This window comes from Nyctibius grandis, chromosome 4, assembly GCF_013368605.1.
Source record: "Nyctibius grandis isolate bNycGra1 chromosome 4, bNycGra1.pri, whole genome shotgun sequence".
Taxonomy (NCBI): Eukaryota; Metazoa; Chordata; class Aves; order Nyctibiiformes; family Nyctibiidae; genus Nyctibius; species Nyctibius grandis.
In genome coordinates this window covers 20,275,147-20,347,235 of record NC_090661.1, presented here as the reverse complement: position 1 = coordinate 20,347,235, position 72,089 = coordinate 20,275,147, and the positions used below count along the sequence as shown (strand labels likewise).

General features: G+C 41.8%; 1 protein-coding gene across 1 annotated transcript; it reads left to right on the top strand.

The window, feature by feature from the left end:
- The first annotated feature begins 14,212 nt into the window (after positions 1-14,212).
- On the top strand, positions 14,213-68,546 carry LRRC56 (leucine rich repeat containing 56). The gene is made up of 12 exons (XM_068399878.1): positions 14,213-14,368; positions 24,250-24,337; positions 31,375-31,435; positions 52,643-52,739; positions 53,151-53,348; positions 57,498-57,671; positions 59,802-60,003; positions 61,482-61,546; positions 63,431-63,561; positions 64,308-64,501; positions 67,163-67,529; positions 68,306-68,546. The coding sequence occupies exons 1-12, from the start codon at positions 14,213-14,215 to the stop codon at positions 68,490-68,492; spliced, it is 1,920 nt and encodes a 639-aa protein (XP_068255979.1). The 3' UTR covers positions 68,493-68,546.
- Positions 68,547-72,089: the final 3,543 nt, after the last annotated feature.

Below are 72,089 nucleotides of genomic sequence, written 5' to 3'. Positions count from 1 at the left end.
AAACCAGGAGGACAAATGAGTCTTTTCTTTGTAAGATAAGACCCCAAAGGGAAAGCGTGTCCATCTAGGCTGGGGTTTCAAAGAAAGTTTCACCTGATTCCCGTTTATTTGGGTAGCAGCATTATAATTAATCCAGACTAACCCATTTTGTGGAATTTCTGTGATGGTGAGATCAGAATCAGGCCCAACATCTCCAAACAGGTCCAGGGTATGCTAATTGTCAATATTAAGATTTAGAAATTTTAAACATTTCTTGGCAAAACTGAAACATAACTTTTCTCTCCTATGAAGCTTCACGAATGTACAACATGATTCCTGGATAGAGATCACATCAGCTCCACAGTTATTAATTTACAGGTTTCTCACTGACCTTAGCTCAGTTCTGGGAATGGTGCCAGCACAACTACAGTAACTCTGAACAGAGCAGACATAAAGCTCCTGTATTTACCCTGAAATTGTGCCAGATTTTTCTCTTGCTCAATGATGGAAGATGCATTTCTTCTTTGATTGGTTTCAAACAGTTCAGGCTGGGTTGGCTGTAACAAGATTATTTCCAGCAAAAGAAGGAAAGGAAATAAACTACCATGCAGATGTGTGCACTCACAATACACTTACTCCATAGATAACCTTTGGGAAGTGTGTCCCAAGAAGAGGTGTGGGGGAAAACTGAGTCAAGGTGACTTGAGCTAGTTACCTGAAAGATAAATGTCAGAATTGGGAATAAAATTCAAGGGGCAGATGCTCAATCCAGTGTTGTTTTCACTGAATCACGCTACCTTCCTGGAGTACATCAAGGCCCATTGCCTTCCTTCCTGTGAAGATGGGCAGCTGGACTGCAATGACACCAGGTGGAGCTGAGTGTGCTCATAACCTTGGAAAATCAGGCCCCCGGTGATTTTCTCTGACGTTAATTGACTGTCAGACCCTGCAAGAGGGGAGGCAACACATTTCCTGACCTGTGGTCTAAGATAGTATTTTCCAAACCCTAAAGTAAATTTAATGTTGTTGCAGAGGAAACGCTGATGCAATCCACCAGCAGCTGCTGCTCCCCAACATCCTCGCAAAGGTATAATATATATTGGAGGTGTGAGGAGGTGAGTGCATGCAAGTAGGGTATTCAAAACCCCAGCCTCTTCTAAATGGCAGGCAGGACTCTGCATCTTCCCTCCAGACCTCCTACCTTCCTGCCCCCAAGAGAAACACTGCTAAGGGCTGCTCCCAAGAAACCACTGGGTACCATCCTGAAAGTAAACCCCTGAAAAAGCAGGCCTTTCATGTGAGACTGTGATCGCATTTTCCTAGGCGCCTGATTTATGAATCCTATATCTGAAGTGTGGAAATGTGGATTCCTCCTAAGTGCGAGTGAGAATGGTAAGAGCAATGTTCTGAATAAGTATATTATGATGAGTCTAAAAGATCAGGTAATGCATGTGTTCCAACAGGCAAATTTAATTTATGGACAGATGAGTCTGGGTGATTGAATTAACCTGGTTTAATGAATTACTGCCTCTCAGTGGAGCTGTGAAAACTGACTGCATTGTGCTCTAGTCCCTTGCTTTTTAAAATAAATCATATTAAGGGAAAGCAAACACGTTTGGTTTAGAGAGTGGAAGGGCTTTTAACGTGGTCAGTTAAGATGGCTCTGCAGATGCATGGTAACTCGTTAAACCTCTGGAAGTTAATCCCATACACTAGCCTGTCTGTGCCCTGGGTGTGCACTTGGCACTGATGACACTGTGATTTTCTGAAACCCCGAAATCCAGAAAATCATCCCCCCCAACCCCCCTCGAAATTAGTAAGTATTCTTTATTTGTATTGGCGTTGAATAGTGAAAAAGGAATATGATGATGCCATGGCAATCTCCAACCAGGAGATGGTGAATGGGGAAAGAATAGCACATTGCTGCTCACGGGGCTGCACTGGAGTTGCACTCTTGCATCAACAGAGATGTTTGATCATGGCACCAACAAAAGTTGAAACACATCTGTTGGATCCAGATTATAGAATCATAGAATCGTAGAATCGTTTTGGTTGGAAAGGACCTTTGAGATCATCGAGTCCAACTGTTAACCTGACACTGCCAAGTCCACCACTAAACCACGTCCCTAAGTGCCACGACTACACGTCTTTTAAATACCTCCAGGGATGGTGACTCCACCACTTCCCTGGGCAGCCTGTTCCAGTGCTTGATAACCCTTTCCATGAAGACATTTTTCCTGATATCCAATCTAAACCTCCCCTGGCGCAACTAAAGGCCGTTTCCTCTCATCCTATCACTTGTTACTTGGGAGAAGAGACCAACACCCGCCTCGCTACAACCTCCCTTCAGGTGGCTGTAGAGACCGATAAGGTCTCCCCTCAGCCTCCTTTTCTCCAGACTAAACAACCCCAGTTTCCTCAGCCGCTCCTCATAAGACTTGTGCTCTAGACACTTCACCAGCTTCATTGCCCTTCTTTGGACAAACTTCATTCTGCCATGCCTAATCTTTTGACCACTCTGGTCTGGAAATTTAATCTTTTAATCTGTTAGTTTCTTGTGTTTTTTTAAATGCAAAATGATTTGGTGAAACCAGCCTTGTTATGCATCAGAAGTCGTATTTTTTGGTCCTCAACACAGCCCCTCACCACTTGAGCTAATGGAGTGATTGCCTCAGGGAAGCTGTTCCCTGCATGCAGGCTACCCGCAGGGGTGCGGAGTCACTTTTGTGCATGACAGCGTTATCAGTTACCCGCCAGCCCGCGAAGAAGGTTTCAGATGCTGTTGGGAACAGAGATGCCCTCAACGCCCCTCCTGCTGTCACCCTGACTCCTTCAGCTGTGTGGTCACCTGCCACCCAAACCCCACGCGGGGTCCTGCTGCATTTCCCGTCCGGTTCCCGTCCCTAATGCCCACCCCTGCTCTCCTCACTTTGCTCCTGCTTTTTACCTTCCCGCTCTTCCCCCCGCCAGCATCCTCCTCTGCTCTCCAGCCGCGATCCCTTCGTGCCCCGGAAGGATCCCCGAGCTCCATCCCTTCCCCTCGCCCAGGCAGCGGGGCGGCTGTGTCTCTTCTCGGTGTGCACAGCACCCTGCGGCACGCCGCCGCCGCTGCTCGGGCTGCAGGCGGGGCCGGTGGGGACGGGGAGGCTGGACGGGCGGGCGCGGGAGTGGGCGGAGCGCCGGCCGTGGGGGCGGAGCCGCGGGGGCCGCGTGAGCTGCCGAGGTCGCGCGCGGTGGCGACGGCGGTTGCCGGGCGACGGGCGGTGTCCGCGCGGCCCAGCGCCCCCGGCCCGGCCCGGCCCGGCCTGCAGGTAGGAGCCGGCCTCCCCCCGCCGCCAGCAGTCAGGCCCGTGGGGAGGGGTCGTGCTTCTCGTCCCTGGGAGGGAGGGGGTGGTGGGGGTGGCTTTGTGTGTGCGTGGCGGGCGTGGGAACTGGCGTAAGGGGTGATTGCCCCTTTGTTACCGGGTATTTGCACACGTAGGTTTGAGGGCCTCTAAAAAAGGCCTTTGTGGTGACCAAGGTTACTGGTATGGTACACGTCTGATGCGTCCTAGGGCTTGAAGACCCCAAGAGTGTGCATTTCTGTAGCAAGACCTGTGCGGTGGTGGAAGCACCTGGAGGCCTCTGTTTATGTCGGTGTTGATAATGAATCTGGTAGGTTTAACGGCGTGTTTAAATTTTGCACTTTGGTAGAGCTCTGAGGAGAAAAATGCGGATGAATAAATAGACCCAGGAACTTGCAAGTTGTAGAAGCATCCCTGGGTATTTCACGTTGAGAGAACATGGCTCTTCCATGGCGTCTTCTCAGCTTCTCTTGCGTGACTGAAGAGACTCGCCAATGCCAGCTTTGTAGGCTTTAAGCTTTGTTCAGCTTCTTCCAGAAAGGGCTCAGGTATAGCCCTGTCCTCCTTACAGCCCCTTTGTGGTATGGAGAATGATTTGGGGATGAACCCACTGTCAGCAAGAGACTCACGATACTCGTCTACAGTTTTTAGCAGGCAGTAATTAGCTAATTGGTATCCTAAACTCTCCCTTTGGCCTGTCTGTGGGGCCTGTGTTATCCTGGTTCTGCACCCATCTTTTATAGTCAGTGTTTCCTGATATAAATGTTCCTGATCACCTATTATTTTCCATTCTGACTGCTTTTACAAGGCAAAATTTTCTGATGAGTGATACAGTGAAAATGTATTAAATGTTGACTTCAGCCTTTTACCCTGTGCTAGCCTGATGGCGATGTTTTCTCTAACACAGATTCAGCTTACTCCTACAGCCTAGGAAATGACTGTTCTTTGAGTAACTAGTTGTTCAGTAAATAACTTTTTTTGCAAATGTGTAGATTCTTCTATACCAAATCCTTCACCTTCTCATGATTTCCTTGGGAAACTCTTTTCTGTTTCACTTTCATTAAGCTCTTCCAGGGTGTACTGTATCATGTCCTGTTACCCTTCTAAGACCTATTGAGCATGGACTTCTGCTGCTACAGTGGATAAAGTACTCTTTTATTATTAATTGTGGAATGCTCAGAGTCTCTGGGGTTTGTTGTTTTGGGGTGGTTATTTTTTCTTATGAAGATTGTGTTCTTACTGTTATTTTAGCGGGATATGGAGCAATCAAACAAGAAATTGCACTATGAGCATCTACATGATTCACGATAAATGGAGATGAATGGCTGTGACTAGTAAATGAATATCTCTTTAGGAGAGGAATGGGAAATGAAAGACAGGACAGCAGTGGCATTGAAGGAAAAGGTAAAATAATTTCAAATGTACAGAAGACTGAAAATGGTTCAGAATTTTTAAAAAATTACCCTCCCATTTCGTTTTATTTCTCTGCTTTGTGTTATTTTGTATGATTTGAATTTGCCTGAAAGAACTTGGATTAAAAATGCAGCGTTCAGGCATGTCAGATCTCAGAGTTGCTGTCATTAACAGGTTTTGTTGCGGTGGGGTGGGGTGGTTTGTTTTTTTTTCTGGTGTTTGGGTTCTCTCTCTTGGCTTTAACACTGAGAATTACTACGCTCCTGTAGGTCTGGCCTCTCAAGAGATTGATATATGGATACATCCACATATGGGCAATTCAGTTCGTTAGTTTAATCATATGCTACCATCAATGAAAGAGAGAACAGGCTCTGCCTGTGGCCTGTGATGCCATCAGCCTGTTCTTACACAACTCAAGGGTCCTGATCCTGTATAAAAGCAGGATTCAAATTCAATGTGAGACCAGATGGGAGTTTAGCACTGGACTGGAGTGATGTTATTATTTATTATGGTGATGATGACGCACATGCTTACCTAACTGAAGCTCCTTAGGGGACATAGTTAAAGAAACCAAATTTATTCTCTTAAGTTTGAAGTAGTATAAAATTTAGTGCTGCAAAATAGTAACATTATGTAATATACCATAAATTTGGGATTGCTATGTTTGTCACTAATGGGAATGGCTTAATATTTGCTTGGGAGGAATTATGAAGAGGTTATTTTTTAAATCAGAAAATTCATGAGCTTTTCACAGAAATTAATTTAGGTATGTCTGCATAATTATAAATTGCTAGTAAAATGGTTAGTGTTTCTATACCTTCTGTAGATTTGTATGTTGGCTTGAAAAACAATTGGGAGCAAAACCTGGTTTATATCAGTAGGGGCACAAGTACTTGCTATAATACAAAACAGAAGATCAGATTTGCCATGGCAAATGTAATAAAGACTAATGTATCTGTATTAACAGGAAAAGATTATGGACCCTGGCCAGTTCAAAGAAGCATTTTTTTTTTTTAAAAAAAGATTTCAGAAAGCAATCATTCCTTTGATTGTAATGTCTCACATCAGGAAGCATTATTGGAAGTACAGCATAACGCTGTCTGTTCATCTTACATTTTTTGCATCTTGAGTTTTAATTTAATTTTTTAGAGTTGAGTTCTAATACTACTCTGCTTTCTCTTTTTTTCTTTTTATGTTACTAGCGTAAGTAGTGCTTGGGTATGTTTTTGTTTTATTTTAATAGACTATACACCCAAGTTCAAAGTGATGAACGTAGGGGAAAGAAACATATATAGAATGAAAGACTTCAAGTAAATTATTGACACTTAGGAAAGACCATTAAGCTACTGTGGTAGTTCTCTGTAAATATCATCTTGCAGCTAGTCAAAAAGACAAACTGTTAAAACTTCTAAGAAGAGGAATAGAAAACAGCGTAAATTCATGTACTGTCTCTGTGGCCGTATCTTGAATCTTATGTGCAGTTCTGATCATCCTGGAGGATAAATGGCAGAACTGAAATTGTTTCTGTGAAATACAACAAAGATGAGAAATAGAAAAGAGACAAAATAAATTAGACTTTTCAGCTAGAAGAGGAGATGAAAAAGAAGACGATGCAAAAGAAAGCTATAAATTAATGAATTGAATGGACAGATGGATGAATCTTCCGTAATTCTGTCTAACTGCTTTTGACCTCATTTATAATTTTAGCCTCCACAACAACCTATGCCAGTGTCTTCCACAATTTAAATAAATACAATGCAGAAATGCACTTTCTTCTTTTTAAAAACTGCTTCCTGATAAAATTCCTGTGGTTTCTTTAGTTGTTGGATGACTGTTTGGTCATGCCTTGAGACATGACAAATAATTGCTTCCCTATATATCTGCCCGGCTGTCCAACAGAATGCACCTTTTGGCTTGGGAAGTTACTGAGCAGCTCATGGATTGGCAGAAATTAAAACAGTATGTCAGGGGAAGGATTGCCTTGAACTGATACTGTGTTTTAAGCATCTGTTTCTGACTGCAGTAGCTAGTTGGACATCTGCCTTGACCCAGCAGGACAGCTATAATGCAACCTCATTAGTAGCCTAAATTGATTTTGCAAAGTCCTTTTCACTGTTAGTTTTCTGTCCTTGCTAAAATTTTGGGAGTGTTTGTTACTAAATAAGCTCTTGTGCCATCTTCCACTGCTTAGTATTTTCCTACGAGTTCAGCTAGAATTCATCTCTTTGTATACAATGTGTCCCATGTGAGCAACACATTGGAAATCAGAAACATCTCAACGTTGAAAATGACTCTTCAAATGGCTTTGCAGTCCATGGAATCTCTTGCTTCAATCAGCTTAATTATCTTATAAAACGGACTGAAAATTGTTTGGGGACAACAGAGCACTTTGAAACTCAGAAATGCCATATATGATGCATTTTCATCCTGCACAGAAGTTTGGTTTTCAAAGGGCTCATAAATGCAATGCAACGATAGCTGGAAAAAAAGTCTGGTTTTATTGTCCATTTCTTATCTGGAATCTGGAAATGCTTCTAAATGGTGGATACTAAAAATGCTTTGAAGACCAAAAACATACATAGAGTTTTTCTTCTCTGCAGCTTTGGACTGTCACTTAGTCCTGAGTCCTTCCTCGGTATGTCCAGTAACATGCCTAGCATCTGCAATTTAAATAATTGCTGAATTAGGCCTTTTGAATGCAAGGAGGGTAAATGAGTGACCTGGCCGATGTTTTAGAAAGAATAATTGTTTGGGTTATTGTCCTTTGAAGGTTAACAGAATACCCGATAGATATTAAGATAACCTGTGGAGTATTAAACATGAGATCAAATCTTAATTCAGCCTGGCAGGATGCACGTACCTGTACATTCTGTCTTCTGAAATAAGAATAGGATATTAGAGGTAAGGCCCAAAAAGAAGGATATTAAGCATTTCCTAACAAAAGACTTCATTAAGCTGGTGCTGTGGTTTAAATTAATATCTGTACCTTGGGAATAGTTGAAAAGAATAACATTATAGTTGAATACTTCTTATTTTAACAAAGCTGAAACTGTAACGTTAGAATTGCCTAAACTGATTATTTTCCCCAATCTTCTGCTCCAGTGACATCTACATTTAAGGCAGAATTTGCATGTGTGACAAGGACAGATATGTTGGTTCCTATGTACCTTGGCACTAGCTATCCATGACAGGACCCCTACATAAGGACAGGAGGATTTTAAATAGAGCACCCTTGTTTCTCCTTTATTTAACATCTGGACACTATTGGATAAAAACTTGTGGCCATGAAGAGCGAAGTGCATCTTCCTGATCCCTGGCTACCTTGCTAAAGTTAAAATGGTGAGGGACTTACTCCTACCTCCTCCACGAACTGAAATGGTCATAAGATCGTTTGGCAACCTTCTGGCAGTGAAGGCATAGACACCTTGGAGCTCTGTTTTTCCATAACCCCTGTTGTTCACCAGCTACCCCCACATCCTACCCCCTGCTTTGCTTTTCCTAGGCTGATTGTGGGAAGGAGTGGGGACAGACAGCAGAAGAGCCTCTTGAGACATTTTCTTGCAGCAGGAAGTTCATCTACACAAGAAAAAAAAATATCAATCTGTAGCATCTTGCAGTTTCAGATAAGGATTTAGCTAATCCGTGCTCATTCATAGCCACTGTCTGTAGAATTGCACTGCAGAGAGTATCAATGAATGTTTGTAGCCAGACAGAAGTTGCCACTGATCTTCTTCCATCACAGGACTCTAAAAACCAAAAACAATTGATTGGACTTTGGTTTATTGTTTTTTTGATAGGTAATAGCACACATAACAGAGAGCGATCTGCTTTTTATCCTGCTATCAGGACAACATTTGACAAGCTAGCTCCAGAATGATTTGATTTAGAGGCATTTCCAGCACACGATAAAAAATTTTACATCACCTTACAACCTCCTCAGCAGGATCTGGGAAAGTATTGTATGTCCTGCTTTTTTAATACATGCAATTTTTAGATATATAAAAGAGAAATGGGTGACATTTAAATGCATTGCCTTTTTATTTATTACTGCTATGTTTTTTAAGAATATGAAACACCTTTTATCTCAAGGGTGTTGGCTCAAACCTAATCTGGGATTGTAGCATGCATTTTCTTCTCTGGGATCACTGCTGCTTTGGATGACAGCACAGTTTGAACTTGTCTCTGTGCATGGGGCTAATACAAAGTCCGTGAAGCTCCCAAAAACTTTCTCTTGAGAACTGTGTGGGACATAGATCCTGAGGCTTACCTACCATGGTCATGGCAACTGTAGAGCAGGATTTACATGTAATGCCAAAGGACTGTCAGGCACTCTTACAGCTTGTAAAGCCATAAATAAGGAAGGTAAACAATGAGGCAAATTGGTATCTTACTTTATGTGCAAATTTGGGTGCTTGAGCCAAGGCCCCAACTTGGCTGAATGGTTAAACAAAACCATCATTGTAAGCATTTGCATCATACAATGTTGTTGAAGTCAGTGAATTTTTAATTATGTTAAACGAGGTATTGATATCTTGATATTTCAGCATTCTCATAAAAGCTTTTTTCCTTTAGTGGGGTACACAGGTGGAATATTTATAAATGCTCTTTATAGTGTTTACATGATCCCTTGATATTAAAGAAGCATTACTGAAGTAGTTGTTACCTCCTTCTGCTTAACAAAAACAGAAGATTCAAACAAGATCGTTTAGTCATATATGGAAAAGAAAAATTCCCATTAATATGAAGTCACATGTTTTATTTTTCAACTTTTTAGAAGTTGCACCTGCTAAAGTGGAGTGGTATGTTGCAGGATATGTAATACATATATTGCATAAATGTAGCAGGAACTGTTTTTGCCATTAGGGGTGGATTATTGTAACAGTAGTTTCCTGAGGACTTCATAGTAAATTCCAGCTGCCCAAACAGTTATTTTCCAGAAGAGGTTATCTGTAGTGCACTCGCACAAAATTACACTTAAAAGGGCACTCATAGTTCCCTTGGGACTTATAAACCAAACCTTTTGTCAAATCCCTAGAAAACACAGAATTCTTTGTTTTCATTCTGTGGCAGTGGTAACACTATGGGCACTACTGTAATTTTTGATTCTGGATTAAACAAATAAAAATTACATTATGCAGGGCAACAGAAATGAAAGTCTGCAGTGCAAGCTTCCTGTCGTGAAGGGATAGATAGCACAATGGTTCTCAAATGTTTTTTTCTAGAGAATTTTTAGGCTGGTGACATAACAATAAGGGCATACAGATTGCGGTACCCTACCTGAAATGGCACTCCTCACTGTCCAGTGGGGCTTTTTGGAGGCATGGGTAGCCACAGAGCAGGAGACAATGCTGGTTGAGAAGCTGGCCTAAGGGAGGAGAGATTCATTTTTGTATGGGATGTAATATATAGAGGTATATGTCTTTCCTAGAGTAAATCAGGATTGATTACTGTTGTTTGGGGGGTTTTTGTTTTTAAATGGTAGCCTAATTGCTTGGACAAGCTCTTTAGGTAATGTCTTGAAGGCTGCATTAGAAATTATCATGCCTAGTCACACAATTCGAAGGGTCTTTCCCAGACTTAAGAAGCCATAATTAATATGGAGTCAAACATTTCTGGCAGTTGCTGTATTTGAAATGCCTATTAATATATATTTAATGAAGAATACATGATCCTGTCATTGACTCTTAGATAAATCTTGTAGCAGGAAGATCAAATCTTGGAGTTTTACCAGTTTGTCAGACCCTAAGAACATGAAATAACTATTTTCTGCCAATTTCTTTCTAGCAAATTACAGTATTCCGCAGGGATTTTGAATAACATGTTGTTCCACGGATCATTTAATTTTAATAATGATCTTTATTAGCTGTATTACTCTATATATGTTGAAAATGTCATGCAGTTTTTAATGAACTTCCACAACATGTCTATGAATTGAATAGCTTACCATCATCACGCTCACTTTGGGAAGGAGTGTGACAGTAGTGGGGAAAGATGGCAGATTAACTGTTTGTAGAATTCAAGATCTTCCATCTCACTACTCTGGTCATTGATTTCTCCTGCACTCACTGATTATCTGCTCATAGTTATCCACATGTCTAAGAGCCTGCCAGGTCAAGATCTGTGATGCAAATCCTGCAAAAACTAATTCATTGGTTTCTTTCATTCTTTTATTCTTCTCAATGTTCATGTGCAGGACAAAACCCCCTTTTTCAGCCATTTTCTCTTTCCCTGACCCTCTCATCTACTTACTGGTGTTGCTTTGCTCTCCCATTGAATTCATTGAAGTTTGGGTTAGGTGCAGTTAGCTTGCATCATTGTTGGTCCCCCAAAGTCTTGCAGGAATGATCTGCATTGCCATGCAGTGTAGAGATCCCAACATATATCCAATGTGACCATCTTCTCTGTGGAGTGATCTTCAGGTTCGTGACTTCTCAGACCTCTTCAGTGACAATGAAGTCTTTCCGGTCCCTGTAGACTGTCCCACTGAAGCTAACACTAGTTTGGGTCAGTGGTTGCTTGTCCTGTGCATTTGACAGAGCCGTAGATTTCTCATTTGCATTTTAGCATTTTAAATGAGTGGGTGAAGTGGCTTTAGTGGAATGATTTTACCTGTCTCGGAAAATCAGGTGGACCTGATGAAAATGAGTGATCTGACTCCTGTATCTGTAGGGGGACAAGTGTTGTGCCAGGCCCCCTTCTCACTCCTACACAGTGCTGGAGATTTCAGAGGTTTGTGGATTTTTGTGTAAGGTTGGTACCTCACCACTTGGATTCCACTCTTGGCTTTTCCGTATTCTGCATTTTGAGGATATTATTTTGATCCATGTTCAGGAGAAGATTCTTCCTTCTCTAGAGAAAGTTTTGAAGTGATGGAAGCACATCAAAAAAAAAGGTTTTTTTGCTGACAATAACTCAATTTGATCCCAGATAATTTGTAATGAAAATACTTTTCTTCTCACTAATCCAATGTTACAATAATTGCAAGCAGCTGGAAGTATAGAATTGGAAGTGTTACTTCAGATATTAAGCCACAAATTGATCTCGCTGTCAAACCTTAAGTAAGTGCTGTATCAACACATATTTCAAAGACTGGAGGATGTTCTGAAATGTAATAGTGACGGACTGAAGAAAGGAGAACAATAATTTGTTTTATGCAAGTGTAATACTGTTTACAGCCCAATTCTACACAATCCTGCCATTATCTCATTATGTTTTGCACTCACACATTACATCAGTGATTTTTGATGATTGGTCCACTTGGCTCCAATAACATACGGGATTATCTCTGGGTAATAATGATCCTCGCTTGAATTAGAAGGAGCCACCAGGACTTGCACATGATCCAGCACGAGTTTTGTGCAACTGTCAAAGCATTGCAGCATTTATATGGCAGATACTCTAATCCAAGTCAGTTATTGACCAAAATAATTCTTTCTTATGAAAATAAAGACAATACAGGAAGACCTTCATATCACATAAGATTCTTGAATTTCCTTGGACAACTGATGACTGTTGCAACTCAGTGTACCGACTAAATCATACTGACCTGCTCTAAAGAAAGTAGAGGAAAAAATCTGAGAAATTCTAGAATTCTCTGGAAAAAGCAACAGGCAATAGAAGTTTATGGGTTGTAGTTTTTCTTCCAAAAACTAAGACACATAGTGTTTTTGAGATCACTTTTCCTTCTTATTGGGCAGAAGTATGAAAGTTGTCCTTATGCTACTATGGGCCTGCTGAAGCCACAAATGTCACTGCTCAATTCACTTTATGGTGTTTCTTTTATAAGACATTAAGAAAGATTGAAAGGAGTAATGTATCTCTGAAGAATTTGTTCTTTAATGTTTTTTAAGGGTTGAACATTGTTGTGGCCCAGACGTTAGCATGTTTGAGAAGTCAGCTTCTTCTCTGGGAATGCTTCCCAGGTACACGCAGTAACCTGGGAAAAATAGTTTTTGCTTTCTGTGGGTTGACTCTCCCGTGATAAGTTATGGAAGGAGCACTTAGGAGTGTGAGGATTTGGTTCCTCTCTTCATAATGCTAGGAGATCCTTCAGGGAGAGGTTTGGTGGATCATTAATTTTCTGTTGGTCATCTTCTTCAGATAAGGGCTGCTATTTTTTCTGACGGTACCAAGTCTTGTGAATATCTTTTGCTAGTGCAGAGATGAAGAATTTTGACTGGACATGAGTAGTCTGAGCAAGAAGTCTCTTTGGTGTAAGCCTCTCTCACCTACTAACCGGTCAGTCCTCTCAAGTAGAGATGACTAGCTGAGCAGTCAGAACTTCTTCTGTTTTTCCTAACAGAAATCACTCCTGTGTTTAACTGTTTATTAGTATGAGGGGGAAGGAACATGGTAATTCTCAGGTCTTGGCCACCAGTGAAGCCTTGTCAGCCAGTTATGATTAGCTTGATTATTTAATTATTTTTCCAGCACTAAGAATAAGTATTGCTTCACAGTGGAGAACAGAGGAAAACTGCAGGTGTCCCTTCAGCAGAGCAAGAAGGCTTTTCTCTAGTCTAGCCTTTTGTTGTTACAGCAATGTTTCCAGCTGTGATACTTCCTTGCTGCCAAGTAGTAGTAAATAGCTGTATAAATCATAGTAATGCGTGTACCATTCGGGTACAGCTGATTGCTTTTTGACTCTAACGGGTGTACATACGCTTATTCTCATATTTCAAAGTTAATTGCTAATATTTCGGCAAAAGGAATAGCTTTGGGAATTGAAGAATGGACACTTTTGAAGTGCTTCATCTTCAAACTTTGGTTTTCATTCCTCACTTGAAGCACACACATTTTTGTTTAAACTGTATTTTGATTTTATTTTTTCCAAGACTCTCTTCAGAACTGGAACTCAGTAGCCATGGCCTGCCTGACCCAGAGGGCAGTCAGTAACAGTGCAGGTACATTTAATTTAGGACAAACTGTTGCTGTCCATGCTATCTACAGGCAGAGCTCAAAATGCTGGAGAGGAGTGGTGACGTGTCTTTGTGCTGGCACTTGCAGCCTGGAGCCCAGCAGAGTTTTGCTGAGTGCTGTTCACGTTTCTCAAGAGGGGATGGATAAGTAGGAGGCTCATGTAGATGGGAAGCTTATTGCCACCAGAGAAGGGTGAGTGGCGTAGTGAGAAGACTGGAAAGGACTAGTGTCCTGAGTTGTTTGTTCTTGAGTACTTTCTTTGTACAGAACCATAGATATGCCTGGCTTTTTGTATAACTGCAAACGACAGTTTGCTGTAGAAGCTTTCACTCAAAGCTGAATGAGATGTTGGACTAGGATAGCTCTTGAGGGTGAAGCAAAGGAAGAATATATGTTACGTGATTTCTTGCTTTGGGTTCTTTCTGATTAGAGAAACCTGTATCTCCATAGACACTTGGTGACTTGCAATGGGAGGCAAAATAGATTTTGCTAAAGGCAAAATAATACATACAGGGAAAAAATCAGACCACTTGTTATCCTTTTGTTCAAAGCATACTGAGATGGACCTGAAGTGGAATCCTGGCAGAGTTTCTCGTCCGGCCTCAGCTGCAGTCCGGGTGACTGATTTGAGTTGGCGAGGCAACCTAAATCCCAGTCCGCTGATTAAAGATGACGGAGAGCTACTTATGAATGAATACCTTTCCCCCAGGAAACTGGTGAGTAGACATCCAACTTTTTAATGATGTAGAAGAGGCAAGCTGGCATATACAGAGCTGTATTAACTTAACCTTCCAGCTGCTCTTGTGATGATTGCAGATTGTTGCATATCTGACAGTTAGACTTCTGCATAAAGTAGATTCTGTCTTACGGAAATTTATCAAATATTTGTCCTCCTTTCACCTTGTTTCATACCAAAAATATTCCCAGCATGAATGCTGCTGTCTTTATTGCCAACTTTCTTGAAGCAGCATGAAGAAAAGTACAGGTAGCGTAATTATAATTTAAACAGATCTCATTAATGCCATCTGAAGTAGCTTGCATCTTAGCATTAGAAAAAGCTTTTTTACTTTAACCTTGTTTTAGAGATTGGAAATGTAACTTTAAAAGCACAACTTTTTTCTGAATTAGTGAAATCCTCTGTCCTGCTAAGAAGCCAATTAAAATATTCTGCAAGTGCTATAAGTACTTTCTATATATATCAAAGTGTGTGAAATTTCAAAGCACATTTGAAACCCATGTTATTTTTTGACTGGGGGAAATGATTTTGGCGTGCAGCCTGTTGAAAGAGAGTAACATGCTGAAATATCTTGTGAAGGAATACTTGATTGCATATTGTGCTGTATTTGCTCAGGACTAATTAAGGGTGAAATCCTTTGGGACGTGTAGGAACGGAGAAAATAACCTCACTTATCCCTGCTAAAGGAAGAGAGAGCTGAGAGCAGAAGTTAAGGGGAGAAGCTGCAGCTTTCTGTGTTGCAGAGCTGGATAGAAATTAGTGAAAGACAGATGGGACCAAGGCTGTGGTTCAGATGCTCTCAGCAGGCGGGGTGGTGATCACGATGTCTGTAATCCTCTGCATCCACTGCACCGGTGGAGAGACACTACTTTCTGCAGGGGCATATTCCAGCTGCAGGTTTACGCCACTCCTGAACTGTATACCAGTTACAATTTTGACTGTGCGTTGTAGATTAGACAACAAGTTGTTCTCCGAACTACTCTTCCCTTAGTAGCTAAGTCTTTTAGTGTTTATAAAATGTTTGGATATGCAGAAATCACTTTCTGCAGAGTGTATATTTAAGCTTTCTGGAGAAAAATTGATGTATGATCTATGCCATTCACTTTCCTTTGGCTCATGTAAACCTCTGACAACTTCTTGGTCTTTTTTGAAAATCTGGCTTAGAGTTTGACCAGTCTAATGTGTTTGTGGCCTACAATACTCTGTATAAATCCAGTGAGAAGCTCTCAGATTAGTCTGTTTTCTTAGGGCATGAACCAAAGCCCATCAGAGTAACCAAAACAGCTGCCCTCTGACTTCAATAAACTCTGAATTAAACCCTTAGGAAGTTCTTTCGTTGGCATGAAATTCTTCTCTTTCTGAAGCTCTGCTGCTTTTAGTTCACAGTAAATTGTAAGCAGAAGAGTGGAGGTAAGGCAATGTTACCCACATCCCATTAAGTTGCAGTTCATTATTTTGTAGTATTTTTAAAAATACAGATCAGAAGTTAAATTCTCCCACAATTCTAGGCTATTTTTAAAAATGGGAAAAAAACCTTTATTATTCATATGTACCCTCTTGAACTTAATTGAGTCTTGCCTCTTTAAGATTGTGTGTATTAACATTTGTAAGGAATTCTATTTCATAGACTCTTTTACATGGATGCATACTGTCCTACTAATTTTTCTGGACACAGTTATTTCCTGGCCCTGGAACCCGACATTTGTGTTGACATAGCTGGGATACTTCCTGCTCAGAGGAAAAATTATATGACATTGTCAAGGAAACATTAACAATGTTTATAGCTTGTTTTAATAACATATCCAGTCTATCTATTCTTTGACCTTTATGTTGATCAAATAAAAACCGCTGCTTCCATAAATTTACTTCCTCTGGATTTGCAAATGTAAAAGTACAGATACTGTTCAAACATTTAATCCAAAACAAGTTTTCACATGCATATTTTTTTAAGGAACTGCATGCCATTGATAACTAAATGGTTTGAAAGGTTGTTTTGCTTAAATCAATACACTTGCAATATCTTCGTGATTGTCTTTTAGTTGTGAATTTTTTAGGACTTATTGATTGTATTCACTGAAGTGCTCTGAGAAGGAAACTAATAGATTTTTAAAATACATGCTCATTAAAGTAAAATTATTTTACATTCAAATAAGGACATAGGCCCCAGTTCTGCAGTGTCGTGTGGACAGGTTTCTGGACACCTGATGGAGGTTCCTGAGGAAGGTTTTTGTTCCTGAGGTATATACTCAGCTTTACTGCTTGCCCTTGCAGTGTTCTGTCTTGCACTAGTTCTGGAAGGTCTAGCTGTGCAGAATCTGTGAAGACTGGGCACCTTGGATTGCAGCCTGCGGCCTTGTGTCTACCTGCACGTTTTACTCCTTTTGGCCTTTTTCCAGGGGGATAGCAGTCTATTTAGTAGTGAAAACATTAGCAGTCTACATTAGCAGTCCTCATTATTAAGGACTCTCTAAAAGGTCTGATACTTGTATTCCTTCACTTTTTTTACAGTTGCTGTGTTGTTTTCCTCCAAAGAGAGGAAAGTTTGGCTTAAACTGATCCTTCTTTTCTTTTTTTTTTTTTTCATTTCCTTTTTGCCTTCTTGGACTCCGTAGCACATGACAACTTCTACAAAAGCATTGTTCCGTTGCCTATTCTCTTCCTCTCCATAGCAGATCCTCACCTTACCTCACTTAAATCTTATGCTCACTTGCTACAGGGTTTGTGGTCTTCTGTGGCCTCGTTTCAGCATAATGTTCACTTTGAAATCCTATGTGATTCCATATCCCCGTTATGTTAATTTCATCTTCTGTAGTTTCTGCTTGCTGCCATCTCTCTTGCTGCAATGCCATGTAATGCCTGTTTATATTTGAATACTCATCATCCAAGCTACAGGTCAAAAGCTTTTGATGCAAGGGTTGGTATCATTAGATGTTCTTTTTATTCTTTCTGCTAGTATCAATGTCAATTTTCTATTGTACTGATTAATCTTCATCTATATTAAAAGGCGTCCTTGCTTTTCAATTTGTACCTGTCCTATTAATATTTCCATCTCCCTGCTCTGCCTGTACTTGTGTTGTGCTTAGGTGCTGTTGTCAGATGTTGTAGAATACCAGGGTGAGCAAACTCCCCATTCTCCCTTTGTTCTGAAAACTGGCTATTAATGGGCAATACTTTGCAATTAATTTTTAACTTTATTAGGGCTGTGGCACATATTTCTCATTAAGTGTGGAGGAACTGAAATTAAGGGCTCCACCTGTCTTGAATCAGATTTTTATTTTGTTATATTAACCCCTATCCCCTCCCTGCTGTCTTTTCCTGACTTCCACAAAAAGCATTCCACTTCTCAGAATAAAGTCATTTTACAAGGTCAAATGTCTTCCAGATATTGTCACGTTATCAAAACTACTCACGTTTGTGCATGATCTTTAGAGAAGAAGGGAAGTATTCTTCTTATTTTGCTATTTATTGATCCTGCTGCAATTAATCATGTTTTCTAAACTTAGGAACACATGTTCGGAAGTGGTGTTTAGTTTTGTTGCTCAGGAGGTTAGGGTGTATTTCATATGGTATGCACTCATCCTCATGGGGAGAAAAAAATCCTGCAGGGTCCTGGAACAACAGATTGGATTCTTACTGAAATGACTTAATCATTTCCTTTTTTTCCTTGGCAGAAAGTTTTCCTCTCAGTTGTAAGCTAAATGGATTTGAGAAAAAAACTGGAGATCGAGGAAGCAAGTGCAAAATCTTGATAAATTAAGAGGAATTAAGGAGATGGAAGTAACTGACTGAATTTGGATCTTCCGAGTCCTTCATTAGAATTGTATAATTGTTTAAAAAATAATAATTAAAAAAAAGGTTCGAAGGGACCACTGGAGGTCTTCCAGTTCGATCTTCTGCTCAAAGCACAGCTAGCTTCAAAGTTAGATCAGATTGCTCAAGGTAGCAGATAGTAGTAAATACAATAGTGTGAACAGGAAAAGAATTACAGAGCCTCATTTAGTTTCAGAGCTTTTCTTTTATATGTTCTTACCCTAACACTAACGCTTTTACTGCAGTGAAGGCTTGTAGTTGTTATATTAGTGTTCATCTTGCTACTTAGGCATCTGATATTTTACATTCAAGTTGTCACATCAGAAATCTTTGTATTTATATGCATACACACACATACGCATGCCTTTATATGAAAAAAATTATTTTCATTTGCATACAGTCACAGCTGCTTAGCTAACATAAGATGGCAGATTACATCTTGAGTTTTGCATGTTCAGTGACACAACATCGAGCAATGATTGTAGCTACTTATTATACACCTAATTGCTAGATATGAAAAAGAATTAATATTGGAGTATGACTTGTTTTATATCTATGTGAGGGAAAGTAAATCATTAAAACAAATTTAAAGCAAAAACTGATGTAAGAGTATCTACTATCCTGTCCACTCCTGACCTGCATGTTAATTCAGCGCATAGTTAAAATTGAGCTTGTTTCCTCCTACAGAAATGATACAGGTTATTTCTGGGAGATCAGCAAACTTCCCATATAGTTTCTCGTGCCCCACATGCCCTTTGAATGTTTGTGATAGTTAGGAGATCTCTCAGCAACTTGCAGCATCAGACCCTTAATACTGGGTTAAAAAGAGAAGATGTTGGTACTGTGAATCCCCAGCACAGGTCAGGGGTGAGCTCAACTGCAGATGGCAAGACTAGGCAGGGGCCTATCCATGTAGATCCTTTGGCATGACTTGGGGGCTTCAGCACAAGAACAAAAACATTTTTACTAATGCATGCACCACCACTTAAATTTCGTAATTTTTGCCCTCATGTACACTTTTCATACAAGATGAGAAGATGACAGATTATCACAGACTGAACACCCAGCTAATCTCTTCATCTGAGCTGAGAGAAGAATGTATTTGTATATATATGCAGAAAGTAGTGAAATACAGCTAAATATTGTAATTACAGGTGTCTGCAGCACATAGCCATTTTGAAAGGAAGATTGCATATGGGACCACAGGGAAGTCCTGTTCCCTCTCATTGAAATTCCCTTGACTTAGGATCACTCAAAACCTTGCTAATGTTCTAGTAATTTTCTTCTTAGAAGGAATATTTTGTCATACTTGTAGCAACATTACTTTTTTTGTGCAGAGAGAGATTATACTTGAGTTGGGAATTTGAAATAAAATCCCCGCAAAAAGCAGTGAATACATGAATGGACATGAATCTAGTATTTGCATACAGGTGTAGTATTAAAAGAAAATAAGCTCACCACTCAGGAATTCCTGTCTTAGCCAAATTAACCAGGATCAGCAAAATAAATGCACAGCTGGAAATGCTTCCCTGACAGCTGCACACAACATGCTCTTCAGCGACATATCTACTTTTCTTAGAGTATGTGAAAAATCTAGGGAAGAGAGAAGAAATCAGTTGTATACACGAGCTTTAATTGAACAGAAATTATTTGCCAATTAAGGAATTTACAGAGAGCTGCAAGTGGGACTTAAACTGGATTTCCTAGCATCCCCAGGTGACTGTTCTGCCAATTGGGAAGCTCTGCAAGCACTGAAGTATTTTTCACTTGCAATTTTTTACAGAATGCTTATTGGCTCTTCTTGTCAGCCAGAGAAAAAGCTTCCAAACTAGCACACACTCTCCAGCTAAATATTGGCCAGACATTTTGCAGGATTGGAATGGTTTGTGGGCCATCATGGAGTTGCTTCTTTACCAATATCTTCTGCGTGATCTCATGGAAAATAGTTTTACTCCTATTTTGAAGGAGGTGCAAAAATGTAAAGAAAACTTTATCCGTCTTTGTTTTACTTATCATTTATTAATCTTCAAAGAGTTGTGCAGTGCTTTACTGTGAAAATTTATCCTTTCAAATAAATAAATTTAGGGTGGAGTATAACGCTTGCTGCCCAGAATCAAGCTGTCAGGCCACCTTCTTGAACGTCATGTGCTAGAAAGATTTTGACGTTTGATTGTTCAGAAAACATCCTCCTTCTCTATCTAACCAATACCTGCCTCGCTGGGCGGTAGGTAGGTGGCAAGCAGAATCCTCTCTGGACACCAACAATCAGCCTGGAATTATAGTTAGTTTTTTCAAGGTATCTTTTTGATGTAAAATAACTCTGAGTATATCCAGCTCTTTGCCTAGAACAGATCCTTGGTCCCTTTTTGTCTGCTCTACATTGAGGCTGAGCAGCTGTAAACAGCCAAACAAATCCCTAGATGGCACAGCACCTTCATGTCTGTGAGCATTCCTGGGGCACAGGCAGAGAGACCTTCTGTCCTTGGCTGTCAAAACAGGCCTTTGAGCTGTGGGCAGGCAGTCATTACCTGAAGCCACAGTGGGACACCTCTGAATTAGGGCAGGAGCCTGTCCGAGACCTGGCATGGCCCTAGGAACAAAGAAATGCAGAGCGCCTTAGCGTCACTTCTACCTGCGTGGTGCCAGACATCTCTCTGTCCAAGCTGATGATCCCTTTGGTGTGTTTGGCCATGATTTTTTTTTTTCTTTTGCTACCCAATAGCAGCAAAATTCTTCCTAAATATCCCTTCTTTCAAATTTTGAAGAAGGTTCCTGTACTTTGAAATTAAACAATGTAAAAGGGAGATCCTGCTAAATATGTGTCATCTTTATTTTAAATGTTTCCATGTCCTTCCCTAAATCTCCCCCATTCCTGGTGCCAGAATTTTAGCTGTGACACATGAGACGTATCACACTTCCAGCTGCACCAGTATGCCAAGAAAGGTGTCTGGGGAGTAGGAGTGTCCTGACTATCTTCCACAGGAACTGTTCACCACATAACCTTCTCTTGAACTGCCGCCCTGGCCTTTTGCTTGCTAACTAGCTTGCAGTCAACACCTGGGGTCTCTGTGCTTCTAGTGCCTTTAAATGAGCTCATATCCTCAACCCAAGAGCATTTCTCATTTCCTTAATGCAGTATGATAGCTTTTGCATCCCATGACCAATCAGTTCCAAACTCTCCAAGCATCTCTTCAGCATCAGCAGATGGAAGGACAGCAATTTTCACAGAGACTCTTGGAAAAGCAGAACAGGGAAGTGGGAACCAAGAACACATGGAGTCTGTCGCATCTGGTTAGCACATGCTTCAAGGCAACTATCTATAGTTCAAAGAGCTGGTGGTGGCAGCCAATAACCCTTTCCAGCACTGGAGCCACAGCTTTGCCTGTTGCAATACAAAATATGGATGCACTAAGGAGCTCATCTCTCATTTCAGACAGGAGAAGTAGTACAAATGGTGGATCTGGAAGAGGAAAAGGAGAGCAAAGAAGCACACTGGTAATCCCTGGTATGAGGAAAAGGAATAGGGAACCCTAGAAGAGGAGAGAATATGCTGCTTTTATGCGTGGATTTTGAAAGAGGAGAACAAGGAGCAGAACTGTGAAAGGAGGCTGTCTAGAATACAGCAAGGGGAAGGACAGCGTGTGGGAAACTTGCAGACAGCAAAGGAGAAAGGCAAAAGCTCCTTCTGGTGCCAGGACCTTCTGCTACTCTACTGACAAAGTGTATGACCCTAAGCTTATAACTTGTTCTGAGACCTCTTCATATTCTGTCTTCTATTGATGCAGGCTCTTAAGACTATTTTGATGGGGAGGGGGGAGGTTTTTTTCAGAAGAAGCTTGCTTTAATGAAAATAAGCTTGTCTCCAAGTCCAGCAATCCGAGTGCATGGTTTTGTGCCAGGACATCAGCTAGCTCTTGTTTCTCACATACTCTTGTGCTATATGACAGATTGTCATCTACCGAAAAGGATTACTGCAAAATGTGTCTTGCAGTGGGGGATCTTGTGTTTACTTGGGGAGAGAAAGCAGTCTGTAGTTGGTAAGCTTGCATTCTTTGCAGGAGCAAAACCATTTTTGTGGTGGCTGCACCTGGGGATAGAAAGTAAGTTTCTGGATGCCATTGGGGACTCCCAATTTTTCACCTTAGTCCTTTGTTTCTCATACTATAGTGGGGAGGCAAGAAAGTCTAGAAGCTTTCTTAGGCTCAGCCTGTTTAAAATCACAGTTTAAAAAAAAAAGATGAAAAATAATTTTAAACACAATGTTGTAAAGACAATTCAAAAGCAGTTGAAGATTTTGGATAATTCTGTTTCTTAGGACTCCAAGTCAAGACCTCACAAAGGGAGCCAGTTTTTCAAGGAGGGATGCTCAGCCTTTTCAGGAAACCATGCCCTTTTAAACTGTCATCTCAGTTACGCTCGGACTATGTTTGGTCCTTTGTAAGAGGATGTGGAACCATCAGAGTAAATGAAGTTACAGTCACTTGTGCGCAATACAAATTTTACTTGATGAGCAGGAATGTCGCAACCACCGTTTTTCCCTGCAAAATGAACTGGATGTTCTTGTGGTTATTTTTTCTTCCCAAAATTCATAAACGGAGATGGTCCTATACATTCCTTTCTAATGAATAATTTCCCCCTTATTAAACAAACTAAAGAATGTTGTAACTTTTTAAGCGTAAGAAATCTTGTCTCCTGTATGTGGAGGTTGTTCAATGACTTCCTGCCTTCATCTTAAATAGAGGGGCAAAAGGCAGATGACAATACTTCTTTCAACCCATGCTGTTGATTGCATCATTGAGGAGGAGACACTGATGCCAGGGTCAGCCATTTCTTTGAAATGGACTTTTTTAGCCCCACATCCTGACTCTTTTGACACAGAATGGTGAAAATTTAGCAGTTGTATCACTGTGCATAGCATCAGCTCCTTCAGGCAATTATTGTGACACAAAAGCCTTGTTTCTCATCTCTCAAGGAGTGTTTCAGACCCCTCCATGAACCACTAACCCATCAGGAAGAAAGGATACAGTTCCCTCCTCGTCTGTTTTGTTGAATTCATGCATGGAAGGATCCACTAAGCACCCAAAGCTGATGCAAAGGAGGTGGTGAGACATGTAGCCTGGATGAGGGAAGATGGGGGGAGAGGAGCTGAGTTATAGCAAGAAGGAGGAGGGGATGAGAGCAGTGGTAATGTAAGATTGCTTCAGCTGCTTGTGAAATTGCAGCCTAGCATCTTAGGACTTCACAGCCTTGCTGTAGTTTTCACTGGCTGTCTTAGAGCTTCCCTCTCTCCTCTGCATATACCTTCTGCTTGTTTCTGTACTCCTGCTTACCTCTGCCAAGGCAAAATCTACATGTACGTATCAACACAGACTTTATGATGTTAGGAAAGATTCTGTGATAAGATAGGAAAGATCCTGCATTCACACACACACACACTTGGTTAATGCAGTGGTTGATCCTATTATTACTAAGATTTTGCAAAAATAATGGAAGATTTTGGAGGCTTCTATTTTCATTGCCTAGATCTTTTCAAAGAAATTCTTGTAATTAGTGTTGTCTTCTTTCAGAAAAGTGAGCTGCTTGAGCTAAAAGCATGTTTCCTTTTTGTGGTTTTGGGTTAAAAGTCTAAACAGTATGTTTTCTTGAGTTTTACTACCTAGTGCCTTTTTGATTACAGGTGACACTTAAGGGTAACACTTCCTATCTGCTGAGGATTAGTACAAGACTTATGCAAATCTTAAAGCATGGACGTACTGTTTAAATGAAGTTAATTGGCATGTAGGTCTGTTGTTGTTTGGCAGCTTGAATGTAACCCTCAGCCTTGACTGTTTAAGCAATGTAGAAGTAATGTGAGACTAGAATAATTCAGAGCTACGAAGAAGAAAGATCTTTGAATACTAAATTTATTTTAATGTGATCGCATGTCTAGCCATTTTGACCTGGAGTATACGTTGACAAGACACTGGATGAAAACCCTTCTATACCTTTTTGCTCCTGTGTCTTGTGGTCTGTTGCATGAGATTACACATATATCTCTGCTTATCTTTACAGAAAGTTTTGACAGGAGTAGATGATCTGCAGCAAGTGAAGGCTCTAGAAATGCAAGTAGATACAAGAGAGAACAGCTTGGGAAACTTTGGTAAGAAAACACTTTGTCTTCTGCTCACTGTCTCAAATTTTACTTTACCATTTCTTGAAGCAGGACTGGGAACTCGAAAAACAACAGCCAGGGTAAAGAACTGTCCTGGTCAAGAGCTCTTGAAACATGATCTCCCTGGTACCTCTCACTCCTTGATCTCTGTTTTCTTCTGTGAGGCTCCAAATAGGACTGAAAACTATGGCAGTGGGATGAGTGACATCACTTCTGTCTAAAGCCAATTAGTTTGAACAAATTCCTCTTGAATAATATGCCTCTAGGCACTAAATGAGCATTTACTGATTACCTTGCCCTCTAGAGTACTTGGCACTACTCTAGCGAAACAGTAGCCAAAGTTCAGTTTCTCTCCACTATAAGATTCCCCTGTTGTTGAGAAATCACTAGTGGTATGAGGCTGCTCATGCTGCCAGCAGCCTGTCTTTGTGTCCTGTGGTGCTGCATTGAGCAGTACTGGATGATGAGCTTAAGGAAGGTCTTATAGATACGTCATTTTGATGAGCCCCAAACAGCCCTAATGTTTGTGATTTGTTTCTGTGTGATCATCACTGCACCGAGGAAGTAAAGAAATACCAAAGGAATTCCCTCCATAGCAGAGTTAACACTGAGAATATGAAACCTTCCTTTTTTCTAGTACTAGCAGTCATTTTCTGTCGTGTCGATTCCCATCACAACCAAGTCCATCTTCTGCTATGTTGAAGCTGAGTAACTACTGCAGGGTAGTATTTTCTGTGCCAAAGGAGTCACGTCCCCAAAAAGGGGTGCTGGTATTTTCAGCCAAGCAGTTCATTTTCATGTGCAAGTGACTATAATGTAACAGCCAGTTAGCTTCAGTGGGTCTTTCGAGGTTGATTTGTCAAGAATGGTTAAGCAAGTACAGTGAAGGGGGCTTTTGTCTTTAATTGTATAACCTCTTTGTATTGGTTATTCTGTTTATTTCATAAATAGGTCTCTTTCTGATAGGGAATTGATAATTTAAGGTAAACCATGTCCATTTCTTTCAGAGATCATAATCTTTTTAGTCATGTTTCCTCCAGTTGATAAGAAAAACTCATTATGCCATTTCTACAATGCTCAAAAATGGTGCTGGCATTCCTATGACATTTTACATTAGCTGTGACAAGCTAGCAAAATGTTTCACCTTTTTCACTTCATACTTCCCTTTCCTTTCCATTACTGGAATAAATCCATTTCTTTCGGCTCCCTGTGGTTAGGCTTTTGCAACTTTTACAGAATATAGCGCACTATTCCCATGTTGCAAACAATTTCCATCTTGTTTATGTCCCACTGTTTGCACCAAGAGTTGGACCTTGAGGGCTATAAAGACCACAGCTACAGGTCCCCACTACTTTTGAGAATAACAGAGCATCAAGACCCTCCTGAATTCCCTTCTGTCTTTTTTTTTTAAGTGCATTTCTGAATTTCCTCCCTGTGAAAATCTCTTTGCAAATGTCAGCAGGTGGCTAGGCAGAAAGTTTGCCACTTAATGTTTCCAGTGATCATCAGTTCCTTGCAGTTTTTTTTCTCATGACAGCTGATTTTTAGGCGCATAGAGTGAGGCCTAAATTTTTAGGGGTATTGCAGGACAGTTTGCACCTTCAATGTGAATGGTGTAACCAAGACTGCTGTTGAAGGTGTCAGGCTTGCTCCTCGCTGCCTGCCCCTGAAACTATGTGCTGCTGATCTGGTCTCTAGTAACAGGGGTCTGGATAAATAGCCTGAGGGAAGGAGTAGGGTAAGAACCAGACCAGCTGGAATGACAAAAGTTCCAGTGTGACAGAAGAAAAAGCTTTTCCTCCATTTGAGCTCCAGTTGAGCAATAGGGGTATCCAGAGAGATTTGGAGTCTCCATCCTTGGAGGTTTTCAAGACCTGGCTGGGTGAAGCCCTGAGCACCCTGGTCTGATCTCACAGAAGACCTGGCTCTGAGCAGAAGGCTGGGCTCGAGGCCTCCAGCTGTCCACTCCAGCCTGGACCACTCTGCAATTTGATGTTTCTGTTTGCATTCCGAACCTGGCTAATTAACTTTCTTTATAGCCATATTAAATCACTTAACCTTGCTCTCACTGTATTCCTCAATTGCAGAAGGTGGGTAAGAGCACCTTTTTTCATCAAGGAATTATTTGTTTGGATGATCAGTTCACACTCAGTAAACAATATTGTTTTAACTGGTTTTATGGGTAAAGATAAAACAGGCTGTGCAAGCTCTTAAATGGCCAGGTGAAAGAGTTGCAGGTTATTAGACTGCACATAACTCTGGGTCACCTGGAACCTTGCAGGACTCGAATCCCAAATTTACACTGCAATTTCCACTTGAGAAACAGTGTTCTGAAATTCAGTGTTCACAGCCATACACAGACTGTAACAGAAGCACTGAGGGCCTACATCTCCTTTAGCAAGATTTCCAGAGTGATTTAAAACACGTTGCTTGAGTTTTTCGTATGAGTATTCCGCTTTGGGATGTGGTAAACTTTAAAGCGCCATCCTGCTAACCTTTCCTAGTTTGTCAGGTCAGCCTCTACAAATGGCGTGACATGGTGGGGAGGAACAGTTACATTTCTTAGGGACAGGGTGTGGGCTAAAACACGAAAAGACCGATATGAAAATATTTTCATGTGGTCAATTTTAAAATTAAGGAAAGACTTCATTCCAGAGCTTGAATCTTAGCGGGGCTCGGGGTAGTTATTGAAATCTCTGGCTGTTTGTTTTCAGTGCACCTTGCTAAGTGACAGGCAAAACACTGAACTGCCCTGGCAAGTCTTGTATTGAGTTTTGCACATCTTGGACTCGGCTTCTGTTCTCTTCAGCTGCATGTAGGCTTCAATTCATACTCAAACAGATGGACTATTTCCTTTTCATTAGCTTATCCCTTCGGTTTTGATTGCTGACAGATCTGGGACCTCATTCATGAATGGCTTGCAGAAATTCCTGTTGAAAGTAATGGTGGGATAGAGTCATTTAAGACACTACCTAGTTCTCTTACTTCTAAGTAATTTTAATAGCTACAAATCAAGTTACCCACAGTGCTGTTCGCTGTTACTTATTGAATTGTTGCCTGCTGGTGGCCAGGCTAAGTTGATTACGTGTCTGGAGACTGCCGCTTCCCTTGCACGCATTTTATCGAGGAAAAGCTCTGCTAAAGGTTCAGAAGTAGGCACACGTTGTTTTTCACATAGGATCATTGTCTCTCTTTCCCCTTGCTCTATTTGTCGGTATTTCTGATGCGAACCCGGGAGATATTTGTTGGCAGCCACCGTCACAGCAGCAGGTGCTTGCATGGTCAGGAAGCCAGCGTGGAGGTTGGAGACGTGAGTCCAACATGTGCGTCCCTGCCCACGCTGATCTTGGTTTAGCTGGTACTGACAAGCCTTGCTGAGAAGGTGCCACAGCACCTGCTGCAGCAGGGCTTGGGCAGGCTCTCCAGGAGTCACAAGTATGTACTGGGGCAGTGAGCTTATGTTAAACCCTGCACTGATGTGGTTTTTTATGAGATTCTCATTTCAGGTAGCTAGACCACAGCTAGCTTGGGTTTGCCTGCAAGTGCTGCGGTCTTATCTCCAGTTGCGTTGCCCAATTCACACCAGAAATGTACAAAACATGCACATTTAGAACATGCATGGAAATAACATCAAGATGATGTATCCTACTTGATTAAACACAGCTTAAGTGAATTAAACAGCCTGTTAAATTTATGTATCAGTTTGCTCTTGCTGTGTTCACATGCCTGTTTTGTACTGTGGGATCAACAAAACACATAGGTTGCCTGACGCCAACACAAGTATTTGTCAGTAATTTCTTTTGTGTATGTTTTTCACTAGTCCATATTCCAGAAGACATAAGAAGTCAAACCACGATGATTTTCTGTTAACAACAGAAAAACAAGATATATGATGCTACCTAAAGAATACATCATAATGTAAACGAATGTTATAAATGAAGTGTTGTAGCTTGTAGAATATAATAAAACCAGCATCTTGCCTATTTTCTCCTTACTCCTAGTCAGTTATCTAAATGTCACCTGCTGTAATAAGGAAGCTCAGAAAGACATCTGCATTGCTACCCTGCTTGTGAAGTGCAGCACTTAAGGCAATGTTGTTGAGTATGCATGTATCGCTTTTATTTGCCTACCTTACACTTTGATTTCTTTCTGCTCTTCATTTAGTTTTGTTCCACTGGGATAGTACAATAGAATAGTTTAACACTAGCACATTGTTGGTGGTTAGTAATTTCAGACCCATATAACAAAAAGGGTATTTAGTGCAAGGGAATTGTAGACAGAGGAGATAACATTGCTCACCATTCTGAATTCTCAGCCTTGTACTGTGATCATCAGCATTTTTCTGGACCATTCTTGTTTTTAAAAATGAAAATTACACAGTATGAAGGCAGTTTCAGTATGAGGAATATATTGTTTGTACTTTTAAAGTTAATATTAGCAGTTAATATTGTTGATATTTTAGAGTATTGTTATGTTAATATAAGAATAAATTGCGTTCTTGCTCTCAGGAAAGGTGCCATGAGGGTTAAAATTAAGAAAATTAGAAGTACACTGTTCCATTTTGATAGATCTCTTATTTTATCATCTTCATTTTACAATTTTCTCTTCTTAACTTAATCTTCCAATCTCTATATATAAGGAATTGGGATTATAAAAACCAGCAAAATCAAATGGATAATGAATTCTTAGCACCAAAGAACAATTACATATTGAATATAAAACTCAAAGGAGGGAAGAAACTGTAGAATTGGAGAAATATATTGCAAAAATCTTGTTGGCAGAATTTTGTACCGCTGCACATAGTATACTTTTATTTCAGTCTAGTAAACAGCACATTAGAGCTTAACACTCTACAAGTTCCCAGGGCTAGATTGTGCCCAAATACAATAAAATGTCTGAAGTGAAGGATCGGGTTACAATAATGAAATAACCAGATGTGAAAATTGTATCGTCAGCCTGTCACTCTGCCTCTGAATCCTTTAATAGCTGGGTTTTTGCCTGAACCAACCCTAAATGCATTCAGTGGAAAGCTCGCTCTTGAGCCAGTCTCTCCATTTCTCTTGAGCTAGTCTTCTTAACTCCTCCTTCATTCAAATCTTCTGCTTAATACTAGTTTTTAAAACCCATTTGCTTTGTAATGCTTTGCAGTAGCCTTTGCTTGGTGACCCTTTAACCCCTCTAGTTGAATCCGTGGCAAGGGTATTACCTGCTGCTGTGATGGGACTGGAGAGGCTACTGCATCCTTCTTGTTCTTTCCTTTAACACTTTGGGGGAAGTAATTTCATCTCTCTGTGCTTCAGGTTTCTTATCAGAAACATGATAACAATCTTTTTTAATCTAGATTTTTATTTTTTTCTGTGGGGGTTTTCTTAGTGCATGGATTATATCTGAGGAAGTCTTTGCTCAGTAGCTAGTATGACTGCTGTGAATAATTCACAGAGATCCTAGTATCTCCTCTGTCAGGACTCCAACTTATTTTGTTGCCATACTTTATAAAACTTGTTTGATATGAAGAAGTATGCCCTGCAGGATGAGGATGGTGTGTTATAATTTGTACTACAATTTTTATGGATTATGCAAAATGATTAAAAAATAAGGCTAAAAAATTATACACTGTGTTTTGAATCTTGAATATTTTCTAAAGAGCTTTGCAAAGACATGAAGTTACATATTTGCAGTATAGCCTGAAGATCAGTATATGGATTATGATCACTCCCGAATAGTATTGGATATAGATAATGCTTCTACAAAAACATGATTTATTAAAATGTTTTTGCCATAAATGCTCTTGTTCCGTTTGGGGAAATGGGATGAACAACATGACCTCCTTTGTGTGCTTATGAGATCCCGCTCCCTTTTTCTTGTCTTTTTTTTTAAATTTCTTTTTTGTTTGTTTTTTCTTTTGATCCTTTGCAAAGAGCTGGAATGATGTCCTTCTGGACAGTGCTAAATCTCCCTTGCCAGAGAGAGGTTACTCAGAGGACTCATAAAAATATTTGCTGAGAACAGATTTTAATGTTTTAGCAATGATCCAGTTTGTCTAAAATTGGTATTACCTCTACATGGTTGCATGTTATACTGGAGGATGCTCACCACCCATGGGTAAACTCTGCTAACGGGAATGGGTAAAAGTTTGCTGTTGTCAATAGCAAATGTTTCCTGGGACTTGAGCTTGTATCCAAATTATTCTGTAGCCTGGAGGGATTTGGTCTATGATTTTGGTTCAGAGATACCTGTAGAAGCAATCAAAAAGGCAAATGTCTCTTGGGAATAGAAAAAAGCATTAATCAAAGTAGTAACAACAGAATACTGAGGTTTTCCTCAGTTCCATTTTACAATATGGAACTTGTACAATTGAATAGTAAACAATGGGTCACATCCAGAAAACTAAAAGGAGAAGGCAATGCTTAGCAAAATGTAAGTGGCATTTTGGGGACCTCTGAACTATAAAAGATGATCTTGTGACATGGGAAATAATGCTTTTGTTGTTTGACTCAACATTACATTTTAAAGAAGTGTAAACTTAGCTGTGTATCCAATAAATCCATCACTACTTGCCATTAAATAGGTAGAAAAAGATTTTTAGGGAGAGAAGCAAGAGCATTGTGTAGAAATCGGAGGTCATGGAATGCTGTATTCTAAAGCATCCCTTACCTCTTCAGAGTATCACTCAGTTAATAGTCAATAAGGGTTGGGAATCAGACCAAAGAAAACAGTCACCCATCAAGCCAGTTTCTGTTATTGTCTGTCTGGAAAGGTGCTCTATCAGAATTGTCAGAGAGGAGTTCCAAAAATTATAATTGTGTAGTCATGCAGAAAATACGTATATGTTGCAAAAATGCAAAGGGTGAAATATTTTTTGAGTGAAATAATCTCATTAATTTTCTTAGAAGAGATCCAGAACAGATCTGGCAGAAACAGGTAAGCAAAGCATGTAAAACTAGATACTTCAGTTTATAATTGTCAGAAGGTTCCTTTATTCTACTCCGAGGTCTGCAAAGTGATTCTTTATTCTGTTCCCGTAGGTGCCTATCTACCTAATCTGAGAGAACTGAAGTTGAACAATAGCTTGCTTGTGTCTGTGAGGTAAGAAATGAATGATAACTGAAATAAGCATAAAGAATAACACCCCTCAATTTTATTTAAGTGATAAAATCTTCATTTCTGCTGCTTTCATTTCTTCCATTTCCCCATGCCATGATAATGGATTAGGTCATGAATATATGCTCTGCAACCACATAATTTTAAGGACGGGACCTGAGCTGGAATAATCAGTGTAGCTGCGATGATGCCAATGAATTATCCTCAGTCTGCCACTAGGGAAGTTCCTACCATGCTGAAGTCCATGAAAATTTGTTGCACATTTGAAAGGAGCTAGAAATTCACCTCTTATCTATGTCTAGGCGCTTGGGTTTCAGAGTGTTTCACCCTTTGGGCTTTTATTGTGCACAGTAGCCTGTTCTATACGGGTCAGACCAGTTCCTCAGCTGATGAAAATCGCTTTGGCTTTATTGAAGTCAGTGAAGTTGGGTTTATGAGAGCTGCTATGAAGACTGCGTATCCCTGGCTTGCTGAGCTCTGCAAAAGCGTCACACGTTTTCTCCCAGAGAACTGGGGATTTGGCAGGTTGGGAAGGTAGAAGTGAAAATCATCACAATGAGGAGGCAGAGCTGTCTCCTCTCTCCTGTGCTGATATCTGTATTACCCTTGGTAATTAATGCATAATGGAAAAGTACAGTTCATACCAGTAAAAGGCTGTGTAAAAGGCCATCTTTATGTTAAACAGGACTGCTCTCTGGCTTTGTGTGGCTATCTGCTGAAGTTGTGGGGGGGAAAAATAGTGATTTTGCTAATTCTTGTTAAAGAGAACGTGTTCCCTGACGGGAAATGACAATACATTCATCTCTGTCCCATGCATTGTCACTGAAGTAGCTAGCGAACTTCAGTTGTCACACTTTGATCTTATTTTCCCTTGTCCTGGTGATGAGATGAAGTATTTGTAGTCTAAATTTTTTTTTCCACCCTCTAGTCCATAACATGGAAAAATGGTGGTTCTACATTGCTGCAATTTACTTTAGTGGCAACCAACCACTGTTATAAGCATGAAATTGCTCCATTATTGCAATGGAGGAGTAAGTAGTGGGTGAAAAAAATTATATTTTTGATAATCAAAAGACATTTTATTATATTAAAAAGAAAAAAAATTTAAAAGTTTTTTCGTTTGGTCAAAAATCCATGTTCTCTTAAAATGTTTTGGAAATGGAAAATGTTTTGACCAATTCTGTTGGTATTGAATGCAGGATGCAGTTCAGGAAAACTAAACTGTTTAGTTAATTTGACTTACGGCTTTAGTAGCATTTTGCACATCCCTTTGTATTCTGAGACTCTAACTTCTGTCATGAAAATTCTGGCAAACCATTTTCTGTGACCTGACATCTTTGTGGTCCTTGACGCAGCTAACATTTGGTCTCAAGCTGAGCTTGGATTTGATCAACTATAATGTAAATATATTTTGGCTTGGATATCAAGTCTAATATCGTGACGCTTCCCATGTACAGAAAACCCAGGAGAAGCTACTCACTTCTCCTTTAAATAAGCGTTCTTTCTTTGTGCCAGTTAAACGCAGTTGTCAAGGAACAGGTAAAGGAAGAAGACGACTCTGTTAGCTCTCCCAGACCAGAACTCGGTCAGTATAGTACAGCAGTAGCTTTCCTTTATTAATTCCTATCTTTGACAATCTGTCATTGATAAACACAGATCACTTAAGGGCACAACCCATGCAAGCACAGCCTGGGTACTTGAACTTTATTTTTGGATGTCTGCATCTTGTCAATTTAATGCCCATTAAAGCAACATTGTTGTCACGCAGTAGTGATGTCTGCTGTGGCTAATGTAACATAGCTGCTTCCATTCTGGCAGGCTGTTGCCATTTACTCAAAAATGTTTAGAAATCTTATTACTGAATTAAACTTGTTGATGTTTGAATTCTGTCCAAAAAGTTATTATTTTATTGTATTCAACCAAACCCTTGAGACTGAGGTTTTTGAGGATGATAGAAAAAAATGTTCTTCCTTCTCACTAAAAGTAATTCCCACAGAGTTTCTCAGCTGTAAGGTCAGAATCACTGTGGTTGTAATTTGAAAATGGGCAGAGATAACAGGAAATGTCTCCTAAGGACAGACTGGAAGATTGGTTTGTTTACTGAAAAGAAGGTAAGGACAGAAAAGCAGGCAAGAGAGAGGGGGTGTTTCATACATACTTGGGATGTTAAAAGATGATATTCATTTCATGTATATTATATGAAAACAAAAGTATGGTGAATCATTATGAACAAAAGACTGTCAGCGTGTATGCATGAGTTGGTCATAAGATGGGAAACTTGCTTATTGTCACTTTATTTTTGTTTCGTTCTGTCTTGCAGAGTAGAATTTTCTAATTATTTTAGGATGAAATGGAACTAAAACATCTTTTTTCAGTTTGAAAATGGAGGACGAATTCTCTGGGTAGTAAACTGCATATAGGAAGATGTCAAAATAAAGATTTATGATCCTGACTTTAGTTACTGAGTTTTTTTGAAACGTTTACTCCTGTCAGCCCACATAGGAACTTAAGTCGTGAGGATGCTGAGTGTGCGTTGCCATTTGCCATTTGATAGAAATCAAAGGAGGGATGTTCTGGCAGTGAGGAATCAAGGTACTCGTGTATTACAATTTTCTGTGGGAGAGCAAGGCTTTCTAGGTCTGTGAGTTTGGATATTGGCTTTTCCTGGTAGTTCCTGAAGGAGTTCTGATTCCTTTGATGGGGAAAGGGGTTGAGCTACTTTAGCTGTAAATTCATGGTCCCTCCCCAACCTTCCTAAAGCTTGCATTACTTTTGAATACTGGAAACTTTGAAAGGCTATATATAAGTGCAGGACATCACTATATCTATTTAATTTAATCCACAAGGAAAATATATCCAGGTTTATTTGCAGATAATCCATCTTGGTGGTTGAAAGTTAATTTTTTTTTTGGCTGTTTCTGGGTTTTAGTTTTCTACTGGCCCTTTGCTAAAGCGGAATGGCTCTGGAAAATCCAGTGTACTGTGGAAAGAAATAAGTTCAAATTGTTGTTAATTTCCTAAATTGCACTAATTTTATGAGGTCCTTGTTTGGTGACCTTTGCCCATCTGCTAGCAGCTAAGAAATTCTAGATTTATGAACTGATAATTGAGCATGAAACATGGAGCCTATTCTGAAGAGCGCCTGTTAAAAACTGCCTTCTTTTTTTTTGTGATGACACACAGTCCTTGTCTTTGTAATGTTTCCAGTAAAAGAACTATATTTCAAGGCCAATATATTACTACTTCTGCTTTGGCATGTATTTTTTATCAGATTGCTTTTATTCTTAATTCAGGGATGAATGAAAAGATCTGTTTAAAAATGTTAGATTAGATAGATATCTTTATGAAAGGGCTTTTAAATCAGATAGGGGAATCTCAGGAACTGGTTCCCATAAGTTTACAGCAGAAGCTGTTTCACCAGCTGAAGTTCATTTCCTCCCATTCAGCCCTACATATTGTAGCCAGCAGAAGACTGGTCTGCTCCCAGGGCTACTTGAGCAACTGCTTGTAAGAGAGAGAGGTTATTATATTTTAAGTGAGATGAAATGCAGAGACTGCAGAATGTGGTGACAAAAGTATGAGGGATATAGGGGTCAGTACTGGGTCCAGTCTTGTTCAACTTATTCATCAATGACCTGGATGAAGGGACAGAGTGTACCCTCAGCAAGTTTGCTGATGACACAAAACTGGGAGGAGTGTCCGATACACCAGAAGGCTGCACTGCCATTCAGTGAGACGTGGACAAGGCTAGAGGGTTGGGCAGAGAGGAACCTCTTGAAGTTCAACAAAGACAAGTGTGGGGTCCTGCAGCTAGGGAGGAATAACCCCATGCACCAGTACAGGTTGGGGGCTGACCTGCTGGAAAGCAGCTCTGCGGAGAAGGACCTGGGAGTTCTGGTGGGCAAGTTCACCATGAGCCAGCAGTGTGCCCTTGTGGCCAAGAAGGCCAATGGTATCCTGGGGTGCATTAGGCAGACTGTGGCCAGCAGGTTGAGGGAGGTTATCCTCCCCCTCTACACTGCCCTGGTGAGGCTGCACCTGGAGTACTGTGTGCAGTTCTGGGCCCCCAGTTCAAGAAAGACAAGCTGGGTCTGTTTATCCTGGAGAAGACTGAGGGGGGATCTTATCAATGCTTACAAATGCCTTAGAGGTGGGTGTCAGGAGGATGGGGCCAGACTATTCTCAGTGGTGCCCAGCAACAGGACAAGGGGCAACGGGCACAAACTGAAACATGGGAAGTTCCACCTCAGTACGAGGAAAAACTTCTTTACTTTGAGGGTGACAGAGCACTGGAACAGGCTGCCCAGGGAGGTTGTGGAGTCTTCTTCTCAGGAGATATTCAAAACCTGCCTGGATGTGATCCTGTGCAACGTGCTCTAGGGGAACCTGCTTTGGCAGGGGGTTGGACTAGATGATCTCCAGAGGTCCCTTCCGACCTCAACCATTCTGTGATTCTGTGAAAGGAAAGCAGATTTCCTTCATCCAGACAGAGTTAACATTTCTTTGCTTCAGGCTGCATTGCATGCAGTTCTCCAATTGCTCTTGCCTTATTGCAGAAGAGTCCCCCAGAACAAGAGGACAGTAATCCTGGTCCATTTGGGTCAGTAAAGTCATCATGGGAGAGTGGAAGAGACAGCTGTCCTGAAGGTTCAAACGAGCAATGTGCAGAGTGTATTCAAATTACACAATTCTCATGCTTTTATCAGTCTTAGGATAGATTATTTTAAATTTTTTTTTCTTTTTTTTAACACTAGCTCCTGGGGACAAGACTGGCTACACAGGAGTCTCTGTCTTTACTTTTTGAAAAGTTTCAAGCCCTCTTAACTGTGCAAAAAAAAAACAAACCTGAAAATGTGAGACAAATGATTTGAGTAAGGATTTTTCTGATAATTTCATGACTTTAAGAAACCAGAGCCAAACTAATTCTTTCTTAATTGAGGGCAAGAGCTTTAAACCAATGTTTAAAAATATTTTTGAGAGCTGAATCAGGATCTTTAGGAATTTGAACTTAGCAATATTACTCTTTGGTACTTATCCAACAAAGAGTTTAAGCAAATGCTCACCTCTTAAAGTCACAAGAAGTTTCACTTCAGTGGAACTGCTCGCAAGCTGAAAATTGAACGTTAGTCCAAGGGCTTTGCTGGATCTGGACCAAGTTATACCATCTTGTATCAGACTGAGCCATGACACTGATCAGCCCCAAATTTAATGTATTGATGATAGTGTGTGTCTAGGCACCCACTATTTGCTGGATTGTTTTATCTCAAACAGAAGAGATTTAGGGGCATCCTTCACCTAAATTTGTTTTTTCCTTGTCATTTTTACCTATTCCTTTCCTTGCTCTTTTTTTTTCTCCAGGTTGCTTTTTCTTCTGCCTGTCCTTTCTAATGTTTCACAATTACTGGATTACTATGTCTTATGCATGTGACATAGGTACAATGCGTAAATGCAACAAGTTTTGTGCAACAAGGATCAGCGTTGCTTTTAGGATAGATAAAATCCCAAAATATTTTATAAAATCAACTCAGTTCCTTAGTTTGCATTAAAGATGCAAATGTTTGTCAACAGTTGTTTTATTTGTATTACAGTAGTTGCTTATAGTGTTTAATGAGGGATCAGGGTGCTCTTGCTCTAGGTTGTACTTACACATGCAGTCAGAGAACCACTGCTTTGATTTGGTCTGGATGAATCTCTTCATGTCCATATTTCAGTGCCCAGAGCATCACTGTTTGCTTTGACGTTTGCCTTTCTTGGTGGGGAAAGCATTTAATTTCAGATGCAAGCTCATTTCTTTAGGAAGTGTTTCTGTTGTTTCTTTTGTGTAGCCAGCCTCAAAGTCCTTTAGCAGTTAAGGTTGCTATGAAATCTATCTTAAGAACAAGTTCTTTGAGGACTTTGGGTGCTTGCCAGAAGCTAGGAAAGCATTTGAGTTGAATCTTAATCTCTATATTAATGAGTCTTCTCTGTATTAATGCCTGCGGATCCCTGAGAATATTACAAACCCTGGCAAAATTGCTGTGACCTCAGGTTTTATTTAGCATTGACAGTTTTAAGGACATTCATATTATTGATAAAAAGTAATGATTTTGGGACAGAAATAGAGCTACTTTTCGTTGAGTGGATTATTTTTAGTAAAGCACAATCAGTCTGTCTGCATTAGGCCCTAGGGAAATCTGATTGCTTTGACCATTTATCACTTCTGGGTAGACCTCTGCGAGATGACTAGCTCTCCTTTGACTAGGAAGGTAATGTAATGCTTCTGTCTTTTCTTGGTTTAACTTCACCAGGTCAGGTGCCCAAAGTAGAGAGTATGAATGTCTTTATGACCTTAGATATCAGAGAGTCTGACTGACTGATTCACCAGCAAGGGAAGCTGAGCTTGTTTTCTGTACAAATGCATCATTGCGGTTCCGGAGCTCAGGCTCCATTCTGCAGCAGGCACAGAGGACATCAAAACAAGTTTGCGGCCTTGCAGCATCTTTCCATGGTTCTTGCCTTCAGCACTACGTTTTAAGAAGCCTTCCCTAGCTGAAGCTCCCCTGCCACCTATTTTGGGCTGTCAGATACAGAGCGTATCTGTAAGGAACAGGGTTGTGAGGCAGCTCCTACCGTTGCAGCTCCAAGTTTAAAACTCTTCTGGTCATGACAGGGTCAGTGGGGAGGGTCTAGTGCATTCATCTAATCTTAGAGCAGAGAGAATCTGCTCTCATTGTCACCTGAGCAGTTCCACGGAGGTAGGTTTCTTCCCCCAGGGGCACCGGTATCACGTTTCTATTTTGTGATCCAAGCTGCGGTACAATACAGGGCCTGAAAACAACAACACTCTTTGCAGCATGAATGTGGCTAGTGAAATAGCAAAGTAAATAAATAATAGATAATGCGTGCAGCAAGTCTGCCGGTAAACACCTGCAAGGTAAGGTAAGCAAGCCCATCATTTAATGAATAATTATGCCCCTTCTCTGCCCACGATCTGAACAGACACACCACTTTTTGAGTATATTTGGTAAAAAGTGGCCTTTCCTTTCAGGATATTGTCTCGTGCTGTGCACCCATCCGAGATGAGAGTTCAGCTTCTCTTTACTGCTGCCTCAGCCACTACCTTGCTAATGTAGCTCTGTTGAATATTTGAGCAGTAAATACCTCTGCTGGAGCCTGGGCTTGTTGACCTGAAGCCCTCAAACCTTTTCTGTGTACAGTTTTCTCTGGGGTCCAGCTTCATGTGGTGTTGTCCGGCCAGGAGATGTGGCTCATCATGAAGTGAGCACTCCCTGAGCTGTGGATGTGCTGACGGTATGGTGTGTTCCAGGGGGTCAGGGGACTAAAGGGGAGATGGTGGGCACTTCTCAGCTTTTCCCTTCCTGTGAGAAGATCTGAGGATAGAGGCATCCTGCCTTCCTTCTCTGGTGTTTGAGGGTAGACTGTTTGGTCCCATGGGAAGAATCTTGCCCTTACTCTTTTAAGGTCAGCGAGCAGAAACAAGTGCATGCATCTGTGCCTGCAAAAGCCACATCTCTGGCTCTCACCCTCTGTACACCATTTCTCCTTTCCTTTCCTTCACCAACAAAACACATCATAGATAAAAGCTTTTGTCATTTCCAAAGGGAACCTCTGAAGTTTTGTATTAGTCATTGTTTTGGTCTTACAAATACTGTTTGTTTACAGGTAGTAATTACTTAAGATGCACCAATTGCTTTTAGTGAATGAGGGGTCCACAAGCTCACCTGATTCCTGTCTCTGGGATTACAGAGGCAGCTTTACTCTTTGAACCAACTAGACATAGCAATGGCAATGACTAGAGCCTCTGTGGCTGACTAGGCTTTGGCTAGACTAGGCTGTGGCAAGACTATCCTTTGTGGCTGAGCCACGGGAGCAGGACTTCAAAAGTATGACTCAGTTCCTGGGTTAGCTGTTGTTTCTACAGGATCCTGTGTTAGCTGTAAAAATTTGCCCTATTTTCAGTCTCAGTTGTTTACTTTATATATTACCCCGGGGCAGACAGAGTCTTTTGAATGAGTCATGTACAAGGCTTTGCCTAATGGGATCATGATCTCACTTACATGCTCTGCATGGCTACTATCATATGATAAATAAAAACGTTGGTAATAACTAGCTGATTTCTGCCAGCGAGTAAGTACTCACATGCCTGGCTATTAGGGTTTGCAGCTGCTCTGTTTCAGCTGTCAATGTCAGGGATCACTTATGAAAATTTACACCTAAATATTCATTTTAGTCAGTGATGAGAAAGAATGGTTATAATTGTAATCTGAGAAAACCCAAAGAACTGGGTTGGGAAGCAGCAGTATCCAGCTGTGGAAGGGTTGTCTTCATGGAAATAGCTAGGAAAATAATCTTAGCATTACTTTAATGGGTTTGTAGGTTGTTTTGATTCTCTTCTACAAGAGAGTTGCTTGTCTGCAGCTTATTTGGTTGTTTTATTCAAAATAATTATATTCAGTGGGAAATTATGTTCTTGGAATGCAACATAAGTGCTGATTTTAAAAAAGGAGGGAATCAGGTTGAGGGGGAAATTAAACTATGTGGTTGTATTCATCAGTTGGTAACTGCCAATCAATATGAATAAGCAATGAAGAAATAAGTAGAATTTCAGTGTATGATCAGTTTTTGTAATCTAATTTCTGTAAGATATTCTCCACGCAGGAGTTGATTTAGTTTTTCTTATTTTCTGTGGACACATTACTGCACACAAAGCACCTGTTGCTATTTTTCCCCTAAAATGCATGCACACTTCTTTTTCTCTAGATTTATTTCTGATTTGCTGTTTGGCAAAGTTTTATCCTTCTGTCCTGAGATCTTGACAGAGAGCATCAGGTCTCCCGGGGTGGATCAATACCTGCAAAAAGTAATACAGAAATGCCTTCGTGTTTTAGGAGATGAAGTTTGTGATTCCATCAGCAGGTATAATGCGTTCACATTCTTCACCCTTTGCCTTAAGCTACTCTGTATCCTTTTCTCGTGGAGGTGAGAACCTGAACACGAAGGTCTGGTAATGAAAGCTACCACCCACTTTTGATAACAGAAGTATTATGAAGGATTACGTGTTTGGAAAAACCATTTGTGGCATCTCCTGGTTTGAACTTCGTCAGCCTTACAGTCCTACCACTCCACTTTCTACTGCTTCATCTCACCATAGGCAAGAACTTGAAGTTCGGTTTACTCTGCTTATTGTTGTTTAGTTTATCTTGCCCTTGTTTATAATTATAATAATTATCCCCATTAAGATCCCACAGACTTTTTTTTTTTAAGTTCTTGCTCTCAGCATCCCAAAGTAAACCAAGTTTTAAAATGTAACATTTGTTCAATAAGAACTTCTTAAATTAAAGAAAAAGAAAGTTTTATTGCCACATGTTAAATTTTGACTCTAGAAATAGTAAGAATCAATTCCATAAATTTTATCCTTTATAAAATAAACATATTAAAATATGGTTGCAAAATCATACTGGCAGATTTTTAAAATATTTGAAAATGTGCTTATTTTTATAATGAGTCTTGTTTTGTCACTCTCACATGTTTAAAAAATACAGGCACCGTTGTCGAAAGGACCTTCTATCAAGTTCATCTATGTGAATAAGCAAATTCTGTATATTTTGAGTATTTGCTCTAATCTGCAATATGCAATGCTTCTTCCCACTACTTTGAGGTAAAAGTGCAGTTATTTTCTGAGTGGATTGCGGGTTTTTGTTTTCAAGAATCTCATTATTTTTTATTAAATAGTTTAGGTTAACTGGTATTTACTTTTAAGCTCACAAAGCATTATAATTAGTGGGAGTCATCTCTCTCTACCTTATACAGTCATTAATATTAAATACCACTCATAGCCATCTTCACTGAGGTTTTTGTCCTTTTTGCATTCCCAAGCTAACTTAATGGTGCAGAAGAAATGTTAGTCTCAACACAGTTTGAAAGAAAACTATCTATGTCTGTGTCCTGTGAAATATAGTTATTTCATTTCCTACCATCTGTACTTAACAGTGATACCAGATTGTTTGTACAATGTATTTGAGTTAGCTTATGTAAAAATTGATAGGTGTGTCAATTTGGTAACCTTTGTTTTCACTGGAAAGATAGAGAGAGCCACTAAAATTCATGGTGTGATTGTCCACTTTTGAATGATGTGGCAGGTAGCGGGTTACACAGCTCTTCTGCAGCTGTTTTGGAGAATATTTTCCTTACTTCACAGCCAAAAGCCAGCCAGCTGAAGTTAATAGAGTTGTTTTTCTCAAGATCAGTATAGATCATAACCAACGAAGGATTTTATCCCAACTCATGAACTAGTTGGAAGTCTACATGGTATGAGTTTCCCTTGCACAAAGACTGTGTACCATTTTGGTGAGACTGTTGGTAGTCTGTAAAGGAACCATTACAATTAGTTGTTCCTGCACAGGAACCATTGCAAATTAGTCTATAAAGGAACTGTTATTTGCGGGTAGCAACTACCGTTGCCTCCAAAGCTAGGTCAAGATTGGTGGGAGAATGTTGTGTGGGATCCTCTGAAATTGCTTATGCAGGCCTTTTGAGACTTGTGTTGGCAGGAGGGCTCTGGGGAGCTAGAGCAATTAGTCTGCTCACAAGTGATGAAGTCTCTCCATTGATCAGCGGAGCTGATCAGTGCCATCTCTGACAGCTGAGAGCCCGTGTGAGGGTTTGCACTTCTGCCACAAGGCTCATCTCCATAACTTGAGGACACATTACAACATCTACTGCTAGATCCCCCTGGAGTGGGAATTCATTGAAAGAAGTCAAGGATGAGGTGTGGAATTTGCTATAAATCCAACTAGCGCACCTGCACCAGATTTGGGATGTCTATTTGTATACTGTGAAATAAATGCTGAACTTCTGTCTTGTAGTAACACCGTCAATGTGGAAATCTATCAGGTCTCATCTGCCTCAGTAGTCAGGTTGATGGGCTTTGAGGTTCTCTCAAGCTTCTTTTCTGCATCTTGTTTTCCTGTTGTAGAACATCTGGAGGCCAGTATAAGCAGAGAAAGTCTCCCTTGAAACTATCATTTAAGGAAAAAATCTTGACTTGGGAGACAGGGAGACAAGTCTATCATGCCAAATCTGGGGTGACCATTAGAGGCTGGGAGAGAAAAGAAATTTGGAGGAAATCAGCTGGCATTTGCCAGCCATTCACAGGCCCAAGTTGTACCTGTATCTGTTCCTTGCAAGCTTCTGTATTTTTTCTGTTTTCTTATTGAATACATGCACAGATACAAAAAGAAAGGAAGGAAAAGGTAAAAAGAAGAAATGACCGTCAGCCACAGGAGAAAATCATTAGTGTCACAGAAATGTGCCAAATCTAAAGAATCTTGAGAACCTGCATTCCCACCACTGTACATACAGACTAAATCACTTTAAATTACATTTTCTCTCTAGGTTTTCATATCAACCCATTTCTGCAGTATCTCAAGTATTTTTTTTTTCCAGTGGAAACCCTATAACCATTACCATGACAGAAGTTGAATAGCAACTCACAGATGATCCCATTCTTCACTTCTGTCTCGTCAGTTAATCTAGAACTCCAGTTTTTCTGGTACTCAGAAAAAAGGGGGTTTGGGGGCTTTTTTTGTGGTGTGTGTCTTAACACCACCGAACCTGTCAGCTGATTTGGATCTTTTACAGAATATTCCTTCTGCTTGCCCTGCAGCATTAAAAGTTTCAAATGTTTATTTTGAAGGATGAGATCTATATTAAATGAAAGTTGCAATATATCTGTCTTACTCTGCCAAAGCTCAGACCTGGAACGTGCTGTGAAACAGGCACACAACATGTGGGAGACTGAAAAGTTATTAATGCAGGAAATTTTAAAGTGCTGTGGGATTCATTCCTTCAATGTAAATAACCCATTCTGTAACCACAGTTTCATTATCCTTAAGGTTTTTTTGTATGTAAACTTTCAACAAGGAGAATGAACGATTGCCAAAGCTATAGAAACTGTCAGTAGCTCTCGAGCTAAATTGAGGGGCAATGGATATGTGGGTGTGAGAGTTTTTAGTGTGTGTCTCAGCTTTATCCTATTTGAAAATTCAATTGCTCTTGTGGAAAACGTAACGCACCCAAGTGAGATGCAGCATGGTGTATTGGGTTTCTACAGCGTCTTTAGGGCGCAGCTTCATGCCGTGGGTGGGAGCTGGAGTAGGATGGAAAAAAAAGAAGATCAAGGGCAGGTCGTGGCCCACAGAACTGCACTTTGGCAACCCCTACTCCTTTCAAATTGTGGGAGCTGAGTTAAAGCAACTGATCTTTCATTGTTAAAATGCTACCAGTAACTAAACTGACAAGCAGTTTTAATGATCAAAAGGAAATTAACACAAAATTATGTTATCCTTCCCACACACGCTGTATATTCGTGTGTTAGGGAATTGCTGTTCCTGACTCCGAGTACATCAACATTGATCAAGCCCATTATTCTGCTCTAGGTTTTTTGACAGCAACTAAAAATGAGAGCACTTGAAACTAAAGCTAAATTTCATGTGTATTAACTTTAACAGAAGTAAAATTCTGGGTTAACTTAAGCACAATTATGACTAGTTACAGAAGCGTGTGTATCAGCACTCAGTTTCATTTACAAATGCCTCTTTCCTCTTGGTCTCAGCAAGCACTTTTGGTTTAAACGAGGTATAATTTGACAGGGAAAATAAAGTGCTTGCAAGTAGCATAGCACTTAGTGCAATATTGCAGTTGCTACAGTGAGTTCAATGAGGCAATGAGAAGCAACAATGACGAGTGAAAATGTTGTAAGTCAGGAAAGGCCCAGAGATGCATCTCGTTGAGGTTGGCTTCTTCCTCTGTTGTCGTGTCCTGTCTCCAGATGCCATCCTCGCCTGCTGGCACGGGAGCCAGGGATCTTGGCCCCACTGAAAGCAGGGGAGGTTTGGTACTGGTGTTAGTGGAACAAGGATTTTTATGCAGTGTATCTGGTTGAAGCATTGGTCACAGATGTGTCCATGGTAGAGCTCAAGTACTCTACGCAGACCACCAGAGTGGTCTCTGGCTCCAGTCCTGGACAACAACCAAACCGCCTTGAACAGTTTGTGGTTTTGACTGCTGTAGCCAGGTAGTCTCCTGTCCTTGTTTTCATGTTTTCACTTTAGAGAAAGTGCTGGCCAAAAGCACGTGGCTCCTTGATAATCGCAATTTGCTTTAGCAAGCCCATGAAAGCTGCAGCAGCTGGCTCTCATTTTGGCACAACGAAGCTGAGAAGGCAGAGTCGCGGGCTGGACAAAGTGTGAAACCCTGAACGCTCTGCCTGATTTACCCCTTGCACAGCACCAGAGGACTTGCATTTCCTTCCCGTTTTGCTGTTAGGAAAGTATGCAGCAGAGATCCACAGGTAAAAAAAGCAATATGCCAGACCTTTGCCCCTTTCCAAACTTGAAACTTAAAACAAAAGCAAGCAAGCAACAAAAATAACTGGAATAAAATAGTGAAATCCTTTTGTTGGGAGAAATATTGCCAGTGGCATCAGCACTGCAGATGAGTTGGAGAACAGCTGCTTGTTCCCATGAAGGTTGCCTCAAAAAGATGGGACAACAGAGACAACCTACTGCAAAGACCTTTGGCAACAATAACTTTTCATTCACACAGAAATTCTTCATTTGCATGTAAAAGGGAGTTACGAAAACAGAATTTCATAGACACAGTTGTTATTTAAAAAGATCTTTGGTAGGTGCAGCTTAAAAATGTTCAGCCTAAAACACGCTTGCCTTCCTCTGATGTGTTTAAGCTTATGAGTTGAGAATTGCCTCGCAAAGTCTCTTTTTGCTTAGTTTTTTGAAGTCTCCAACAACATGTCTCAACAGGGTTAGGAACCCTTACTGTGAAAAAGCTGCACAGTTCAGAAGGAAGAATGAGGCCGGAATATTAGGTGCTACGTTTCCATGGCATTTCAGCCTAAAAGCGGGCTTCTGGCAGCAAAAGATGGGACATGATCCTTGTTATCTTACACAGTGGTTCACACTTGTGCAAGGGAGCATAAGATGCTAAAAGCAACCCGCGTGCCATGACTGGTGAGGTGCAAGACAGAGGAGACCCAAGCCAGCGGTTTTCAGCATATTGCTACTTGAATTTGGAAGAGGAAGTACAAAACCAACCAAGGCTGCAATACTGCAAAGCAAGTCAGGTCTTCGCATTCATGAGGCATTTGTTCAGCTGCAAAAGGACACTGCAGGGACATAAGGATGTGGCTTCAGCACTGCTTGCAGAGCTGGAGGCTGTGTCATGGATTTGGTCAAGTACGAGCAACACATGCATACAATCAGTTTTACAACTTTGAATACTTTACAGCTATTTGAGAGTACAATGAAACTTTTATGTAAGCTTCCTATTAGAACATTTGTTACTGATTTAAATAACATTCAGGCTTTAAAAGTTTTTGCTTCTGATGACAGAATTATCTGCACAACCAAACCATTGTATGCTGACATATGGACTGGATCATTGTTGTCACAGTGTGGCTTGATAAATTCAACTTGATTTCTGTAGATCAGAGACGAGATTTTTTTTTCCTTTAATTTGTAAGACTGTAGTTTGGTCACTCTTAAAATCTAAATCTCACCGATTAGCAGTGCATTCATTTTCAGAACGACCTTTCAAAAAAAATAATATCCACATCAATGGCTATTTTAGATGTATTGCTGCTGAAGATTTATTCAACAGATGCATGTGTGCTTTGAGATACTGTTTGCAACTTCAGTGGATTTAGTGTTTTATTTCTAGGTGAATGATTCGAAACCAGCTTCCAAAAGAAATGATGGTTTTCAAGTTGATGAATGTGTTCAGGGTTATGCTGTTGTAAGTGTTTATTGGGTAGCTTGAGCTCAGTGGAGCTATTCAAGATTTACTGTGGTGAAACCAAGAGCAGTATTTGGCTCTCTAGGTCTGGTCTCTGTCCAGTAAAATTTTGGCTGGAGTGAATCCATCCCTGAAGAACAAGGATGTTGGATTAATGGAAGAACACACTATTATTTCTCAAACTTGTTATTAGGTGTTGTAAACCAAACTGTTCCTTGCCTCTTTGCTCTCCCCCCAGTCTAGGGGAGCGATGACAAAATGGGAGCATCAAATTTCATGGGAAAAAGTCCTAAATGGTCGTGCACAAGTGGGGAGGGTGTTGCAAAGACCCTCACAGAAACACAGAGCTGTTCGATGAGTTTCCATCCCTGCAAGAGTATCTGGAGATAGTTGGAACCCAAGTTTCAAACCCTTCAGTTTATTAATATTATTTTTTTAATCAATTATAAATGCAAGTTTGTGAGTTCAAGGTGAAACTAGGGGAGTCTGTTGGTTTCTTGGCACTTTTGGACACTAAATACATGATTTGGTATTCAGTGCGTGTTCTGCAGGCAAGCGCGTAGGGGTGTGTGTGGAGTAATTACTCTGGAGGACACTGGTTTGGCAGCCTCAGAGGCTGTAATCCTATGTTTATCACAACCAAAGATATGATGTATGCATTCCCACCCCATGCTTTGTCTCTCTGCTTCAAACCTGACCTGCATGAACCGTAGCATAAGTGAGCAGGATATATGATTCCTTTGCCTATTAATTCCTTGCCCTTTCTGTAAAGTTCCCAGCTTCCACATCACTCAGGATGGGACACTTGTCCACTGGAATTGAATTAGCCATTGTGTATATTAACAGGAGTTACGTTTCCTCTGCAGTGTCCTCTAGTTCCTTCTATACACTCTTTGTTGTTTGCACATCACTGGGGCTCTCCTGTGCTGCGTCATACAACGAACTGCCACCATCTTTGTACGATGTCTCATGTTTTTCCTATTTCAGCTGTCAAACTGCTCAATCATATTCTCTACCCTGTTTTTGGAATAGATGCTGTCATTTTCTGTATGTTTATATCATACCTAAAACAGGAAGGTTCTGGTCTCTGATGTGTCTTATTGATTTTAGTCTCAGTCAATTATTATTTTGGGGGGGTGTTTTGTTATATTACGTGTATAAATATAGTGGATTTTCTCTCCTACTACCCTGGTAAATTGTTATTAAGTGTTTATTATTATATTAAAATAATTTACCCGGTAAATTATTATCAGAGTGCAGGTCCCCATTAATTCCATTTCTTGTTAAAAAGTCATGAGATGCAGTCTCCACAGTTTGGGCTGATCTGACCCTCTGCACTTAATATAAATGAAAACTTACCCACATGCACACTTGCATGCACACGGCAGTCATGCATGCTCACACAACTCCTCGCTTTGCTCTGACCCCCTCCAAGGCGTACGTGCCAGATGCAGTAGAGCTGGAGGCACTCACACCTCTTGCAAGCTCTTAAGTTCTCTTCTCACGAGCCAGAATATTTCAGAAGTATTTTTGGAAATGCAGGTGCATGCGGTTGATGGGAGCAGCTTGCTTTGAGTTACATTGCATTTTCACCTTACAGCAGCTGTGCTCTTGGGGGCAATTATCTATGTCGTAATTAATGAGGGAGTTTTCTGTGATGCTGCAGCGTGATTCACACAGCTTCCAAAAGATCAGTTTGTTAGTTACCAAGTAAAATACTTGCAGATGTACTTTGCTGTGATAACATTTCTGACTGGAGATGACTCGTTACGGACACAGGAGTAAAGATCTGCAGGGCCAAAATGTGACTGCGTGACCCAGAATTTTAGGCTCCTCCAGCAGCTAGCATGACCCCAGAGTCAGCAAGGGGGACTTTGTTCCTGGCTTTAACTTGCAGCAAAGTTCTGCAGTCGAGTCTGAGCGAAGGAAAAAGTCCTTTTGCCTCTTTTCCTCACTGCTGCCTGTTTACAGGAGCAAGGAAGGAGGGACAGCAGTCACTTGCTCTACATAAGAGCTGGAGTGCTCTTCTTGGGGGGCAGGGGGCGAAGATACCTTGGTTTAGTAGCTCCCTTTCCTGAAATAGAGTATAGAGAGCAAAAGGGGGCCAAGTGATACCAAACACTTAGTGCAACAAAGTCCGTGCTTTCTTAGTATCTTGGTTTATGGGTTAAAGGTGAGCTTGGGACAGCCAACTTTAGCCTGTTCCCATTAGCTTTCATGGTTTTTTTCTTTTCTGAAGTGTCTGTATAAGCATTTTTTAATAATGAGACCCTGTTATCAAACACTGAATTGCATTGTAAACACACAGCAGTTCTGCCTCTTGCAAGTACCCAAGACATCAGACCCATTTGTATCATCAGAAATAGTGTGGCCAGCAGGACAAGGGAAGTGATTGTCCCTCTGTACTCAGCACTGGCGAGGCTGCACCTTGAATACTGTGTTCAGTTTTGGGCCCCTCACTACAAGGAAGACATTGAGGTGCTGGAGAGAGTCCAGAGAAGGGCAACAAAGATGGTGAAGGGTCTAGAGCACAAGTCTTATGAGGAGCAGCTGAGGGAACTGGGGTTGTTTACTCTGGAGAAAAGGAGGCTTAGGGGAGACCTTATTGCTGTATACAAGTACCTGAAAGGAGGTTGTAGTGAGGTGGGTGTTGGTCTCTTCTCACAGGTAACAAGCGATAGTACGAGAGGAAACGGCCTCAAGTTGTGCCAGGGGAGGTTTAGATTGGATATCAGGAAAAATTTATTCACAGAAAGGGTTATCAAGCAGTGGAACAGGCTGCCCAGGGAGGTGCTGGAGTCGCCATCCCTGGAGGTATTTAAAAGACAAGTAGATGTAGTGCTTAGGGATATTGTTTAGGGATATTGTTTAGTGGTTGACTAGGCAGTGTCAGGTTAATAGTTGGACTCGATGATCTTAAAGGTCCTTTCCAACCAAGACAATTCTGTGATTCTGTGACATAGGATATACAACCTAATTCCTTTGTCTGGAACACTAATACTAATCAACTTTGATTAGTATTAACGTTAAACATGCTACTACTGACTTGCGCCAAAGTTAGCTGTTGGAGAGTCAGAGCTGCAACCCATGAATGAAGCTGGAGTGGATTTGAGACTGTACACTTGGCTGCATAAATTGTGAAGAGTAAGGTAAATAGGTTTTTGAAGTTATTTAAATTAGTGTCTACTTCTGATGGTGTTTGCAGCAGGAGAATGCTTGAAGACTCATTAGCTAATAATTCATAGTGAATACGTGCTGTGCATGACTTTTAGTCGACGGTGTGAGCAGGGACTGACCCAGTTCGTGTGCACTGGGTTTAGCCATAGCCAGCACTGGAACTGAAAACCGTGACACACAGAGGGAAATATGATTTAACTCTGGGACTCTTTGACCTCTGAGTAGGAGCAGGGGACTGCTTCTTCAAAATGCATGAAATGATCAAGGTTTTAGCAGTAGAGGGGATAGCTGTTTCTTCTCAGGCCTTGTGTAAAAACGGCTTGAGAATTATTCCACTGCTTTGTTTTGGCATCCTTTATATTGACAGAGAAACATTAGGAACAAGCATATTACCAAAAGCTCCTTTTGTGGCAAAAGACCTTCAGTTAGTTAGGAAGTACAAGACAAAGGAAAAATAAAAATAAAATTCATTAATCGTACCTTACCATACCATATGTAAACTAATCAGATTAGGATTGTCTTCAGTTTTGCTGGCCTAATAAACTGGTTTTGCTGGCCTGAGTGTCTATCAGAAACACTTGTTTCAATGATACAAAAATGAGAGTGACTGCTTTCATTTACCTATGTTCAGTGGTTTACAGTAAAGAAAATTCTGCACCAAAATTAGCCTGAAATTTGAAAAACTCATCAGTGCTTGAAGTGGATCATGAAGCAAGCAATGTAATTCCTTCACATTACTCCTAATGCCATATTTGTGTTTATGGGTGTGTTGGTCTTGGTTGATGGTAGGTTCTGCTTTTGTAATTTAATTTCTTTATTATTATAGGCATGCAGCTTGCAAATCGAATAATAAATTTCTGTAAATATTACTTTGGGAGGCATCTCTGTTCCTTAAGGAAGCCTTAGAACTGGTGTTTGTTTTATTTATAAAATATGCACAACTAGTCCCTGGAAGATCTTCTTCAAGGCTGGGGATGTGATGACATACAGGGAAATTATGATCCTTCAGGTCAGGCAAGTCTGAATGAGTATTTGGAAAGAAATGTGACAAACTTCCATCTTTTTAGGGGCTATATGGTCACAGGTACAGTGACACAATGGCAAGTGTTGCCTGTTGCCCTGATAGCTGAGGAACGAGGTAAAGTAAGTTTGCAGCAAGTTCGCAGAATGAACCATATTGTTTATACACGAAAGGAGTTTCTGTGTGTGCGTGGCTTGCTTTATCCTTCTGTCTCTGTACTAGACAGTGACGTCCTGTGTCAGTACGGGCAAGCTGCCTAGATGTACAAAATTCAGTGGAGGAGTTGTGGTTTATGTCAATTGAGGGTTTTCTCCTGTAAGGAGGAGTAGCCTTAGATGGAAAGAGATGTGTCATGTGACTGAGATTTTTCTTATTTGCTTTGTTGTGGCCATTAGATCAGCTGCACTGTTTGTACTTCAAAGGCTATAAAATGTTACGTAAACACATTGTATAGTATATCCATCGTGAGCTTACTTCAATCTGCAGCATCCAGGGAAGAGATGATCAGAGGCACCCAATGCCTGGGGCCCCTGCAGTGGTAGAGGATGGATGAAATGAATAGGTCTGAATGACGCCTGTGGACAAACCATGCCCCAGAAGGCAGAGGAGCGAAAATCTCCAGTTTCACACTAGAAACTCCTATTCAATCAATCCTCTGTTTGGCAAATCACAGAAGAGAGGCATTGGGAATATTTTTCCATGCATCCATCCTTTATTCAGCCTTATGTATTCTCCTTCCTCCTGACGTGACCCTTCCCAAGTGTTCAGATGGTGGAGAGAAAACAAAAAACACAGACAAGAATATGCCTGTCTCCACTTGTAAAAGCACTCCTTCCTGACCTCTGGGACTGGCTGGCTGTGCAGTATCACTGAAGCAGGCAATTTGACTGTAGGGTTTTTTGCTGCAAAGCTGCATCAAAGCTGCAGGAGGTTCTGAGAGGGCAATGCAAAGCTGCTTTTTTCCCCCATGGTCCATAAAGAAAAGACATGAGTAAGGGAACTGTTACCTTTATTCCAAGATCAGAAGGGACCCCATGACCATATTCTTTTGTCTTCTGCAATTTTCCCTAGACAGTGCATTAAAGTATATATTATTTGTTATAATGTATATTATAAAAATGGATTTTATAAAAGATATCTAATGCACAATTTTGAAGTCCCAGAATCTCTATTTAAGAACCATTTTAGCTGTTTGGATGTGGTCCCGGGCAACTGACTGTGCTTGAACATGTGGGTTGGACAAGATGACCTCCAGGGATCTCTTGCAACCTCAAGCATTGCTGTGATTCTGTAAACTCCATGCTAGTCTCTACCTCCTCTGATAAACTGTCCGTGTATTTAGTTGCCCGCTGTTTAGTTCTTTGTTATTCAGATAGTCTGATATCATGGCTACAGTAGAGAATTCTGAGCTTTTTGGTTTGTTTGTTATTTGATAAAGTGGTGTGTTTTGTTATGTTTGAGTAGTGGCTTTATGCAACTTAATGTTACCAAAGATGGAAGGTGGTTAAGGTCCCGATTTGATCTGCCACCATTTTTGCATTATCTTTGTATTATACACTGTTGCAATGTCAGTGGGACTTTACACATGCATGGAGTTAAGCAGGTCAGTATGTGCTTTTCTGGGCTAGGACCAGAATGTTTGGAATTCATACAAATGATCCTTTGTTTATGTTTTGCTAGATCTAAAGGGTAGGAAAATAGGATGGAAAGGATTAGAATTTTCTGCTGATTCAAAAAATGTTATTTGGCAAGAGTGCTATTCCTTTCAACTGCAAATCAGAAGAAAGGTAACTCCATAAGAGGACAGAGTGAGATGACTGTGCAATCAGCTCAGACATGTTAATTTGGGTTATGTGTGTAGAGCAAATGATGCCAGCGTAAGCAAACAGCACTTAATTCTCAGCAATTACCTGTGATTTATGGCAGAATTACCATGATGTAGCTCTTGGAAGAATCTTACTCAAACTGAACCGGGGTGACATGTTGTCATACAAGAGCAAAGAGAGACATAGAGAGGGGTAAGATTTTATTCTCCACCTTTGAAGGTGAACATTTTTAGTGACATTTCTTGTAAACAATGTGAGATCTGAAGGAAGTAGCAGTGGCCTAGTCTTAGGAAAAAGAAAGCAAGTCTTGGGTTCCTTCATCCATTCAAATAGAGCTTGAATTGTTTCTTTTATAAGGGATCTTGGAACCACATTGTCCCATCTCCATGTCCTGTGGATGGCTTGCTGTGGGCTCTCAGATTTAGATGGGCTCTCTTCCTGCAGCTCTCTAAAAGTAAGTATAGCTGTGTCCTGCCAAATGACGATCTCAAAACTATCTTCAGTTGATACTCTTCTCTTTACTTGTAGTCTTCGTTCTTGTCTCACCCTTTGGTTTTCTAAAGGACTTTGGTTGGATGCCTTGAATTGCATGTGTTAGTTTAAAAGGCACTACAGTATTTTTTTTTTAAATGAGGTGTAACATTTAGGTCTGATCCTGAAGGAGCCTAATGCAGCATAGCATTCATTGCCATATTAGCCCTAGTTATCGAAGGCAGCAACAGCCAGACTTGAAAAATGTTCACTTCCATGCTAATTTCATGCTGTGCCGTGTAATATTTCAAATAGTAGAAAACATTTTGCAAAGCTTAAATGTTACTCTTGCAAGCCTGTGGTTTACATATTTATTCTGTTTGCTTCTGCTGAGGAACTCTACATAGCTTATAACAATATCTCTGACCTGAGCGAGCTGACCTGGTTGGATCACCTTGAGGTTTTGGACCTGGAAGGGAACAATATTGAGGACATCAACCAGATGCAGTACCTGGGACTTTGTTGCAAGCTGAGCTGCCTGACAGTGAAGGGCAACCTTATTTGTCTGAAGCCAAACGCAGAATCTGCAGAGGTGAGGACTTGGTTTGCACATATTTTGTTAATTTTTGGCAGTGCTTTTTTAGTTTGAGTTGGAAATGAGTAATGCTCCTGCACCTTCCTATTGTACCATTCTGAGTGATGACATGGGATGCATTTCCCATCTTTCATTTCTGTTGATTTTGTCCTCTCATGGTTATTGTCTCCAAGATGAGCACAAATGAAATACAAGAAGTGCTAGTAAAGGCTCAGGCCTGTTTCCTAGCAATGTGTTCCTTCTTACCTGTGAGAATGGGGTTAAACTAGAAACCAGCTGTTCTGATCCATACAGCTGTTCTGTCTTCTTCCAGCTTGCAGTGCGAACAGGCATCTTAAAGGAAGACCAAAGAGAGGATGGACCCCAGCTATATGGATCCTTCTAGCCTGTAGGGATCTTGCAGTAGCTTAGAAAGTAGCCAATATTTTTCTTACAAGATGTGTCAATTGCAATGTCTCAATTAGATATCGGTCTTTGGGCTTTTGCATTTCTTTTTGAGGCTTCCCAGTCCAACAGCAAGTGCTCCAGGACCACCACACTCAAAAGCTGAACCCTCAGAAAAACAATGCTTGAGATAACTAGGAAAAGCTATATTGTAGGAACTGCTTGTTGTCCTTTTCCTTGAAAGGTTAAAATGAACTGACCAAAAAGACCTTCAGCAAAAGCTGAAGATACAAAATACAGTGATTCACCTCTTACGTATTAAAATGATAAAATAGTTTCTGTGGAGGTATTTTGTTGAGTGCATGAGATCCTCTGTGTCACAAAGATGAAAACACAGTAATACATGATCTGCTTTGGGTTTCAGGGCTCTCAACAAGAAAAGTAAGGGAGATCTAATTCTACATTAACAGTCTCAGACCTGTATTACTCTCTTTTACTTTCCCCTGCTTCAAAAAAAAAGCATTGTTGGGATATAAAAACAAGCATCTTGACAGGTACTGGAGGAAGATCAGAGTGAAAACTTGGTCAAAACTTCCTCATTTTGGTCACATAATGTCTAATGCAAATCAACAGATGACAGTTTATGGCCAGTGCACGATATAGTGTCATCCAGGTCTTTTGGAAGGTAACAGGCCTATGCACACACACACATAGGTGTGCAATACACAGCCCTCACTAAGGATGGCGCAATCCCCAATGGCACTGTAAAGAGCTGATAACACGGGGGTTAGAAAGCAGAGCAGGAGCTGGCGCTGTGACTCCACTGTGCCATGTTCCATAGCTTTGCTCTGCGTTTCAAAGTGATCATGCCCATGCCATTAATTTGCAAAAAAGATTGAGTTTGATATTTGTTCTGGATTTAGACTTGAAAACTGAGGTGCTATCACTAAAACTCAATCATGTAGTAGATATGCGCATATTTTAAATCTCCTCACTTCTTAGATATGTGAGTTATTAGCATTTTTCAGATGTAATTGTTGGCTTGATCATATCACTCAGTAAAAGGAGCCACAGAAGGTAGTGCTTTAGCTATCATGATTTTTCTCTCTGGAATCTAAAAGAAAATATTATACACTTGCCTTTCTGTTTTGAACTGGTAGAAGTATACTTCAGAGACCACACTTGTAACTATTTATAACCAAAATTATTTCTCCATCAACATTTCTCCCTTATGGAAGATGCAATCATGAGAGGAGAAAATGTATTCCTACAGTAAGGAAGCACTGCCTGCTTCTGATGGACAAAGCATGCCTACTTACTCTTGTACTCCCACAGAGACAAATGTAACTTCTGACACTTCCTTATCACAATTTCCTGCCATGAAAATGGTGCAGTATATACTAATAGCATAGAAAGTCTGTTTCTATTCCCTTGTCATTCCTGCTCAACGAAAGTGGTATTTTTGGAGGATGCGAAACTTGGCATCTTCAGTCCTTAAATGTACTTGTAATGGAGAAATGTCAGATTGCCCTTGGTTTGTTTAGCTGAGGAAATCAGTCCTTGGGATGCTACTGCATGTCATCATATAATGGGAGTTCAATGAGGAGTGGTATGTGGTGGTGTGCCCTACTGCTCTTCTCCACACTGAATGGCTGTCTCTACTCTTGTGCAAGTAGTTGCATTCAAATGCCAGCCAGAAATTGGTGAGGGAGTCTGCACAATGGTATATTTTACACTGAGCTGTAAGAGGCAGACTGTAAGTTCACTGTAGTCTCCCACCCAGTCTCTGTGTTGGGAAGCTGCTCAGCCCTGGGGGGGTTACAAAGCCAACTCTGCCATCAGCTGCCGAGAGCTTCTTCATGCACTTTGTCGCTTTCTTGGTTTCAACTGATATTGTTTGCATTTCTTCAGGGTATAGAAAAGTCACCTGAAATGTAGAAAAGAATAGATGTGGGCTTACTTTGGTGTGCCTTAGATGGCCAGCTCTAATTCCTCAAGATCCTTCTTGTAGTCTGGCCCTTGCTACAGCTCTGTAAAAGGTCTCCAATTTATTTATTTTTAATCTACAGAATGGTCCAGCTAAATTTACTGCTCTTTCTTCAGATGGCCTGTTTGCTCTCTGTAATTTGATTTTCAGATGAGCTCATCTTCCCCTGTTATCTAAACCAAGAGCAACAACCTGATGATAAATTCTGCAGCCTCTGTTTCAGTAATGTAACATGAGTGTACCAGGATGCTTCTCTCCAACAGAACATGGCTGGAAATTGGCTCTAGTCCAGGCACTGTTCAGAGTACATGTGGTATGGGGTAGCATGGCTGGTTGACTCATTTTCTAAATTAAGATTAAAGGCTTAGTTAGAGAAATTTAGTGTCTGCCTCTTAACAACAACAAACACATGCTTTATTTGGTGAGTTCCCTCTGCCAGCCTCAGTGCTGCATTGTGCGGAGGGAGGGAGCATACAGCCAGCGCGGTCCCACAGAAAGATTTCTGTTTGTGACAACTCTGTGTTGGATGAGGACTTGGCTTTGTGGGGTGTTCTAATATTGCTTGTAATGTCTTGAAAAATGTAACATTTATCTGGATGATGCAATTGATTTGTAGGTAGCTGTCCATTCATATTCTGCCACTAGAAGTGCACTCTTGCACTATGCTTTAAGCAGAAGAGATTGCCGTCACCATTTGCTGCCTTTTGTAATCTGAGACTATTTTAGCCAAGCATATTCCCACTGGAAAGCAGCACAACCCAGTCAGCCCTGAGGTATTGCTGAGTTTTCCCAAAGGTAAATGTGCCACGTGAAGGTGTCTTTCTACTGCTGGAATCCACCAAAACAGCCCAATTTGTAGTGTGCTCTGAGCACAGTTGTAACTGTTCTGGGTTGGCCTTGCTGCTCAGAGATCCCCGAGCATTGGCATATGCTTGTGAATCATTTTATAATATGTCAGCTCCACCCACACATGCAGAAGGGGGCTGCACCCATGCTTCCCCCCATGGCTGTCGCACTGAGTCCATGTGCATTGGGAGCAATCATGTTGTTTTTCCAGCACACAGAAAAGAAATCCAAGCACAGTCCATTTTAGCCTTCTGTGCACCTGCTGTGGGCATGTGACCTCTTGCAGAAGAAAACGTACTTTGAAGTAAGCCATCGCTTCTAGCAGTGAATAAAATCACACACTGAACCCCTGAAGACTGTCCCAGAAAATCAGTGAAGTTCATTCGTTGTAGCTAGTTTATGGGTGTGCCTAAAAACATGATCCACGGAAATGCTCTTTCTTTTTCCATCAGCATGTGTAGCAACAATCATAACATGTTTTCAAGTCTTCCTATCACCTGAGTATTGATGCAGCAATCAGAGAATCACAAAATCAGGGAGAGAGGCTGGCTGAATGCTGAGGGTGCCCAGGCTTTCCATGGGCATCAGTGGCCTTCTACGCTTTTGTACATTACACATGATATAACAAAGACAAATGCCAAAGTCATCAGTGGGTAAACAGCAAAGGAGCCTTTGGGCGGGGGCATGTGTTTGTACTGTTCAGGACATGTTCGTGATCAATTTGAGTAGAAATTATGTGAGGAGAAAGCACAGTGAGATGAAACTCCTGACTGTATTTATTTCTGTTGAATGAGGTGAATAGGTTTGCCTTGTAAAAGGCGTTTCAAGTTATATGGCAGTCATACAAACTGAACACTGTTGTGCTGCTGGTGGAAGTCCACAGTCTGTTAAATAAGCTGTTCAAGTGGTCACTTTCTCAATTTCTCCAGGAACCAGATTATAATTACAGAGCTGAAGTAAAAAAACTCATTCCCCACTTGGAGTATTTGGACAAAATACCAGCAAGCCAGACTGCTCCCCTTCCTTCCAAGAAGATGCAGGAGGATTGTCTAATCATCAAGGAATCCATCAAGAAAGGTGATTTAGCTGGATACACGTCATGGTTTCCTATCGGGGTTTGTTTTTCAGGTTATGATGTGTGAAAAAGAAAGATGAAGAGTAAGCTGGCCTCTTCAAAGCCAATGTTTAATTATAGTGAAGGGAGGAAGAACGTTGTTTTCTTCACTTGGGAAGTGAGGAAGCTGGAATTCAGCACAGTGCAGATTTAAATGAAAACTGTCCTAAGCTGGACATCAAGATCAGAAAAATGCAGATGACCTCTAGAGCGTCAAGGAAATCCAGCAGTAGCTGGGAGTCTGTACTTAACGTTCATTCTGCATGATGGGAAGAAACAAAGCTTGGAAAGGAATGTTTCAACAACAGCTGTTCACAGCCCTTTCTGTGGTAGCAGTCAATCCCATGTAGCGTGGATGTAGCAGGATTTCCTACTCCGATTTCATAATAGGAAGGGCAATTTGGTCACCACCCTTCAATGGTAGCAACATCCTAGCAACTGAGATTGCGTGATCTCCTAATAGATCTGTTCCATTTTCTTTCCCTCTGTGATTAAGTCCATTACATTCATGAGTAGAGAGTAAATGTTTGAAAATAAAACTGTTGTCTTCTTGCCTGTAGCCTTGATTATAGTTCAGATGGCCATGCTTTTACGTATCATGCTACGTGCACTTTACCACATACCATTATATATTACAAAGTTATTTCCTATAGCTGCTCCTGTTGCTTCCCATTAGTGTGGGCAATGCAGTTGGCTTCCCAGCCCCCACAGCTGTAGTTTGCATGCCAACTGTACTCCATTAAAAATTTAGTTTGTTTTGGAATAAGTATATACATTTGTCATTTATGTAATCCCTGTGGGTCCAAATCATTAGTTGTAATAGTAGTTATGGTAGGGAAAAAATCCATTAAAATCTGATCCCTCAGTGGTCCTGCTTTGGCAACATCAGATATGGTTAAGAAAACTAGTTAACAAAGTGGGGGGGACAGAAACAGTAGGGACAGAGCACAAAACTGTGAATTCGTATTGTTTCCTGTTGTAACCAGACTTATATTCTTGCCTTCGTCTCTAAACTGATGAGCTCATATGGTCAGGTTCAGACATCTCCATATTTTTCTCTTTCTTATAGCAATGACGACTTGGGTACTTTTCACGCAGTATGTATTTCATGGGTTTGCATTAACAACTGTGGCCAAGATATTTTAAAGGTCCCTAACGCTCAGCTCTTTAAGGAAATGGCCATGTTATTGCAGAGTTGATTGCTCCACTGTGGAGCTGGTAGACGCTCAACACTTTACAAAGCACACTATTCATTTAGGCACCAAAATGAAATTTGCTCTCCTGTGGGTTGTTGGCTGCACATGCTGCTCTTGCAGCTGTGCTGTGCTGAGCTCCCAGGGCAGCTGGTGGTTGGGCAGGTAAGAGGACAAGGCTCTGTCTTCCTTCACTAGCTTTTGTATAATCCACCCTGCCCTGTAACATTACAAAAACTCAGTTTTCACATTTCTTCCTGTGGTAGAGAAATATCTGTCTCTGAGGCAGTACTGGACAAATCTATCACTGCCATTCCCAGATTTCCACAACTCCTGGTACATGGTTTGCCCTGATTGACCAATAGCTCCGGTAAGGTGGCCATCACCATCTGTGTTGTGCCTGGGCATTTAAGCAATATGTTTTAAGACTGGGGGCTTGGACTGTGCCTGTGGCAAGCCTGCAGTGGTTCCCCCGCAGGCAGGTGGGCAGCAAATGAGAGGCAGCTTACTCTTACCCTAGGCATGCAGGCAGGGGAAGTAGCAGAGCCCTGGACACATGCAGGCTCACCCGTAGGGCAATCAGAGGCGGGTGGCATGCACAGAGTGGTTCCTGACCCCATCCTCAGCCAGCAGCCTGTCCCTGATGCCCAGGAGTATGAAGAGGGTAGGAAGGGACTTTGGTTTAGTTGGGGGTCCCCAGGCTCTGCCATCTGCAGCGAACAGCTACGAGAGACTCAGTGCAGCACCAAGAAACCTGCTGTCTCCAGGCTTGACCTGTTCCAGCATGTTTCTTGTAGCTGCAATGACATATTTTTCTGTCCCCTACAGCTCCAAGTGTGCAGCAGCAGTCACCACATTGGCAGTGTATGGTGATGGTGTGGTTTGAAGCCTTGCATGACTGTGCTTACACTAGCAAAACCTCTCTTTTAGATCTGTATCTTGGGGCAGTAGCAAGGCAGTCTGGATGCGGCCCAAGACCCCCGACAACTTCTAGACCTGGAACTGCGCAGTCTTCTGCTAATGCAGGGGGATCTGGCAATGCCCGCTTGTTGTATGGTGGCTGTCTTCTTCCAGATCTCACTGTTTCTCATGAGCTGTTCCCGGATTACTCCAGTGATTTAACACATGGTAATGTATGTTTTTTAATCCTGTTCTTTCCCACACCTCCACCTCCTTCTGAATGTTATTATTGCTAATGAAAGCCTGGGTGCTTTGAATACCACCCACCCATGCCACTGCTACATCAGGTTCGGCATATGTTTTCGTCCATGGGTCTCACCTGCTCTAGCATGGGCTTTCCTTTATTTCCCCCTGCAGCAGCAGGTGCAAGTCATCTGGGCTTCCCCCTCCTCAGCCCCTCATTCCCATGCTTTATGTGCTGCTATCCCTCTTGACAGCCCCATACTGCAATGGTGCTCCCTTGCTGAGGTTGCCTTTCACACCTCGTCAAAAGTTGTCCTGCTCAGTCCTTTAAATTACACGTCAGCCTAGCTGGTGCTCACTGAAGTCACATCTGGGCACATCTTATTCAGTCATAGGAATGTGGTCCAAGGTAGTCCTCTAGAAAGGCATGGTGATGCACATTCACTCCCCGTTGGATCACGTGCTCAAACTACTTGTACTGCAGTCTCATGCTGCAGCAACATCGCTGCTATTGATGAGCACTTTTGGGTTTCCAGGGGTGGGTCTGTCAGCAAGAGGAGTCAGTTCCTTGACTTCACATACCTGTTCTACAGGCATACCACTGCCCTTCATGCCCTGGCCACTTGGAAGTACTGCCAACTTAGCAGCTCCTGAGGACAGCTGGATAGAAAGGGAGTTCACTTCTGGTACAATATTTGGCACTTTCCAAGACATCCTTCCCTGGCTCCTGGAACGACCTTGATGGTGCAACTCCACTGGCTCGTAGGGTGCAGAATAGACAGGAAGATGGTGTTTGTTTTCCCAGTATTGTGGGCTACTTCTCTCAGATGCCAGTCCCACCTCAGTTCCTTGCTGTAGGTACGACTCAGGATGATGAACTAGATGAAGCAATGCAGTGTCAACAGCTGAGTGCACATTTGGAAAAGTACATGGAAACCCATTACAGCTTGCCAGGGAATGAGACCATAATTTCACATGCACTTTTAGGTAGCTAGCACTACTGATAGAGGCAGTTTTACCCAATGTTCACTGCTTCTTCCTGCCCCTTTGCTGTCTTGTCTCTTGTTTTGGAAAGAGCGTCTGACAGCCACCTGGGGAACCTGATTCTGATCAAGATCCAGCTGAAAAACAACCCAGCAAAGCAAACAAACAAAAAAAAAACAAAAAAGCATATTTAGTTTTAATCTGGATCTGTTCCCTGATCTGTCTCACCATGTGGCCACACAAATGTTTGCACCGGCACAGTGGAGGAGGCAGGGCAGGAGCACAAGGAGACAGATTCTGTTAGACACAGAGAAACTGCCTCTTGGCAGCAGTGTCACGCCACGCCAGCTGACATGGTGAACCTACACCATGAAATATTACATCCTCTTGTCTATGGGAAATGATGTTGGCTGATTTCAAAGACAGCACCTTTTGTTAAACGCTGGAGTAAAATGTTTTCTTTTTTCCTTTTTTCTTAGGACTCAGTCAAGTTATATGTGGGAGCCCCACCAAGGCTCTTCGTGCAAGGAGGCAAAAGCTAGGTGTACGTTTTTCTTGTATACTTCATATTCCTGCCTGGTGAACCCCATAAATCATGGGCTAAACAAAACTCCCACTGTGGCTTGTGGTGGCTCACTGTCTTCTGTAGCCCAAAAGCCCCCCAACATGCAATTCGCCTTGAGGAGGACGGAGAGTCTTTTGCTCTGATGTTAAAAAGGTGCCCATGTGCTAGCAGCAATTAACCATCAGCTGTAAAGGAACAAGTGAAAATCACCTATCAGCGGCTGGCATCACGTTTCCTATGGTCCTGGCTGAGCAAAGCGCAAGGCAGGGTTGCAAAATTTGATGGTATTTCTACATCAGCTATTAAGCAAAAGATTTTTTTCAACAGCGCTTCTTCGATGTTGGTGTAAATAATCAGATTGCTAACACTGCAAGGTCATTCCTATTCACCAAACAAACACAAAGCCAAAGTTTTTTTCCTCTTGGCAGTGACGTGGTACCCCAGCCCTGTGGGTCAGCCTGCTCATTTCAGCAGTAACTTAGTGAGAGGATACCCATGTATGGAAGGGGGTGCAGTCTGGCTTGTCATGGTTAGCTTTCGTGGGCCCTGAGGTTCAACACGACATGGATGCATGTGCATGCATTTAAACAGAATCACACAGAATGTTAGGGATTATAAGGGACCTCAAAAGATCATCTAGTCCAATCCCCCTGCCGGAGCAGGATTATCTAGACCATATCACACAGGAATGCGTCCAGGCGTGTTTTGAATGTCTCCAGAGAAGGAGACTCCACAACCTCTCTGGGCAGCCTGGTCCAGTGTTCGGTTACCCTCACCGTAAAGAAGTTTTTCCTCATATTTATGTGGAACCTCCTGTGTTCCAGCTTGCACCCATTGCCCCTTGTCCTGTCAATGGATGTCACTGAGAAGAGCCTGGCTCCATCCTCATGACACTTGCCCTTTACATATTTATAAACATTAATGAGGTCACCCCTCAGTCTCCTCTTCTCCAAGCTAAAGAGACCCAGCTCCCTCAGCCTCTCCTCATAAGAGAGATGTTCCACCCCCTTAATCATCTTCGTGGCTCTGCGCTGGACTCTCTCTAGCAGTTCCCTGTCCTTCTTGAACTGAGGGGCCCAGAACTGGACACAACATTCCAGATGCGGCCTCACCAGGGCAGAGTAGAGGGGGAGGAGAACCTCTCTTGACCTGCTAACCACACCCCTTCTAATACACCCCAGGATGCCATTGGCCTTCTTGGCCACAAGGGCACATTGCTGGCTCATGGTCATCCTGCTGTCCACTAGGACCCCCAGGTCCTTTTCCCCTATGCTGCTCTCCAACAGGTCTGTCCCCAACTTGTACTCATACATGGGGTAATGACAGACTGTTCTAAATCAGGGAAACCGCATGCACAGGACACCTGCATCGCTGCGCTGTCCACAGCCTCACTTAATGCTGACAACAGATGTTAAAGAACTGCTGGAAAAAATGTGTCCCTCCCTTGTCTCTCTGCTGCCACTGCCTGAGCACTGGAAGCTTTTCTGAAACAAATTTGAACATTTGAGTGAATTACTGTGTGTTATAAACTAGGATGTGGAAGAGGCTGCAGTCATATGCTGAATGATGCAGTCTCTGTGGTACTGGTCTTAATATGCTTATTGGCATAGATGGTACAGGCTTATATACCAGAAAGATATAAATCAACATTTTTGTTACTGCCACCCTGGGTTCCTCAAGCTGTAACAGTGCACGTGACTGGCGCATGGGGCTTCTTAAAACTGAAGAGCAAGAAAATGGTGAGGGGTGATCCGAAAACTCAGGAGTAACATCGGACTTTGATGCGTTCTAAAATGCACCATCTAGAAACAGAGCTGGGGAGAGCTCCTGGGGTTATCAAGGTGACTTCTGTCATTTTTGCAGCCACCTGCAGTGAGCCCTTTGAAACTCTGCGGTCTGAGGACAGAAACCCTTCACGGCTCTGGAAGAGGAGGAGATCGGCACCAGGAAGATGTGTTCTCTGAACTGAGAGTACAGAGAAAGCAGCACAAGCGGTGAGACCACGGGAGAAACCTTACCGTGCGGTAAACGGGTGTTCATTTTCTGCTGGAATAGTAAAATAAACTCTTTGGCCACCTGGTGGCCGTTTCGGGGGATAGTCTTGGCCTCCTGCCTTCCTGTCCCTGCAGTGGCAAGCCATTCATCCATCCTCCCCGCTGGAGGATCTGTGGGATGGGCAAGGGAGAAGAAACCTGAGGGAAGCTCTGACCCCTCTCTAGAGCAGGCTGAAGACCAGTGTAGGCAGGGTGGGCTTGCTTGCTTAGCAAGAGCAAGGAAATGACTTTTCATAACTGGTAAGACATTCTTGGCCCTGACAGGTTCTAACTTCAGACAGTGAAAGCAGTGAAAGTGGATGAGGTTTTCTGCAAGCATCACATTGGCCTAACCAAATGAAAGGCTGAAAGGAAAATGACACCATGCTGAGATTCCTCCATCTCATAGACAGATAATGGTTTTGGAAGTAAAAATGACTTTATTTCTCTGAGCTTACTTCACTGTGTAGTATTTTAAATCTGCCTCATTTCACTTGATTAACTTTAGGACACTTTCAGATAATCAGACACAGGCAGCTTAGATGGCTGATTATTCAGAATGATTTTCCATATCTCCAGGAAAGTGGGAAATCACAGTGGGTGCCTAATCTGCTAAGTGTTTGTGTGGCCATGCCAGGCTCCACTGGGCTGGCTGGATATTCACAGCTCAAAGGCTAACTAAAGGTGTGCTACTTGATGTTGTCCAGGTGCCCACAAACAGATCAGCAAGAAAAAGCCCCCCAAGCACTGAAGGTAACTCTTAGTGATGAGGAAGAGGGTGAAGACTGCAGGCTGACTGACAGCTGTGAAGATGAGTGGCGTGAGACCTGCGATGAGGACCTCATTGAAAGGATTTCTCTTGATTCTTCTTGCCACTCCTGTCTCTCCCAGTCTTCCTCAGGTACTGGACCTAGACCTCTGGGGAAGGGTTATTATCGGGTAGTGACACATGCTACTAACCCTTTAGTAGATAGGTGTATTAGTAACTGCAGTGTTTTACAAGATCTGGCTTCTGTGCTCTGCGGCAGCAATTTGGAAATACCATTGCAGAGCCAGACTCTAAGTAGTCCATTCCAGTTTTTAAGCAGGACGTGGTGGCCAGCTGTGTTGACCATCAGTTGATACATTTCAGCATGGATGTGTAGAATTAAGAGGAACAAAGCTGATCTTACAGCAGCTTAGCATCAAGTCTAGAGGAAGGATGTGCCTCTGTCTTTTACTTTGTGTCATTAATTTATGGCAATGCCAGCTGAGTCTAAAATACTGTTGTTCCAACTGAGCTGTATTTTACCCCAGCTGGCATTGATGGAAATAATGGTTGAGCTAATGATTAAGGTTTAACGGGGCAACTGGGAATTCTGGAAAGATATGCAACCAAAGGGATGCATTCGGTAAAGGGTTTAAAAATGAAACGTGCTCTTCTACTCAGGAACAAAGCCAAAGACCTCTCTGGAATTGCATTTACATGAATGAAAGCAGAATTCCCACTCTTCACTACTTGTTGAATATCATATTTAAGAATATTAGAAACATTAATAATGGTTATTCCAAATACATATCAAGTAGAGGAGCTTAAAAAAGTACAATTTTAATCTATTTCTATTGTTAATAATAACTTTTTTTTTGCCTCAATAAATATTGGCATATGAGTTTCCATTTTACATTTCTTTCAAGGGCAAAAATGAATCTATTAAAATTTGGAAAAGTAGAATATATTTTGGAAAAAACAGAAGTATCATTAAACTATTCAAAGCCTCTGTGTATTGACAGTAATATAAGCAATATCTCCTTAACGGGAATAGAAGCTGTTCGGAAAAATGTAAAGGAGTGGTCACAGAAGTCTTAGATTATGATCTCATAGAATCATAGAATCATTTTGGTTGGAAAGGACCTTTAATATCATCAAGTCCAACTGTTAACCTAGCAGTCTTTAGAATTAATCTGATCTTTTTTAGATTTAATATGATTTCTTTAGATTGAGCATGATTTACTATGATCTCATCATCTTTTTAGATTGAGTAGACAATGCCCCAAACATCTCACGGCGTACCAGTGTCATGCCCTATAGGACTACAAAAGTGAATGGCTGGGCATAGATCTGCCCATCTTGTAACCAAATCTCCTAGGATTTGGTTACAAGATTGATGGAGTGGTTTGAAATCTAGTATTACCTAAGGGGAGGGGGCGGATGACCCAGATCCCAAATCACAGGCAGCTGTGATTAATAACCAAGATTAATATAATCACAAACACAATAGCCTGTGTGCACTGTCACTAATAGATATATGTGTTTTGCAGAGCAAATGCCTGATAAAATTTTAACAACTGATAGACTTTATTCAGCAAGGCAGTTAAAAATACACTTGGCCTCTGTGACTTGAGACTGTGTCAAGATTTGGAGAGGTATTTAAATGCCTCAACACTTAACTTTGGAAGTGTGTCTTACCCAATGTGATTTTCTCCCAGAAGAACTTGTTGCTGGAAACAATCCTTCTGACCAGGAAAGGACAAGTTATCTGAGCAAAACTGCTCCTGTGTAAAAGTGTTTGTAGCATCAGACCCATATAGTCTGCACTCTTTGGAAGTCGTTGAGTGTTATTTCGGGCTCTTGAGTCAGGCATACCAGTCTTTCAGAGTGTCTTTACTTAAAACCAAATAAAAAACCCTATGAAATTTAGACCTTTTTTAACCATATAGAATGATGGAAACTGTTCAGTGAAAATTTTGTATCAGCTTTATGTGGTTATCTAAGCAGTGAAATACCTCCTCATTAATTAGAAGCTATAAAGCTGAACTTTCTGGGCCTGGGTTTTGGTGGCACATTCTTTAGATTGTGTTCCTGCCCTGGACCTTTCACATCAGGCACTTAGATACAGCTGGTTCTCTTGATAGACAAGAGCAATCGGATCCCTGCTATATATAGAATGGTTGTAAGCATATATGCATGCACGTTATATTCATAAGTCAGCAACAAGATTTTTCTTCTCTGTGTGTTGCACCTGAGGATTACACGGGCTAAAATATGAACAGCCAGATAGTAGCCCTGCATGTAGTGCTGTATTTTCCGTAGCAGTCAGGCACTTTCTCTAATCTTAAGGCTGTTCTCAAGATCTTATTCTTACATCTCTGCCTCTGATTAAAACAAAGTGGATCCACTCATCTGTGATTATTCCTGTGCCTTGAATTTCAGATCACTGAATGGGGTCCTGAGGTATTTAAAACAAGTCAGTGCAAACAGTGGTCAGGAATGATGCAGGTATGATCCTGCCTGAGAAAACAAGGATGGATGATCTGGTCTTTCCCTCTTGAGCTGTGCACAGCTCATGAGCAGTTCCAATGCTTGGCACATCACCAGCAGTACTGGCAGGGAGGCTGCTGAGTAACCTAAACCTTCAACTATCAGAGGAAGCAATTCAACAAGGCCAGTATCGCTGTGTGCCCCAGGACACATCTGCCCACACAGCTCCATCACACAGTGTTCTCCAAAACCTTTCACTGACTGGGTCAGTCATTTAGGAGTAAGATGAACTGGTAAATCACTGTGCTTACCCCTCTGTTTCAGGTTCCTCACAGACTCAGGAAGGTGCAGTGTTCTCCAACCTGAACCATTGTCTGATTCCATCCCCTCCAAAAAGTCCTTCACCTGCATCTGTAATGGGTGTTGTAGCAAGACCCTGGAAAATGAGGAACCATGGGGTAAGACGCCTAAAAATACCCAGCCAAGAGGAGGAAAGGCAGCGGACACAGCGATGCCGGTCAACGGTTCATCAAGAAACTTCAGCCCAGCCTCTGGGCAAGGAACTTGCTCTCCTGAGCCAGCACAGCGTGCCGTCTGCCTCTGGATCCAGAGGGCAGCACCAGCCTGCTGGGAGCACCGGCCGGCAAAGGCCTGTTTCAGGACCAGCAGCTGTTGGATCCACAATCATCAGGTATGCGCGCTGCTGGCAGCACTACCTGCAGCGTGTCTGGGACAAACAGAAGGGACTTCATGGCAGGCAAAAGCAGACTTCTGTGTTGTCTCTGGAGTCTCCTGTCTGTTCTGTAAAAAGAACTCCTTTTATTTGCGCTGACATTTACCTTTGATGTGTAACACTAAATGAAACATTTTCTCATGTTCTATATAGCCTGAGCGTTTGAAATTTTGTATTTTCTTGAATAATAGCCCAGAATTCTCTTGTGCTCTTACTGCTCCATTCGCATGTTCCCCATGCAGAGCCAATGCCCCTGTCTGTTGCAGAGCTCTTGTAGTGGCACTTATTCAAGACTCTCCTTGGGTAAACTCCAGGACAAGTTCCTGACATCCCACTTCGGTTTTTTCCCCTTGAAACTTACATTAATTCTTCTTAGAAAGAGCTTTGGAAAATCAAGCGGGCATTAGATAAGTGGCATAAGTGGCATATGCACCAAAACATGGTTATTTCTGAACCCTCTTACTGTAAGATTAGCATCGTGTTGCTTCTTTGAAGAAATAAAACTGAGGAGTTGTGACATGATACCTTGATTTTGAAGTTAAGATAGTCATTATAGAGCAGCACAGGCAGGGAGCACATGCCTTGTGTGGGAAGCTGGTGTGCCTTGTGCTGCTCCCAGGCCTGGCAACTGTAGGTTCAGTTTTCAGACTGGGAGATGGCAAGCCCAGTGGGGAAAATGCAGATATTCAGACCCAGAGTGCAATGTCACCACAGTGTTTCTCTCTTTTCCTCAGGTCCATCGTGGATGAGAGCCCTCCTGGAGAGATCCTCCAGCCAGCTGCCTGCTCATCCACAAAAGCCTCGGAGAGGTTTGGGCTGATGAACACTGCTTGGCCCCTGACTGCCAGGGCCATGCTGCAGTCATTGCCAGACAGACCCACTGCCTCAACAACATCTCAGAACAAAAGTCCCCAGTCCTAGGAGACACCCACGTGGCAGCGTGTGTTGGAGCCATGTACACAGCACAGTCTTGAAGGATCGATGCTAACTTTCAGCTTCTTCTGCAAGCTAAACACAGAGCTGTGCAAGTAGAGCAGTTCAAACAAATGACATGATTTGCCTTAATTAAGGCTACAGCTGGTCCAGAAATGCTTTCTTTAAAGAGCACCCGCTGATCAACAGAAGAGCTAATCAACCTCTTATTACAGAAAAATGTGGTTATTTTTGCAGCCTTCATGCACTAAAACAGAACAAGTCCTAACGTATTTCCTCTCATCCACACCATGCCCTGCTCTGTGAGTCAGGCAGGGACACTGAACCAACCCGGGCATGGAGCCTGCAGTTTGTGGAGCAGGCTGGAGGAGGTGAGGGACACAGGGCATTCCCTCTCATGCTCTCATGCCTGACCTAGCAGCAGCCCCACAGTGTGTCTTTTGCAGTCCTGGATGTTTAACATGCAGGAACAAAGCCAAGGGCTTGAGAGGAAGTGTCAACTGGAGCGGGTTGTAAGGGAGGGGTGCATTGCCTGAGGAAGAGCCCAGGAAGGCTGGGTGGTTTCAGAGCTGATACCCCCACCGGAGCTTACCCCATTCACAGGCAGCCAAGGTTCTTGTTGCCTGCATTGCTATGGGAACAAACGCTGACCAGGTGGCTCATCCCAATATTAACATGTTTGTTCACTCTGTAGCTACCTGGAAGGATTTCTCTTGGATAGAATGCATACCGGAGTTTCATTAGCAGAGCTGACCTCTGTAAGCAGGTGTCAGAGCATCCCCTGTGTGTGCCTTTAGAGTCAGGCATCCCACCTCTAGTTTTTTAGATCGAATAGACTTCCCAATTTCATATGACAATAATTTTAAGTAATGCTGCAGCAAAGGCAAGGCAGGGAAGTAAGGGAATAATCTCTTGTTTTTTCAATAGGACATTTGCTTTACCGAGGGCACGGCTTCACGAAGGGGAAGTCATGCTTAACCAACTTGATAGCCTTTTATGAGGGCATAACCCGGTGGATAGATGATGGTAAAGCTGTGGATGTGGTCTATCTCGATTTCAGTAAAGCGTTTGACACGGTCTCCCACAGCATCCTCGCAGCTAAACTGAGGAAGTGTGGTCTGGATGATCGGGTAGTGAGGTGGATTGTGAACTGGCTGAAGGAAAGAAGCCAGAGAGTGGTGGTCAATGGGACAGAGTCCAGTTGGAGGCCTGTGTCTAGCGGAGTCCCTCAAGGGTCGGTACTGGGACCAGTACTATTCAATATATTCATTAATGACTTGGATGAGGGAATAGAGTGCACTGTCAGCAAGTTCGCTGATGACACCAAACTGGGAGGAGTGGCTGACGCGCCGGAAGGCTGCGCAGCCATTCAGAGAGACCTGGAGAGGCTGGAGAGTTGCGCGGGGAGAAATTTAATGAAATATAACAAGGGCAAGTGTAGAATCCTGCATCTGGGCAAGAACAACCCCATGTACCAGTACAAGTTGGGGACAGACCTGTTGGAGACCAGCATAGGGGAAAGGGACCTGGGGGTCCTAGTGGACAGCAGGATGACCATGAGCCAGCAGTGTGCCCTTGTGGCCAAGAAGGCCAATGGCATCCTGGGGTGTATTAGAAGGGGTGTGGTTAGCAGGTCAAGAGAGGTTCTCCTCCCCCTCTACTCTGCCCTGGTGAGGCCGCATCTGGAATATTGTGTCCAGTTCTGGACCCCTCAGTTCAAGAAGGACAGGGAACTGCTAGAGAGAGTCCAGCGCAGAGCCACAAAGATGATTAAGGGGGTGGAACATCTCCCTTATGAAGAGAGGCTGAGGGAGCTGGGTCTCTTTAGCTTGGAGAAGAGGAGACTGAGGGGTGACCTCATTAATGTTTATAAATATGTAAAGGGCAAGTGTCATGAGGATGGAGCCAGGCTCTTCTCAGTGACATCCATTGACAGGACAAGGGGCAATGGGTGCAAGCTGGAACACAGGAGGTTCCACATAAATATGAGGAAAAACTTCTTTACGGTGAGGGTAACCGAACACTGGACCAGGCTGCCCAGAGAGGTTGTGGAGTCTCCTTCTCTGGAGACATTCAAAACCCGCCTGGACGTGTTCCTGTGTGATATGGTCTAGGTAATCCTGCCCCGGCAGGGGGATTGGACTAGATGATATTTTGAGGTCCCTTGCAATCCCTAACATTCTGTGATTCTATGATTCTGTGATTTGCTTTATATTCAGGTGAGTTTCAAAGCATCTGTTTTAGTGACTGCAGATTGTGAGATGTTGATCCAAGTGACTGTGCCTTACAACTTTATTGATGTTGCAGTCTGAAACCAAGCGTCATCACATTTTTTTCCAGTTTAAGTTACTATGTTAGATATATATTTTTAAATTAATTGATAGAACAGTGATTACGTGTTGAGTTAATAAATTGGTTTATGTCTTCTTTCTACTGGTCAGCTTAACGTAGAGGAGCGGAATAACAGAGAAAGCCCCAAAACTTTGTCTCATCATGGTGATACTTGTACCACTTTCTCCTACAAAATAATTTGGAGCTTGAAGCTCATTTGCCCAGTTTTGGTGGGTCCTGGAGGAAATCATCCATCAAAAATCATTAAAAACTATGCAGCGTGTGATTCTGTGCAATACTATGGATGCAGGCAGGATTTCCTGTCAGATGTCACCCAACAACAGTGCCTGTGTCCTTAAACGGGCTCCTAAAATTGACTTTTTGCCAGTGTCACTGACCATGACCATCACCAAAAAAGAATCTGACCTTATAAAAGAAAGAAGAAAGTGGCAGCATAGTTTTCAGAAATGCTCTGTGCCCTCCCTGCCTGCTTGAAGTCTGCAGCCCTCGCTGGCAGTCAGCACTGTTGACAATCAGGCCCTTCTCTATAGCCAGGGTCGTATCAGTGGATGATGGGTAGAGCTGCCTTCTCCGAATATTCAGAGCCTCCTTCTTAATTTGAATCTTTGATTTCAAAGGGGCGGAAGGAAAAAAAAACATAAATGAGTTTTTGTGCGTGGAAACTGGGACGGCTAGACGGGTCTGCATGTGTGCATCGGCAGATGCAAAACTCTGGGTATGGATCTGGAAAGTACTCTCAAAGGCACCTGTGAGCTGGTCTCATGGCAAACAACTTGGCTCTGTATGTGCATGGGGCAAGGACCTTCTCTGTGGTGGTGGAGAGGGCTTGGAGAAATGATAAAAAGCTCTGCCCTCATATGTGGGAAGTAAGAGTCACTGAGGGCTTCATCAAAACCATATAACTGAGGATTTCCTGTTTTAACTTCCCTTCAGGTACCCCAGTGATAACTTTCAGGGGTGCAGGCAGTGTGTGACCCTAAAAAGAGCCACCCCACCCCTTACTAACCAACTCTGCCACCCTGATGGCCTAACCAAGGCAGTCACATGCCGTGTAGCGGTGTGGCATGTGTGTACAGAGACAGGAGAAGGTACTTATTGATCACTGCATCAGCTGGTGACCCAGCACCTTCTCAGGTGTGTATCAGTAGGGATGGGTGTGTAAGACAGGCTTGAAGCCATGTGCTCATGTTTCCTGGCAGTGCCACCATGAGGATTTAGTGACCAGAGCTGACT

Bases quoted from the DNA above. Each gene is read 5' to 3' on its own strand.
- LRRC56 (XM_068399878.1), top strand. From the start codon at position 14,213: ATGGACCTGAAGTGGAATCCTGGCAGAGTTTCTCGTCCGGCCTCAGCT. The intron at 60,004-61,481 runs GTAATGTATGTT...CTTTTTTCTTAG, and splicing joins CTCCAGTGATTTAACACATG to GACTCAGTCAAGTTATATGT. The intron at 64,502-67,162 runs GTACTGGACCTA...CCTCTGTTTCAG, and splicing joins TCTCTCCCAGTCTTCCTCAG to GTTCCTCACAGACTCAGGAA.